The following is a 72,089-nucleotide window of genomic DNA, read 5'->3' as shown; positions in this document are numbered from 1 at the left end:
AGTTAATAAAAGTTAGTTTGCTGTTTAAAATATATTGTGAGTAAAAGTATGAATATTTAAACATTGTGAAAATGTTGTATGAGCTTTTCTTTCAGAATGTCGGGAAAACTGTAATTTCAGAGTTTGTTTTGAGTAATTTGAAAACATACTGATACATCTGACACTATTTGGCCTTAAGGAAAAGTGAAGGAATGAGCAAAGAGTCATGACTGAACACAAGGAGGAAATGAAACCATTGAAAAATATTTCAGATGTTCTTGGTGCTTTTCTTATAGAAAGTCGATGCAATGGAAGTTTTAGAGAACAGCAGAGTATTTTCCAACGAAAAGGATCTTCATGATATACTATTTGGCTTAAAAGAAAAGTAAGTGAATCAAAGATTAGTGTACATATGTTAATTTTAAGTTTATATGTTTTTTTTTAAACACAATCTTTTAGATTGTGTTTTTTTTCCCGGTGTCATAGGATGAGTAGTTTGAACTCACTGTTTTTAGTGAAATTCAATATATTCTGAGAACAGCAAAAATAAACTATCTAACATGTTGTACAAGTTATTCTATAGTTTGTATTGTGTAATTTAAATTGTATTCCCATTGTCTCACACTCATTTTCTTTTTCCACCCTCTTTCAGCTCTCTTTACTCACTCACACTGCCTTTCTCTCACTCTGTTTCACCCCCGTTCCTTTACTCCACTTCTTTCACAAACTCTCATTCCCATTTCAACTGTCTGCATCCCCTCTCTCCCTTGCACCACTTTTCAGCTTTCAGTCTCTCTGCTTTACTTCCCTTTTCCGTCTTTTCCTCCTTTGCTCTTTTAGTAATTCCTCTTTGCTCACTCACCTCTTTTGTTGCACTCTGTCACTATAACTCACCCACTCTCCCTCACTTATCTTTCTTTGCTCCTTTCTTTTGTCCTCTTCTCTCTGTTTTTCGTTCACTACCTCTATGTCTTCAGTCCCACACTCTCCTTGAGTTTTCCTCACTTGTGTTTATCTACCTTCTATCATTTCTCTTACAACAACTTCACTGCTCCTCTCTCATCGTTCATCATCCCATTTCTTTTACTCTGGTTCCATTACTACCCCTCATTTCCTATTTTTCATTGTCCTTCTCTTTACTTTCATCACCGAATCACATTCTCTCTGTTCCACTGCTTTAGTCCTCTTCCCCTCTCTTTCCTTCTTTTGCTCCCTTATTCATTTTCCTTTCCTCACTCATTGTAATCCACTTCACTCAGTCCTTCCCTTAGTCCCTCTGTCTACTAACTTCCTCACTCCTTTTCCCTCAATCTTTCTATATTATCCTCACTACCTTCATCCCTTCACTCTGTGACTCCCCCTCACTCACTCTTAGTCATCTTCCATTCCTCATTCTTGTAAATGCATCCTCAATCAGACTCCTTTCCCTCTCAGTCATTCCCTTTTTACTTACTCCTCTTTCCTGATTTAGTTTTGCTAACTCACATTCTTTTAGTATCTTTCTTACCTTCAGTTCATTTCTCTCTTCTTCTCTTCCTCTCTGTCACTGAATGTCTCTGCCTTACTCTTAGTAATTTTCTCTCCTTCTATTTCTTTTTCTCTCTTTTTGTCCTTCTACATTAGTTTATTTCCCTTTCTGTGTCCTTCACTCTTACTTTATTTCTTAGTACACTTTTATGATTTTTAACCTCTTGACCTGTCTCTTCTATTTTAAAATATATATTTTACTAATTATAACTTATTTTTTCTTCTCTCTTTCACAGATACAAAGTATAGTAAAAACATGTAATTAAATTTACATTAATTATATGGTAAGTGTGACTAAAAAAATATAGTTTGTCATCATCCTTTGCTTTAACCTCACTACTATTCTCTCACCCTACCTCACTCCTGTTTCCTTACTCTGCTTCCCTCACTTATTCTTATCCTCCATGTTTACTCCTCTTTCCCTTACTCTCCTACCACATTCAACTTCTTTCAGTCCCCCTGCTTTACTTCCCTTACCCTCTGTTCCCTTTCTTCGCTCCCTCACTCATTCCCTTTCCCTTACTCACTTACTCCACTCCTCTCACTCCTTCTCTCAGTCCATCTATCCTCACAGTTCCTCACTCCCGTTCCCTCACTGTGTCTCTCTTACCCTCACTGTCTCTGTCCCCGCACTCTGTCACTACTCTTTCGTCATGATTACTCACTATAACTCAGCCACACTCCCTCACTTACCTTTCTTTGCTGCTTCACTCAGTCCCTTTCAGTCACTCCTTCCTTTACTCTCTCTCTCCTTTCTCTCTGTCACTCCCCATGTCTTACCCTTATTCACTGTTATCCACCCTCGTTCACCCCTCTTTACTTACACTCACTTGTCTTTTCTCACCCTCTCTCACCGCTGTTCCTTTACTCCGGTTCCGTCAATACCCCTCATTCCCAATCCTTTACTGTCCTTCCCTTTACTTTCAACACCCACTCACATTCTCCCAGTACCTCTGCTTTAGTCTTCTTCCTCTCTCTTCCCTTCTTTCGCTCCCTTATTCATTTTCCTTTTCTCACTTACACCCTATTACACCTTCTCTCTGTCTTACTATCTAATACAAAGTCCCTCTGTGTTGCTCCCTCTAACTCTCTTTCTCTTAACATCACTCTCTCTGTCCCCTTCCCTCATGCTGACTCCTTCATTATTTTTTTTAATTTTTTTTTGGGTGCGCGCCCGATGCGCGTACCAGTACGCGTACCCTGGAGAAAAAGAGTTTTTTTTTAAATGTAGCTTTTTTTATAAATTGGAGGTAGTTCTAAAAAGAACTGTTTTTTTATTCTTTTTGTTGTTTTATATTTTTTGTATTGTTTTTTTGAACATTTTCTACTTTTTTTGGCTTTTATGAACAATTTTATATTTTTTTGTATTTTTCATGGGGACAAACAAAAAACAGGGAATTGTAAACGGCTCAACTGGAGCAAAAAAAATGAGGAAAAAATTAAGGTTTCTTTTTGCACTTGTGATTGTCTCCAGCACGGTTGATGAGTTTGATGTTTTGCTCACCATATGAAATTGTAGTCCCGCAAAATATACAAATTATTTTGTAATCTCCAAACTGGCGTTGGATGTATGGGACTGTCTCCCTTGTCTCTGGACCCGATGGAGTGGGCTGTTTGGAGGTGCTCGGAGAAGATTGGGGAGGGTTTCTGGTCAGTTCTCTGACCTCTGCCGCAGCATAGTTGTTGGGGTGCCAGCGTTGCATGTGGAGAAGCATTGTATGGTTCCCAAATGAATATTTTTTTGCAGGGTTCCCCCTGGAAAGTACAGCGCCACAGATGAGACAGGTCACCTTTGCAGTATTTACTTTCTTTGCACCCCTTGGGATTTAAAAAAAATCCCACACAAAGTGCTCCTTAGGTTTATAGGGGGGATTATCTTCAGGCAGGAACTGCCTCTCCTTCTCCTCCTCCTCCTCCTCCTCTTCTTCTTCACCACCAATGTGGTGTTGTGGTGGTCCTTGTGGTGGTGGTGGTGGTGGTGCAGATGCTCCTGCTGCTGCTGCTACTGTAGCCATTTCTCAATGAATAGAAGCAGGTCTTCCTCACTCAAAGAACAAAGTGAGAATGAGGAAAAAAGGTGGGGGCTTTCATCATTTGGAAAACAAAACTGTTCTGAACCAATGAAAAGTGTTATTTTCAGGTCACATGACCCGGGCTTTCATCATTTGGAAACCAAAACTGTTCTGAACCAATGAAAAGTGTTATTTTCAGGTCACATGACCCGACGCGCTTACGCTACGCGCCCGGGGGTCATAAGACGCATCATGCGGCTACGCGATACGTCACGATGATGTTTTCGTTCGCGGCAATAGCGCTAACGGGACGCTCACCGGTACGCGCACCAAGAGCGCTCCTAGGCAAAAAAAATTAAAAAATAAACATGAACAATATACATTAAAAAAATAGTATTACATAAATATACAATATAGGATTCATTATAAAAAATATTATATTTCATAGCTATAGAAATTAGCTATTAAAAAACCTATGAAATTCACTGAAAAAACCAGAGGTTTCACACCAGTTATAGTTATGAATTAGCATTTAAAAAACCTATTAAATTCACTGAAAAAAACCATAGGTTTGACACCAATTATAGTTAGCTGGAAATTTTACTAACATAAAACCATTGCAATTCCCACGTTATAATTAGTTGGACTCACTATAACTCGCGCACCCGCAATGCACTGCTGATGATGTCACATATTACATCATTCATGACATGGTTAGTGACATCAATGATGACATCACTGATGACATCTCAAATGACATCACTGATTACATCATCCATGTGATAATACAATACACCTCCTCACACTCTAATTTAACACATCATACACCTAGTGTTAAATACAAACTACCATTCCTGAAACCATTGACACAGTAAAACCACTTACCACATACGCACTCACTGATTTCTAGGTCTACACACACATATCCACTCATTCACCCATACAATCTTTCATACATGCAGTCACTCATCAATACAAGACCAACATATGCACTCATACACCTATACAGAGACTCACACACTGCCACTGATCCATGGAGTTACTCATACACCTAGTCAGTCATGTAAAGAATCAATCACACTCCCATTTCCACAACTATACAGTTAAACACACAAAACCTTGCTTATTTAAACATAGACTAACACATACTTACTGTCTTTTACAATCACTGATACAAGTACATATTGATAGATACAGTCACTTATGCAATCACAGGCTGTTAGATATAGTCATTTATATATGACAACTCTCACATGCAGCAGCTTACACAACAACAAACATAATGATGTACACATTCAGACAGTTTAGTCACTAACCAATGCATTCACTAAGACACATTTAATCACTCACTCATACAGTCAGTCACGCGCCTACTAAATCCTTCATCCAGACAGTCATACATACACTTACTCTTCAATATGTAAAACATATATTAACTTTACAGAAACACACAGACACTGGATGATATCATCAGTGCTGTCATCACTGATGTCAATTGAGATGTCATCAGTGATGTCATCAGTGATGTCATCAGTGATATCATTTGAGATGTCATCAGTGATGTCATCAGTGATGTCATTTGAGATGTCATCAGTGATGTCATCAGTGATGTCACTAACCATGTCATGAATGATGTAATATGTGACATCATCAGCAGTGCATTGCGGGCGCGCAAGTTATAGTGAGTCCAACTAACTATAACGTGGGAATTTCAATGGTAAAATTTCCAGCTAACTATAACTGGTGTGAAACCTCTGTTTTTTTCAGTGAATATATATACATATATCATATATATAAATATCCAAGTTTGCCGCAACTGGAATCAGAAATGCTTTCAAAAGACCTCGCGGACACGGACCAGTTAAGTGCAGAATTATTTATTCAGCAGAGTAATCGCATGACGTTTCGGCTCCGTGGAGCCTTGCTCACATGACACATCGCATAATATATATATATATATATTACCTCATGGCAGTCACCAGTAGGTAGTAATAGTTAGGACCTAGTTGCCATAGGCAAATCGCAACATTCTGTTCTCAATACCTTTGGCGCCAATTGATGAATCTATGCGAAATGTTCAAAACTTGTGGGGCACTCCAGTCCGCTCCTATCTTTAACCCCTTCCACGCTGATGACGAGCTGGGTTCGTCATGAGGTAGCGTCCTGCTACGCTGATGACGAGCCCAGCTCGTCACGTAACATGCGCTTTTAAAAAACTCCGCGTACGAGCGGAATTCCGTCCGCACGCATGCGGTTAAAGGTTTGTGGTGATTTGGCAAGCAGGGGCCGGGAAAAAAGGGGGATCCAAAACGTGTTTTCTCCATGTTATTTTCCGAAGGAAACTTTAGACATGGCTACAGCCCGAACTGCTGAACAGAATTACATCAAATTTGGTAAAAATGTAGCCCTTGGTTCAGAAAGAACTCTTTTTGTTAAATGGTGTAAATCCATTCAGTAGTTACTGAGAAAATCAAAATGAAAAAAATATCGATATATAGAAGCGCGCAGGATCCGCGTGCCCTGCAGATCAGAATCCGCACACCCTGCCGATCACGTGCTGCATTTTAATTGGCTGTCAACACTCCAAATCAGGAACTGTTGGCAGCTATCTTGTGTCTCGGTGGAAGCTAGGCACCAGAAAACCGAAAAATGAAGGCGCACAACAAGAAAAGGGGTCAGGGTTGAAACACCCTAACCCCCTAGGCCTGCTTAGGAGGACCCACACGGATCTCCAGAGCCAAAAAAAGCATTTTTTCTTCCAAAAACGCTGAGATGCGCGCTGGGTGCGCGGATCCAGCCACGAAAATGGAAAAAACGAAGCGCGTGCTACCGCGCTTCGTTATTAATTAGCCCCCGGGTGGGCCAAACTCCCGGGGGCATCTCAAAAATATATGTGCGGGAGACCAGGGGGACCCCCGCAGCCCTGGGGACCGCCACCCCCGGGGCTTCCTAGAAATATTTGGGAGGGCACACAGCCCCCACCACCCCGGGCTTGTTTTTTAAATGGGTGAGGGGCCTCCAAGGACCTCCAAGCCCTGGGGACCACCACCCCCGGCGCTTTTCTAAAATATTTGCGGGGGCTCGTGGCCCCCCCTGCAGCCCGGGGGACCGCCACCCCCAGGGCTTGTTTTAAAAAAAATAACTAACCTGTGTGGGGGGCTTGAGCCGGGTACCGCTGCCTCCCCGGGGCACTAAGTATGCAAATTGTGGGGTTACGGACCCCTAGCCCCGGGGACCACCACCTCTCTGGGGCTTTTCAAATTTTCTGAGGGGGGGCCACGATCCCCCCTCCTGGAGCCTTTGTTTGCCCTGGGGACCGCCACCCCCCAGGCCCAGCTCCTGCAGTGTCCCGGGGTGTCCACCCCCGGAACACTGTTGTTTGCTATGGTAGGGCCGGAGCACGTCTCCCGCCCTACCATAGCAAACTCTGCATTGGATTTTGGAAGAGAGAGCAGGGAAATCTGCTCTCTCTTTCAAAATTCAAAGATGAATTGCTTTTCCACAAGGGGAGCTGCATGTTTGCAGCTCCCCATGTGAAAAAGCAATGTCGGCTCACGGAGGATGTGGGGAGCCGGCGGGACCGTGGGGGCATTGGGGCTCCCTCCACAGTCCCCATCTAAGTGCTTAGGCCCCTGGGGATGGGGTGCCTGGGGCAAATTGAAATTAGTGGTATGAGCCTGTTTTTTTAATGAAAAAATTTGGAGTTGCGACCCTAGCGTGGCTCTCAGCGCGGCCCCCTTGTGTGAACACGCTGGGTTTGCAACTCTAAAATGCGCTGGGTGTACGACTCCAAGCAAAAAAAATATAATAATTTTTTAATATAAATCTAAGTTATGTGTTTGGATCTTGGGTGGCTCTAAAAGGAGCCCTATTGTTTATTGAGAGATTTTGGTACCTACAAGTAAGTGCCTACGCAGAGTCTAACTTTGTTGAGAAAGACACTGTTACCCTCATCTGTGAAATGTACACCATCTCTCCTGTAGATGCCAAGCTCTGAGATAAGCAGAAACAGCTTTATTGACATGTTTCCTAGATTTCTCAATCGGTGGACAAAATTGATTGGACCAGTTCCATTTCTGTCTTTGGGATATGTTAGAGTAGACAAAGGCAGTTTTGGGGGAAAAGTACCATTAATTCTGCAAAGGTGTCCTTTATTAGCATTTCCAGAACTACCCCAGTCAAAGTGCCTAGGTCATTGCCACCTCAGTGCACAATTATGAGGTCCTACAAACAAGCAGATCTCTAAGCAGCTATATACTATTGATACGCTCTTCTAAATACCCAGTACCTATGCTGTCTAGGAATTCTTCTGTCTGTCCCATGCACTTTTCCATTCACCCATCCAGCACTATCTACGTTTCCTATCACTTCACCAATACCTAAGCACTTATAAATTCAGCACGCACTTTCTTTGCAACACTGAAATTACTCGAGGTATTAGTCGTATACTTAAGGATTGGCGTAGTCACTAATACAAGTGCAGGTGCAATATTTTATACACTATGCATGCATACCTCTAACCAGCTACAAACTATTGATACGCTATTCTAAATACACAGTTAGTACCTTTGCAGTGTAGGAATCTTCCTGTCTGCCCCACGCATTTCTCCAATCACCCATCCAGCACTATCTACTTATCGTATTACTCCACTAATATCTAAGCACCTATACATTCACTATACACTCTGTTTGTAATACTGTCATTATTGCAGTTACTAGTCATGTACTTATGGAATGGCCTAGCCACTAACACAACTACAGCTACAATATTGTGTGCACTATCCATGCATACCTCTAACTAGCTACATATAATTGATACACTCTTATAAATACCCATTTAGTACTTAAATAAACAGGTAACTTTTGGAATTAAACAACATTCCAAAAACAAAAAAATAAATCAAAAATTTATATTTATGATTGTGCTGTGCAGCGCAAACAGCATTCACAAATTGTTCACCGTAACAGATGATGGCTTTGCACTTAGTGCAGTGCTGTTCCAGAAATTGAAATTCTGGACGAATGTCCATTGGAGGTGTTGATGTGGACTCTCTGGAGGTGCTAACAACGGCTGGTGGTGGATTTTGTGCTGCACGTCTCATCTCCACTCGTGCCAGATTGGCTGGTCCGTAGATGTATTTTTTTTAACTGCCCCGCCACAGGACCCTCTGAAATATCAAGCATGTGACTTTTGTAGCATTTACCTTTTTTTGACCAGCAGGAAAGGTAAAAAACTTCCAGACCACTGATTTAGGCCTCTGCTTGGGTGGATCTTCTTCCCAAAAATCTTCATCCGAAGAATGATGAGAAGATTGTGAACTTTGCCATTCTTCCAATACAATATTAGAAAAACACCCAAAAAACCTGCAAAACTAGCTCTTGTTGTAGAAGAGATGTCTCTTTTGAATTGCTCTAACAGGATGACTAAAATGGGCGGGGTTCTTCAATAGTTACAGTGGGAAATGTTATAAACCAATCAAATCTTTTTTTTGAGATTACATGGGATCCTCGCACCCTACATTCATGAAGAGCGCACCAGACGCGACTTCGCGAAAATATATTTTAAAATAATATCAGTTTATTATAGGTACAAATATATTATTTTTATGAATATCTTAGATAATCTCTTGCCCTAATATGTATATTAACGACACATACATATCATTTTAGAACATAAATTTTTTTGGGAGGAGTCGCGCACCCAGCGCGCCCCTTTACGTATATGACGTCACGCGGGACCCGCCACCGCACAAGAGTTGCATAGCGTGATGCGCATGTGTCGCGAATGCGTGGGAGGAGTCACGCACCGGTCACATACCAATCGCCTACATCACTTAATATTAAATGTATATGACATAACTGAAAAACACGGAGCCGTCGCACACCGTACGTGGATCCTTCTTGACTTTTCTAAAATGGCGACTAGAATCTGCACACCCACCGTGATAGGTATGCTTTGGGTGTCAGACTCCGAAAAAAATTTGGAAAAAAGAAAATAATATAAATATATTAAAATAAACAAATACAACAACAAAATTAAACAATATTTCAGTTTGAATTCTTTTTTGAATTTTTTTTGCAATTTAAAAAAATATATAATATATTTAATAAATTAATTATTTATAAATAAACAGTTAAAAAACTGTAGCAAATCAGTACAAAAACATAGATATTACTATTACACTTAAAAATTTGCATTAAAAAACCTTTGAAATTCACTGAAAATATCATAGGTTTCAGAGACGTCATAGTTAGAAACTAGCATTTAAAAAACCATTGCAATTCACTGAAAAAAACATAAGTTTCAGGTACGTTATAGTTAGAAATCTGCATTTAAAAAACCTTAGAAATTCACTGAAAAACCATAAGTTTCAGGGACGTTATAGTTAGCTAGACATTTCACTCTTACAAAACCATAGAAATTCCATTGTTATAGTTAGTTCAGCTAACTATAACTTGCGCACCAGCAATGCACTGCTCATGACGTCACATATTACATCTTTCATGACATGGTCAGTGACATCACTGATGACACCTCTGATGACATCTCAAATGACATCACTGATGACATCATCCACGTAAACATCTGATGCACCTCACACTCTAATATAAACTTTGATACACCACTGTGAAATACAGACTACCATTTTCTAAATCATTGACACACCAATACCATTTACCACTTACGCACTCACTGACTCCTAGGTCTACACACACATCCACTCATTCATCCATACAATTACTCATACATGCAGTCACACATCAATACAACACTATCATATGCACTCATACACCTATACAGACACTCACACACCACCACTCATCCATGCAGTTACTCACACACCTAGTCAGTCATGTTAAGAATCAATCACACTCCCATTTACGCACCTGTACAATTATACACACACCACCTCACCTATTCAGACAGATACTACGCATACTTAAACTCTTATATAATCAGTGATACAAGTACACACTCATCCATACAGCCAGTCTCACAATCACTGACTATCATGTAGAGTCATTTATATACTTCAACTCTTACATACACTGCCTTTTAGATATGTAGTGGCTTGGAGATATACCACTGAGACATCCATTCACTCACCAACACACCCATATACATACTCATGCACCCATACAGCTGTTTCCACATGCACTCTTGTATCCATACACCCAGTGAATCAACCACTCACACATCTATGCACAGTCGCACACCTCCCACCCACCCACACACACACTCAATCTTCCCCAAAAATACTCAGACAACCAATCAATAACCTATATAGACACTCATGTAGCTACTGACCAACCCATGCAGAAGCTTGCACAACAACAGACAGACTAATACAGACTGTCACACAGTTTAGTCACTAACCCATGCATTCAGTAAGACACATTTAATCACTCACTTATACAGTCAGTCACGCACCTACTAAATCCTCCATCCAGACACTTATACACTTCTTCAATACACCTTGGAATATAGATAAAACATTTCAACTTTACAGAAACACACAGTCACTGGATGATGTCATCAGAAGTGGTGGCTGGTGACATTTGAAACTGGTGGGCGTAAACTTTCTGTAGTGAGCTAACGCAGCGAGCGAGCCCGAACATCTTATGGCGGGGTCCGAAATGGTTCTTCCACCGAGAAATATTTGCAAAAAGAGTGGCAAAATGTTGCACTTTCAAGCAAATTTGACCAGCAAGAAGGTTAATAAAGCAATTGTGAAAGTACAGTTATTACATTATTAAAGGGGTGTCATATAACAACATGTAGATAGAAATGTTTCTGAACCTAGGCCCTGCCAGTACCACGCACCTCTGAGCAATATACACGCTGTCTGCCAGCAGGGCCAAGCATCAGAACATTTTTTATTGTTATGTTTTTGAAGCTAGGCGCAGAGCTGGCACTCAGTGTGTATGCTTCTCAGAGGTGCAACACGTGGCAGGGTCTGTAGCTTCAGAGTGAGAAACATTTTCTGCGCCAGTCTGCGTTCTCGCTCCATAAACACTAACACTCTCTGAAGTGCCTGAAGAGCCTGTTAGAGCTCTCCCTAGAGGGAGGACTAGGGCTGCGAGCTAGCTATCAGCAGCAGTGAGCTTCTGTTGAACCTGTGTGGTGAATATTTGATTTTAGATCGTGTTTTTAAATCTGTTCGTTTTTAGGCTGGGGGGGATATTAATCTCAGAATAACGTGGGAATTAAGATCAGGCACTCTGACACCCCTACACACGCTTTAATCTGCGCTCTCAGCCTCGCCCAGCCGTTTTACTCACCGGTTGAGGCGGCGGCGGGCGCCATCTTGGGTGTGGGCAGGGGCTGCGCTCTAGTCGCGCCGGCCTCCCGCCCTCCCAGATTATTTAACAAGGCTCCTCTTGCTGCTCGCTGCCTGTTAGAGCTCTCCCTAGAGGGAGGACTAGGGCTGCGAGCTAGCTATCAGCAGCAGTGAGCTTCTGTTGAACCTGTGTGGTGAATATTTGATTTTAGATCGTGTTTTTAAATCTGTTAGTTTTTAGGCTGGGGGGGATTTTAATCTCAGAATAACGTGGGAATTAAGATCAGGCACTCTGACACCCCTACACACGCTTTAATCTGCGCTCTCAGCCTCGCCCAGCCGTTTTACTCACCGGTTGAGGCGGCGGCGGGCGCCATCTTGGGTGTGGGCAGGGGCTGCGCTCTAGTCGCGCCGGCCTCACGCCCTCCTCTCCTCCTATAACATGTGTGTAGGGTCCAGACGGCGCAGCGGGCTGGCGCAGCGGGCGCGCCGGATGCGCGCCGAAGCCGCGCCTAAGCCAAGCCCGTCTGCGCCCGTCCGCGGCCGACCGGGGCCAGGGGCCCTGACCCCTGCATCTCGAGCGGGCTGCAGTCAGTCCTACACAAGTAAGAGGTTGTATGACCTCTGTCCCCCTGCTTGCACCGTATGTCTCCACACGATGGAGCCACTGGACCTAGGTCCGTGTCCTCATTGTTCATTTAGAGGTAGATGTTTAGTGCCCGATGTCCCTGACCCGGAAGCGATTATTGCGAAAGGGGGTCTTTTAAATTGTAGATCCATCAGCAAACATGCCCTCCAGCTGTGGGATCTCCTACAGGATGAGGACATGCATATACTATTCCTAACTGAAACCTGGTTAGGAGAACATTCGGACCCAGATATAGTGGCGACCATCCCGCCGGGTTATACACTTCACAGACTTGATAGAGGAAAAGGAAGGGGAGGTGGCATCGCCATCATTGTTAAACACCCTTTTGAGTGTGTCCTAAAGCCAGTTAAAATTGAAGACTGCGAAGCGGGCGAATTTACTATCAAACTGACTAAACATGAAGCAATCTCGGGCATCCTTATATATCGACCTCCTGGTTCTCTGGGCAACTTCCGTAGTAGTCTACTAGAAGGGGTTGCTCAGACTGCGATTAAACACAACAAAGTGTTAGTGCTGGGTGATCTGAACCTCCACCTAGAGGATCCCTTACAGAAGGAGGCAGAGGATTTTCGCCTTGTCCTACAAGAACTTCAGCTCAGTTTGTTAAGTGCTGCAGCTACACATCAAAGGGGTCATTGTCTGGACCCTATTTTTGCTAGCTGGGACACGATTAAAGTACTTACCCCCTGTCAGCTCCCTTGGACCGATCACTTCTTGGTCCCTTTCCAATGTCTTTACCAGCAGGGTAGGGCTATTGAGAAGGGGATGGGAAACATTATGAGACGCAAATGGAGGCAATACTCTCAGGAAAAATTCATAAGCGCCATCCGGAAAGCACAACCGTGGTGTGCGACGGATAGTGATCAGGCGAACAAGGAATTTAACCTACTTGTGACTGCCACCTTGGATGAGATAGCCCCCTTGAGTAAGGGTAAAGCTAGAGAAGGCCGGCAACGCACGGCCCTGTGGTTCACCCCTGAACTACAGCAAATCAAGTCTAATTGCAAAAAACTGGAAAGGAGCTGGAGGAAGAACCCGACTCTACTAGCTAAGAACATTTACAGCTCTTCTCATCGAAGCTATCAGTATGCGGTACGTAGAGCCAAAGCCAAATATTTTCAGACACGCATTGAGGCAGCTGAGAGCTCCTCGCGTGAATTGTACAAAATATATAAAGAAATATCCTCAGTCTCGGGCTCTAGTACCCCCACAAAGGTCTCTGTGGAGGGATGTAATAAAGTCGCGAACTTTTTTTCAAATAAAGTGAAGGCGATTTATGCCTCCTTTTCTCAAGTCCCAGATAAAGGCACAGATTTTGAAGTAGGCTGCTCACCGGTATCCTCTGAGTCCTCACTACAAACTTTCAGGGTTCCCACAGTGGACAATCTTATAAAGATTTGCCGAAGTGTGAAGTCCGGCTCCCCCAATGATCCGGCCCCGGCCTGGGTCATCTCAGAGGGAGTGTCAGCCCTGGAACCTCACATTAGGCAGGTCCTAAAAACCTCCTTTTGCACTCAACAAGTCCCCAGAGAGTGGAAAAAGGCCATAGTACTGCCAATAAGGAAAAAACCCAATGTCAGCGTGGAGGTGCTGGAAAACCTCAGGCCTGTTTCCTTACTGCCGTACGTGGCGAAGGTGGCAGAGAAAGTGGTTAATGCTCAGCTCACGGAACACCTGGAGAGGTGGAATTTACTTCATCCATCTCAGTCAGGGTTTAGGGTGGGCTATTCCACGGAGACAGCTCTCCTCCGAGCCACTGAGACTCTAAGAGCAGGGGCTGATGCAGGTCACACAATGGCCCTGATCATGCTCGACCTTAGTGCAGCTTTCGACACCGTAGCACACTCCATCTTGCTGCGGTGTCTGAAGGAAGCTGGGGTCACTGGTCATGCGCTGTGCTGGCTACAGTCATTCCTCTCAGAGAGATGCTTTCAGATTCAGCAAGGGGCATGTCGCTCAGCGGAAATGCCATTAGATCAGGGAGTGCCTCAGGGCTCTGCTCTGAGCCCCACTCTTTTTAATCTTTATATGGCCTCTCTGGCAAAAGTGGTACAATCATTTGGGGTGGAATTGGTGTCGTACGCTGACGACACCCAGCTGCTGATCTCCCTATCGCAGAACACCTCCAACACTCCTACCAACTTCAAATCCTGCATGCAGGCACTGGGAGAGTGGATGGACTCCCACTGCTTAAAACTCAATGGCTCTAAAACAGAGGTGCTGGTGGTGGGGGGAAAAAGCGATAATTGGTCAGCTGAGTGGTGGCCTTCATGCCTGGGTCCCACTCCTACCCCCTGCGAGGAAGCGAAGAACTTGGGAATTTGGATGAATCCCTCCCTCTCGTATGATGGCCACATTAGGCGTCTTGTGGGTAAATGTTTTGGAGTTCTAAAGACCCTAAATAAAACTTTAGACCTACTGCCCTTAGCGGCCAGAAGGACTTTAACACAGGCACTGGTGACCTCGCGGTTGGACTATGGAAATGTACTGTTCCTGGGGGCAACCGAGGGCAGCCTGGGTCGCCTCCAAGTCATCCAGAACTCCGCCGCCAGGCTGGTGTTGAGAAGACCTAGGAGAGCCAATTCGCAGAAGGCGCTGGATGCGCTGCACTGGTTGCCTGTGAAGAAACGGGTGCGGTTCAAGTGCCTCCTCTTCTGTCATCGGATTGTCTGGGATAGGTCGCCCGCATATTTAAAGGACCTAGTCAGCCGGTATGAACCTTCCAGGACCCTCCGGTCGGAGGGGACCGGACTGCTGACAGTCCCCAGGACGAGGAAGGCCAGAGTTGGTGGACGTTCTTTTGCTCTCCACGCAGCTCAACAATGGAACAAACTTCCCTTGGCCATGAGACTGGAGAGCAGTGAAGCTCGGTTTAGGGCCTTGCTGAAAACTCACTTATACACTGCATAGACCATCGGATCTCTCTTTTGCTGTTCCATTGTTAGCTTCAGCGCGGGGACATGCCGCGATGGCATTACTGAGCGCTTTACAAGCTTTTTTTTTTTTTTTTAATTATTATTATGAAGTGCAGGGTCACTCTGCACTTCAAAGAGTGTTAGGGTTTAGAGTGGGAACACAGCTCGAAGGTTATTCAGAACTGTTTCTTTGATGAATTCACACATTTGCTTTGTGCGACTGTCCTTTAATTGTTTCAATTACCTCTGACGATCAGAGGAGGCAATTAGAACAATTGAAGGACAGTCTCACAAAGCAAATGGTTGCCTTCATTAAAAGCAGTTAGTTCTGATGGTTATCAGCTGTGACTGGAAAATTATACGAAGCAGAAATAAAAGTTTGTGGGCTTATACTTTCCATGCACAAGTTAAATAAACAGGCAAGCCTTTATGTAAAGATAAACTGAAGTTAAAGAAAGATGCAACTAGTTTATCCTGCAATGTAACTTTAGAAACACCTTTTAAAAGACATCTTGCAGCAAAAACGTAAAAATATGATCAAGGGCCATATGTATGAAAAACCGAATTTGCGATTCCCAAACTGCGATTCATAGCGAATCGCATTTTGAGAATCACAAATCGGTATGTAAACAAAAATCGCAAATAAATAGTGATTACCCGTTTTGCGATTCCTTTATTGTGTATTCGCAGATTTTGCAAACTCGCAATTAAGGAATCGCAAAATGGGATATCTGACACTCAGGTGCAGCTTGATTACATCACAACCAGGAAGTGTGACTACCCATGCTGCACCTGAGTTCCAGAATCAGAGTGGGAGGCTGGAAGGAAGGCTGAGGCACCAATGCACTGCAACAGAGACTGGCGAAATGGCTACACAGGATCAGCAGCAGGGTGAAAGCCAAAGAAAGAGAAAACAGAGGTTTTCTGAAAGGGAGCAGGAGGTGCTCATCCAGGAGATGGTGGTGAGCCATGAGCTTTTATTTGGAAAAAAATCCCTCAGAGTGCCAGAGCCCCGGAAAAGGAGAATATGGGCGGAGATCCAAGAGAAGGTCAATTCCTTAGGCGTCACCCAGTGCAGCGTCGAGGAATTGCGAAAACGCTAGTACGATATGCGCCAGCATTCGAAGGAAAGGGTTGCTGCCAGGCTGCAGGAGGCAAAACTGACTGGTTAAGGGACATCCACTGCCCCTGCTTCCACGCCAATGGAGGAATTGGTCGAGGGTACTTTAATACCGGAGAGTGTGAGCGGCGTGGCTGACCTTGACAGCTCCAACCTACCAGGACCAAGACAAGGTAGGAAGTATGCCATCACACCCCTGATACCGACCTACTCCACCCCCACCCCATGAGAGACCCAGGCACACATCACAAATGCCAATCCAGTGCAGGCACACACACAACCACAGTAATGCATTATGGGAGATGTAGTCACATTAAACAAGCAGTGGAACAGTGAAACCCAGCTAGGCTCAAGCAGCATGTGTGTATGAGTGAAGGCATTATACAGACAGTCAGGACCCACGTAATAAACCAAATAGTGTAATTTATTGCCTTACCAATGCAAGGCTGGACAGCAAATTAATGTGTGTATTTACAAGAAACACAGGGCGTGAGGCCTGAAAGGGAGGAAGAGTCCCACAGCGCAGCAATGCCAGGGCAAGTGGAGGAGGAGGAGGTGGGCGTCCCAGTCATCTCACCTAAATGCCCCGGGCGCATTGTAGTGGCTCCATTGCCACCACTGGAGGAAGAACTCAGTGACACAGAGGAAGAAGACAATCAAGTCCAGGGACAGTCTGTGCCACAATCCAGACCACGAGCAGTACAAAGTCCTACACCAGCCATTCCATCCAGGCGTAGTGCCCGTCCATCCCCAGATACATTTGCGGCAGGAGAGGAGTCAGTGTTCCGCAGCCTCGAAGGAAACATGCTTGAGGCACAGCGCCTGCAGGGGAGAGGAATACGGCAAATTTAAAGACAGCTTAGGGTGGGCTTCAGGGGCATGACCGGGTGCCCTGGAGGCACTCTGTGCGGAGATATGGGCGGACCGTGCTGCTAGGAGCCGTGAAAGTCAGCGCCTCCACACACGCCTTTATTTGTTCACAAGGGCTGTTAACCGACTGGCCTCAGCCACCTCTATCCAGTCCCGGCGCAGCATTAGCATGCAGAGTGAGGTTGCACACAGCAGTCAGGACATGGCCAGGGAATTACTACAGGTCACATGTGCTGTGGATCAGCTGCGGACAGTTGCTACTGGTGGGACAGGAGTCCTCAGTTCACTAGAGGAGGACGCACAATCAAGCCGTAGTAGCCTCACTCCAGCCCCCCCAACAGGACAGGCGCGGTAGTGAGCGTCATGGCAGGGCTGCAGATGCCAGTGAAGAGGGGAATGTGCACTCAGGGCGCAGGGCAATGGGACATCAGTGCCGCCATTGAGATGCCAGGACTTACTAATGGCAATGGGTGGATAAACCCATTGCACATAGAGAACAGGGAACAATTTGTAGTTTTTGCACTGTGCATCCAACATGTGCATGACAATACTATCCACATTGTGTGCCACACAGGCTGTGTGATATTATGAATCCTGACTTAAAGGATATTAAACACTGTTTATCCTGAATACATAGCATTGTGTCATCATTTCTCACCTAGAAATAGTTCTGTGTTATGTCATCTCGCCTCTGTCGCCTGGCTGCTGCTCCAATCACATCGGCTGGTCTGCATCCTGGAGCTGGCCCCTCCTCATCTGATGTCTGTATCACTGAGCTCCACTGGGGTGCCTTTCCGGGTGGCTATGTAATGCAGCATGGCACATGCAACCACTATCTTGCATCAGGTCTCAGGGCTGTATTGCAGTGCTCCTCCACTCTTATGCAGGCATCTGAAACGGCTCTTGAGTATACCAAATATCCACTCAATGGTACTGCGGGTGGCAGTGTGGGCACTGTTGTAACTCCGCTCCCTAGCGTCTGCAGGATTTATGTATTGGGTCAATATGAAGTCCTGGACTGCATACGCACTGTCACCTGTGAGACATAAGGAAATAGGTTACACACTGTCCTGCCACTGCTGAACTTTACGGTTGTGTCACTGCTTCCTATGCAATTACCTAGAAGGTAGCCCTATCCAAACTCCCCATTAGGGAGTCGATGGTGGATCCCACTGTGGCGAAAGATGAATAATTTGTGGGTGCTGCCTTGGTATTTAGGTACAATGTCAGTGATAATGTGCTTGGTATCACACACCACTTGTATATTCAGGGAATGGTATGACTTGCGATTCATGAACACATACTCATTCTGGGAGGGGGGATATGGCGACATGTGTTCCATCTATGCATCCAATGACGTGGGGGAATTGTGCTATTTGATAGAACTACTGCTTGGTCTGGTCTAGTGCCTGCGGGGTGCAGGGGAAGTGGATGTGGTGGGGCAGCCTCTGTACCATGGCATCAAGGAACGCTTGGAAAAAAACACGACAATGCACTCTGTGACACCCATCCTACTGAGGCTATCACCCCCTGAAAGCTACCTGATGCCAAGAGGTGCAGTGAGCACAGGACCTGGATGTGGGTTGGGATGGTGTGTGTCCTGCGTGTGTGGTGTTCAAGAATAGGTTTGAGTTCCTTAATTAAATCAAGGATGCTCTCTTTATCCAGCCTGTAGTGTGCATGGATGTCCTCCTCAGTCCTCTGGAACAGGGTAATGCGCACACGGAATATCCTCTCCAGGTGTCTCCTCCTCTGTGCAGCAGCTCTGAGTCGCAGCCTCCTGGCTATCACATACAGCCCAGCCATTGTGGAAAAAGTCTGTTGCATTGTGGAACTCCATACTTGGTGTTAATTGCGATTCTCTAAATTGCGAATTTCGTGAATTCGCTAATTGCGATTTTCTTCATACAATGCATAGCGATTTCATAATTTGCGATATCCCGTTTGCGAATTTTGCAAACTGAGAAAATTGCAAGCTAAGAAATCGCTAGGGAATTAGCAGAATTCTGGTTATCGCGTCGTAAGAAATCGCTATATTTGCGATCTCTAATTTTGCAATGTGATTGTGCCTCATACATAGGAAATAGCACATTTTTTATCGCAAACACTGCTTTTTGCGCATTGCAGCGTTTGCAACTAAAAATTAGGTTGATACATATGCCCCAAAATCTCTTCCGAATTTAAAAAGTGTATTTCAGTAACATACAGAACTATTTCACCTTAGTACATCAAAATCAGTAGTGAACTAAAATTTAAGTTAGTTAAGTGCTCTCTTTGGGCTGGGTTCCCATTATACATGAAGATATGAAACAGGAGAAAGGTTTTCACACTGCACACCCTGAAGCAATGTAGTTCAACACCCTTTTATATGTGATCATAAAGATAAAGGAGGAAAAGTGAAAATAAACAAATGTGTACAATCACACAATCTGGTAAAGTGGGGAAGCTGGGATGCAATTGAGGTGTTCTGGTTTGACATTGTGCAAAGCAGCAGATGTATATGCTTCATACCAACCTTACTAGCGATGAACCCTCCCCCCAAACACCCTCCTCCCAACCCCCACCCTACTGGCATGCATCACTGCAGCCCTCGGTCACTTCAGAAAACATTTTGGCCCGAGGAAAATGTTCGAGTACCCATGATTTTTTTTAGGAAGCAGTGCTTCAAATTCAAATATGCAAGTGCTGCCCTTTTGCTTACAGTAAGTGCTATTCAGAAGCAGTGGGTACTCCTGCTAGAAGTACTGAAGATACTCTGAGTACTTCCAGGTATTCGGCAAAACAAAGGCTCTACTTGCCCGTTTAAAGCACGAAGAAGGTTAATATTGACATGGTAGTCTCAACTTCCCAATAGAAAAGAACAGCTCAAACCTGCACCAACAGACAAAGTGACAAGGATCTGGGTGCATGGACGACTAGGAACAATTTTCAGTATACATAAGAGGAAACAAATTGCATGGTTACCAACCAGCAAGCGGCCTGGTCCACACAAGGGAAGGAAGAGATCTATTAAACACGTATGTGATCTTCTGTTTCCGATATTACATTATACAAATGATAGAGGGGTCCCTTAAACGAATGGACACTGCATGGGAAATGATTCACAATCAACTTTGTAAAGATTTGAACTAAAAGGGCAGAGCCTTTCCGTGCCATGTGGTCTGCCGTTACCATGTTCTTGCATACTGTAACTCAGACCGTAGCTGATCTAAGCGGCATTACAAGCTACTGAATACAATTTGCAGTTGACCAAAAAACAGACCGGCAGGTGAACACAGGTTTAAAAAAAATATTTTTGTCTTTGCGCGAAGCTACTGCAAACTCAACAGTTAGAGGGCAGACAATTCTTTTCAAGTCCAAATGCTTCTATCCAAGCGCTCACTAGGTCAACCGGCTCCTTTAAATGGGGAATTGCTGAAATCCTTACTGCCCAGCACCATGAAATCCCACCCCTATGGGTTGATTCCAGGATGTTGTGAACCAATTTGCTCGTTGTTCCTTGTGGAGAAAAAAGGAAAAGGTTGGAGACCGGTTATAAATTTGAAGGGCCTCAACACATTTCTTGTTTACAGGCACTTCAAAATAGAAGGAATACATCTCCTGAGAGACCTTCTTCAAAAAGAAGACTGGTTAGTCAAACTAGATTTAAAGGACGGCTACTTCACGATCCGGATGGCGGAAATACATCAACCTTACCTACAATTCCTATGGAAAAAACTTCTTAATCAGTTCAAAGCACTCCCCTTCGGGATTTCGTCTGCGCCTTGGTGTTTTACCAAGGTAATGAGAGCAGTAGCCTCCTTCCTAAGGGAACGAGGCGTACGACTTATTATTTACCTCGACGACATCCTGATAATGTCCCAAGACCTGCATCAGATTCACCTCGACCTGAAAACAGTTATGAATCTGTTGGAAAGTCTAGGTTTCATTGTCAACAAAGAGAAGTCTATTCTAACCCCCTCAAAATCACTGGAGTTTCTGGGTTTCACTCTGGATACTTCCAAGTGTCTTCTCCTTTTACCTCCTTCAAAGATCTCGAAGATCAAGAAAGAGATCCGTCAAGTTTTAAGACAGGAGGACATCCCCCTAAGAGAACTGGCAAGACTTCTAGGTCTCTTATCTTCCTCCATTCAAGCGATCTTCCCAGGCCCTCTGAATTATCGGGCCTTGCAAAGGATAAAAGGAAGGGCGCTGAGGTCCGGCCTTTGGTACGAAGACCGAATCACCCTACATTTAGAGGCCAAAGCAGAACTGAACTGGTGGTTGGAAAACCTGGAGGCTTGGAATGGGAAAGCAATTTCCGGTTCGGAATCGGATTTTGTGTTGGAATCGGACGCTTCCCTTCATGGTTGGGGTGCTTGTTTCCTAGACCAGAATACGGGTGGCGTTTGGTCTCAGGAGGAGTCATCTCACCACATCAATTTCCTAGAACTTACTGCTGGCCTATAAGACCTTATGAGTTTCAAGCACTCAATTCAGGGGAGATCGGTTGTTCTGAAAATGGACAATGTTTCGGCAGTGGCCTACATCAATCGGTTGGGAGGTACGAAATCTGCTGACCTTTCCAACCTAGCATGGAGACTCTGGATGTTCTGCTTAGAACACAAGATTTCCCTCCAAGCAGAATACTACCCAGGGAAATCGAACGTTTCTGCCGATTGGAATTCCAGATTCCTTTCGGACTTCAGCGATTGGAAACTCAACGTCGCTGTCTTCGGCTCACTAAATTCTTGCTCGGGTGCATTCGAAATAGACCTCTTTGCGAGCCGTCTCACCTCTCAACTAGAGCATTACTTCAGCTGGATGCCCGATCCCGGTGCTTTAGCAGTGAGCACATTTCTCCAATCTTGGTCAGGGCTCAGTGTATATGCCTTTCCCCCATTTGCAATCATCCAGAGAGTCTTTCAGAAAGTTAGGCAAGAGCGATGCTCTCTAGTCCTAATAACTCCCTTCTGCTGTCACAAGTGTGGTTCCCCACAGTTCTGGAGCTAACTTACGATCTTCCCTTTCTGATTCCTTCTTTGGAGGATCTCCTTACAGACGTATACGGAGATCCTCACCCTCTGACCCTATCCGGGAGTTTGAACCTTCTTGCTTGTAGAGTGTCAGGAGATCTAACGAAGTCTCAGGACTTTCGACATCGGCTTCTACTCTCCTCAAAGAGTGTTGGGCTCCGGGAACCCACTACAGATACAATAATATCTGGAAATCTTGGTTTCGTTGGTGCATGGAGAGGGATTTGGATCCCATACAGGCACCTATCGTTGACGTAGTAATTTTTTTAGCTGAACTCTTTGACAGAGGATTGAGTTATAGATCAATCAATTGTTATAAATCCGCAATCTCTGTGGGTCATATTCTCGTTAACGGCAAAACGGTCGGGAAAAACGTAATTGTTTGTTGAGTTATGAAGAGTATTCGTATTAAAAGACCCCCCGAAGCCAAAATATGATACACTCTGAGATGTGAATTTGATTCTAGATCTCTTCACTTCCTGGCCCGATAATTTGTTTTTGAACAGAACATTTATATCTATTAAACTCGCAACTCTTCTTTGCCTTATCTCCTGTCGTACAGTTTCTGATGTTAAAGCTCTGGAGAGCTCTAATATGTCCTATAATTTGTTTGGAGTAAAATTTGAGGTCTATAGAAGAACCAAGACCATGTCTGACTCAATTTTCTATCCTCGTTTCGACCCTTGTCCGAAACTTTGTGTAGTTGAATGTATGAAAGCGTATGATGTGACAATGTCTAACCTCCGACCGCTTAATGAGAATCCGCTTCTCATTTCCTTTGTTAAACCTCATAAGGCTATTTCCTCCACCTCGATTGCCAGATGGGTTAAATCTGTTATGTCTCTAGCTGGTATTGATATATCCAAATTTCAAGCTCATTCTGTTAGAGGTGCCATGGCAAGTAAGTCTCTTCGGTCCGGAGGTAAGTTGGATAATATCCTTAAAGCTGCTGACTGGTCTAACGCTAGTACCTTTGCAAGACATTATTGTAAACCAATTGAACACATGTCTAATGTAGTTTTACAGGGCTACCAACATGCATAATGTAGCCTCTGTTCTTGTAATGAAATTGCGATTCTCCTATTAACATGCCTAGAGAATCTATATTTCATTAAAGACACGGAGGCTAACATTATCCCGCCCTTCCCGTTCCCTGTTTGGTTCTGGGTGTCACTTAACATAATATAATGTATTTTTTACATGATATAATATATTTTTATATCTATATTGAAATGTTATTTTAAGTTGTTCAATTCTTTTTTCTGGATTGTTTTATGACTATCTTTTTCCTTAGGATACAATTTTCATTGTCTCCTTTCTTTCAGGTAACCCTTCTACTTAAGCTACTTTGAAGGTTTTATCACTTGGAAGCTGACTGGTTGTCTTCTTCAATTTTGATTGTCCTTTGCTTCGAATCTTCTGGAATCTACTGCATCTTCTTTCGCCTGATTTAAAAGAGGCTGATGGTTGCTATGTCTTATGTCTTACTTTATCTCAGTGTTCTTATTGGAACCTTTGTATTGTGATGCGACTGGCTTGGATCTGCAATTAAAAGTCATTGCATAATGTGAGCCTCTGTGTCTTTAATGAAATCTAGATTCTCTAAATGTTAACAGGAGAATCACAATTCCCACCTCATTAGCTTTCTAAAATAACCCTTTGTAGGCGTGGCTTAACCGCATGCGCGCTAGCGGTTTTCCCGCTGTGCGCTGCCTTTTATTAAAAGCCGCGTTACATGACGAGCTCAGCTCGTCATGAGCGTACGAGCGTCATCACTCATGACGAGCTGAGCTCCTCATGAGCGCCAAAGTGATTAAGCTCTCTCGCAAGAACACAACCGGTTGTGCTACATCCAGCTCCCAAACTAGCCATGCACTCTGGTGGCTTCCAAGGTGCTAGCACATCAGAGTCCTCCGTTATAGAATTCCTCAACGTTGCAGCCCAAGAGTCACCGATTTGCGACCCGAATTGGTTATATTTATAACATAGTTTTAGTTCTGTTTATTTGGTCTTTTAGCACTTGATTGGTCTCAGCATCCTTGAGGTTCTTGGGAAAAAATTATTTACTTGCATACTTTTAACTGCAAATACGAAATGTAACTATGTATGCACTGCCCTTAAACGTGGTGTTCGTGTAGCGGGCAAAAAGACCAAGAGAAAAGCACTTGGACTGATTAATTAAAGTTGCATGAACAGAGTGAGCTACTGTACAAGCCGACCACCAGAGTACTAAAGAGACTGTGAGACACGGGTGTTTGAGCAAAAGAAAACTTACCTGACCGGGTTCACGCAGCCTCTGCTCCTGGCCAGGTCTCGCGCTGCCTCTGCTGCTCCTGAACGGGCACAGGAATGCTCCCTCCCCTCCAGTAAGCCAATCACAGCGCTGCAATGGCAGCATTGTGATTGGTGCAGAGTCATGGGCAGCGCCTGTAGGGAGGCCATTTTGTCCAAAATGTAAAGTGTTTATGACTGCTTTGGTCAGCCCCAGGGTCGACCAAACAGTCAGGGCACCCAGAGTGGTGCAAGCCACTGCTCCCAGTGCCACCAACCAGGCATACCTCCCACGTATTTAAAATACCATTTTATTTTCTGCTTCTAGTACTGCAAGAAAGCAGTGAGGCGGCGCTCCAATGCCCTAAAGGAGTGGCCACCACGGATTTTAATGTGGGTGATGTATGAGAGGCTGTTGCAGAGAGTTTGCAGAAAAATTATGTGTTTATGTTTCATGCAACATCTATAAAACAAGTTTCTATGTGATCAAAAAAGGACCTCACATATGAGAACTGTGAGGAAGTCACTGAATTTATTTCACAGTAAATATTTGCAGTAATATTAGAGAGCTGCTGCATCCCTGAATATTAGATGTAAATACATTTAAAATTTGGACGAGTGTGAATGTGCGCTGTCTGTGACCTGGCCAGGGAGGGTACTAAAGAGCTGAAATTGTTTCTAAAATTCTAACCAAATCCCAACAGGGGCCCCCAAAATACGTTTGGCCTAGGTCTCTCAAAATCCTTAAGATGTTGCTGCCTAATTAGTGATACTTTTGCCAGCCAAAAAAGTATTGTGTCTATCATGTACAAGAAATAATTCAGAGATTGAAGCTGCTTAAAAGGTAGTTTATAAACTTTAAAACAGCAAATCAATATTTGCAGGACATACATACATTCACAATATCTTTGGAGGACATAAACCAACTGCTATGTTAGTTTCATTATATTGGAAGCTCATGCCCTCCGTGTTTAGACAAGTGTTTTGTTTTTTAACCTGCCTTCTTTTAACTTATTGTCCATACAGGCCCCTCTACCTCCGTAGCTCGGAACAACTATACTTGCCGCCTGGGATGTTTGCTGTCAGCCGTACTTGGTTCCGATCACATCTGCTGCTCTGCCTTTGCATGGAGAATCTTTTAAGTGAATTTTCAGACAGTGGCTTGTTCTTTTGCCTCCGTTTCACGGGGCACGGGGCTAGTGAGGGCCTATGCCACGTAGTGGGGCCTAGCTAACTTGGTCAATGACGACACAGACACTAGCTGCTTGGTAAGGGCCAAAGACCTCGAGCGGTCTTTTTACCCGTTTATTTATACCCTGGGGCTACCCCGCCCCGAGGTGAATGCATGCGTGCGCGAGAGTGCGAACGGGCTGGGTTATTACATCCCTCCAAACTCACGGATCAATGGTCCAGGTCATGGGAGCTTCCTGAGCGAACCCAGTCTCCATACATAGTCTCTCAGTCTCTGGCTGGGAGTCGGGTTTGGTCTCAGGTGGTATCTTTGGCTCCGACGGTTCCCCGTCTCCCTGGCTTCTTCGTGTTGTTCGGGAATGCCTCGGGTTTCAGTTGGAGCACTTTCTATGATGGTGTTCCGCTCCGGCTCTGGTCTGGGAGGAGTTGTTCCTTCCTTCCGCTGGCTTGTCGGCGGCTCGTTGTCCCCTTGGCCATCTACTTCGTCCTCCGCGCCCTCCGGCGTTGGATCGACATCTTCGCGTCCTCTAGGGACTTGCTTGAACCAGGATACGTTCCGCATCACTGCTCTTGTGCCTCGGACCGCCGACACCATGGTGCCTTGGACATTAACGATCTCCCACATTCATAAGCGGTGTCGTATTTCCAGTTCGGATGTCTGTTTTTGAGGACGCATTGTCACCGACCACCAGGGACCTGGGTTGGGCTCTTCGAGCCCTGCCGGCTTTTCATTTGTGCGCCTCCTTCGATCTTGAGTAGCATTTTGGTCTAGTCCAGCTGGGCACCAGGAGGGTGCGGCCGGTACACAGTCTCTTGGCACCTTCTTAAACAGCAGGTGTGCTGGGGCACAACCTGTGGTGGTGTGAGGTGTCTGCCGGTATGCGCTTAGGAATTGGGATAGACATTCTTCTGCATCCTCTCCTTTCTCCACCCCAATTTGAAGCGCGCGGTTCAAAGTCTGCATGAACCTCTCAACTTCCCAATTCGCTTGGGGCCATTGCAGGGTGATTTTCCTGTGGTGGATGCCCCTTGCAGCTAGATAGGCCTGAAAATCCTTCCCTTGAAATGGCGGCCCATTGTCTGATCTAATCTCTTCAGGCAGGCCCATCATGGCGAACACTTTCTCCATGGCTCGTTTGACGTGTGTGAATGCAGTGGAGGGTACCACCTCCACCACTGGGAATCGTGAGTGAGAGTCAATCACCACAAGCGTGTGGCGTCCATCGGGGAAGGATCCAAAACCTACACTGATCTTTGACCATGGCTCGCGACAAGGGGCCTCTGTGATCACCGGGTGTGGAGCTGGTTCTTGGCCCATGATGGTGCACGAGTGGCAGTTCTTAATTTCATCCTCCACCGCGGCGTCCATGTCGGGAAACAACACCTTGCTACGCAGCCGTGCCTTTGTTTTCGACACTCCCTGATGGCCTTGGTGGGCCAGACGAACCACCTCTTTCTGTAAACTGACAGGAATCACAATCGCTGTCCCACGGAGGACAATCCCATGGGGCCCCACACTGAGTTCACTCTGGGCCCTCCACATCTTCTGCCGTGACTGTTGTTCCACTGTCGTGAGAGCACTGACTCCGTTGAGGAAATGCTTCCAGTTGCGGTTTGTCAGGGTGGCCTTCACTCAGTTGAGGCACTCGTCTTCTTCGGTGGCTTTTACGATAATTTCTAGCGTGAGGGCCGCAGGGCACGCCTCCTGCGATATCATTCTTACAAACTTTTCGACTTCCTCAGTATCTGCTGGCTCTACACCTGTGGCTGTCACTCCGGGATGTCTCGATAAGAAGTCCGCCGGATTGTCTGCTCCAGGACGGTAGATGACCTCAAAACGGTATGTCTGCATTTGGACGGCCCATCTTTCGATGCAGGGAGGAGCAAGTCGGGCGGTCCCCGCGAACAGAGGCACTAAGGGTTTGTGGTCCGTGACGACTTTGAACTCGTGACCATATAGGTACATGTGAAAATGTTGGCATGCCCACTTGATGGCCAATGCCTCCCATTCGATCTGGGCATACCTCATTTCGGTCGCCGTTAACGCCCGACTGGCGTAGGCAGTGGGTACCCATTCATGTGTTTCGGTCTCCTGCATGAGGATGGCCCCGAGGCCCACCGGGCTCGCGTCTACGACCACTTCTGTTCGCCGATGTGGCCTGAAGTAGAACATGACCTTGTGATCGATCAGCGCCTCTTTGATGGCCAGGAATGCTTCGTCCTCCCTTGCAGACCACGTCCAGGGCTGGCCGGTCTTGGTCAGCATGCGTAATGGTTCCGAGAGGGACGCCAGACTGGGGATGAAACGGCCACAGTAGGTGGCCATCCCCAGGAAGCTTCTGACTTCAGTCACGGATGTTGGTTTTGGCGCCGACCTTATTGCTTGTGCTTTGTTCGGATCCACTTGAAGTCCCTCTCTCGAGAATATGTACCCAAAGAACTCCACTGACTCATTGTAGAAGGAACACTTGTCCCGATGTAAGGTGAGACCGTGGTCAGCCAGGCATTGTAAGGTGGCACGGAGGTGTACATGATGCTCTTATAGGGTCTTTGAGAAAACGAGTATGTCGTCACTTAGGTTTATGACTCCTTCCAGTCCCGACAGCGTCTCTCTGATCGCGTTCTGAAAGACTTCCGCGGCCGATGACACACCAAAGCTTATCCGCTTTTACCTTCGGAGCCCGACGTGTGTGGAGAAAGTGGTTATGTTGCGGCTGTCCGGATGTAGCTCGAGCTGGTGGTATCCCCCGTTTAAATCCAGTTTCGAAAACCACCGAGCTACGTTTAGGTCTGCTACGATGTCGTCCATCGTGGGCGTCAGGTGTCTCTCTCATTTCACAGCTTTGTTGGGCAGGCGTATATCCACGTACAGGCTTATAGCGCCCAGCTGTTTCGGTTTCGGGGCTATCACAAGAGGTGATACCCACGGTGTTGGGCCTGTCACCTTTTCTATAACGCCCAGGTCCTCGAGTTTTCGCAATTCTTCTACCACCTGCGGCCGCAAATGAAAAGGCACCCCTCTGTGCCTCAGAGCTGTTGGTCTGACAGTGGGGTCCACATGGAGCTTGAACTTCTTCCCTTTCAGGCGACCAAGGCCTCGAAACAGGGCACGGAAGTCTTTTAGCATTGCGTCCGCATGTAACTCATGCACCTGCCGTGCAAAGAATACAAGCTGGAGGTCTTCAGCTGTGTGGCAGCTGAGCAACGTGCCACGTCTTCCCCCCGTCACATGGAATCTTGTCTTTACCTGTTGATCATTACATTCAGCCACCACTTCTATCACTCCTCGCAGTGGGAGCGGGCCGTCGCTAAGGTACGTGTAGATCTTGGCCTTCGATGGTGATAGAGGTGGGCGTGGAGATAATTGTTCATATTGAGTGCTATCCATTATGTTCACCGATGCCCCTGTATCAATCAGCGCTTGTATGGGGGATCCCGCTACAGATATCTCACAAATGGGGGGTGGCCTTCTCCTCAAAACTTCTCTCCCTACGAAAGATACAAAGAAGACGTCATCATCGTCATTTTCTAGACGGAATGCTGACCGCACCGAGTCAGCGCAGGGTCCGGGATCCTCCAGCGACAGTCGCCGCATGGCTTGTGTGGGACTCCTCCCGCCCGGTCCAGGGCGGCGACTGCCGCTGCTGCGGCACACCTTCACGAAATGGTTAATTTTGCCACAGTTCATGCATACCTTGCCATTAGTAAAACACCTCCCCCTGGCTGATGGTTCATGCCACAGTTCCCACAGGCTGCACGCGGTGACGTCAGAGTGTTCGCTCTCTGCGCAGGCGGGCGTTGGCGAATCACTTCCACGTGTTCTTCCGTGATGGCGGGGACCTTCACCGCCGTTCCGGGGTGGTTTAGAGCGGCCTGCATTTCATCGGCCCTGGCATTGAAGAGCTTGTGCGATCTGGCAAGAACGAGGATTTCATCCAGGGAGATCCGGGGTTGCCTGAGGATGAGGCATCTGAGTTGCACTGACTTGCAGCCTTGTATGAGTTGTGCATGTATTTCTAGACATTGGTCGGGTAGTTCGCAAGCTAACGCCAGCTTCCGCAATCTCGCGTAGAATGTGTCGATGGACTCCATTTCGCCTTGTCGCAGTTTGAACCATTCGTAGTCAGGATTTACTCTGGGATCAAAATATCGCTTGAGCACAGCTACTGCTGCGTCAAAGTTATTGGCGTCTCCTCTGTCCGGCACTGTTTCAAAGAGTTCGTAGAGCTCATCTCCGCCGTAGCACATTAGCAGGGAGCGTTTCACTTTCCCATCAGTTTCTCTGACTCCAGTGAAGTAGTGTTCGAGTCTCCCTATCCAAAAGCGCCACCTGGCTGCGGCTGTGGAGGGGTCCGAGAGCTCGCTGAATGGCGGGAGGGGTGCTGCGATACCGCGCCGACTTGAAGTTGTACTGCACCCTGAGGCCCGGCCTGTGGTGGGGCCTGTTGTTGTACTGGCGCTGCAGCTGCGCCGCCATCTTCCGCTTGCTGGATGTTCCCGCTGCGCTGAGCTGTGCCTTGCTCCGAGGAGGGTGGGCGGGTGGTGCAGTGTGGCGCAGGCGCGCTTTTCGGGCCTTCCCTTGAGGCTCTTGGGGCCTTCGTTAGTTTGTACTTCCAGATGTGGAGATCGCGGGGCAGGTGGCTGCTCTTGGGGCACTGTCGACTGTTTTGTCCTTCTACGGGTCTGATAGGACCACGTGCTGGGCCTGTGGAGTATGCTCCTCTCGACGGTAGGCCTGCCAAGGGTGCCACAGCTGTGGGTGCTGCCCGTGCATTGCTGCTACTGCCTCTCGATTTGTCAGGGCCCAGACTAGGAGGAATGCATCCTCGGGGCAACAGCGGGTGACCTAGGTGCGGGGGCCGAACCCTCTTCCCCCCCGATGTGCACTAGCACAGCTCTCTTCTGCCTGATGCGTGCAAACGCAGGGTAGGCATTTCCTCCAATGCGCCTGGGCGAGATCCGGGGCCCGCCAGCGTCCGCCTGAAGCGTGTGAAGCGCGGGGGCCGAGGCAGTCCCCCCGAAGCGCTCTGGTGCGAAAATGGCCTGTGACGCCGCAGTGCAGACGCGGTCCAGCCGGTAGTGAGGCGGCTGCCGGTGTCACGCTGCAAGAGCTGCTGGGGTGAGCAGGGATGCACACGCAGGCCGCGAGCCTCGCGGACAGCAAGGCGCGGTCTCACCTGTTGCGCCGCGGCCTGGCGCAGGTAGCTGTTCCGGAGACTGGGCAATTGGTGCCGGTAGGGCACCGGGACACTTGGGCCGGCAGGACTGCGTCCGGCGAAGAGTCGCGGGGCACGCGCCCCACGAGGCAACCTCACGCCGAGGGTTCAAGCGCAGCAAGGGCGAACCCTCCGGGCTGGAGGCAAAAGGGCGAAACTGAAACGGGGGCGAGGCGTGGGATGAGACCCGCCTCGTCGCCAGTGTAGTGCCGAGGGCACGGGGCTAGTGAGGGCCTATGCCACCTAGTGGGGCCTAGCTAACTTGGTCAATGATGACACAGACACTAGCTGCTTGGTAAGGGCCAAAGACCTCGAGCGGTCTTTTTACCCGTTTATTTATACCCTGGGGCTACCCCGCCCCCGAGGTGAATGCGTGCGTGCGTGTGAGTGCGAACGGGCCGGGTGGCTCCGTTATTACAGTGTACACCAAAAACCTTTTTTCAGCTCCTCCCAGAGTAGGGTGGGGTCTTGGAGGCGTGTTCCCACCCTAACCTGTGACGAGTAAGGAAATAGGTGGGCTGTACTCAAAGATTGACAAACAGCCTCGGAAACCCAGGGCTTCTGCTTAAAGCCCCAGGCTGTTTTCAATCAGTGAGGCTGCACTGCGTCATCGGAGGTAGTGCCTTACAGTGATGTATGCTGCCAGATGCCAGTTCTGAGATCAGGTAAGCCCTGTAAATCCTGCGACGTCCGGCACATGCACATGCACATGCGCTCTGCCAAATGTTCTTATTAAAAGTGCCTGCCTGTGCCTGACCTTCGTGCAGAGCGAGGGTCACACCCTTTTAAGTTATAGTAAATTAAACATTTGCAATGCGACAAATATGGATGCAGAAATAGAAGAGGGGCGGAGTCCTGCCGCCTTTATTAAGAAATTGCCCCTGGTCATCAGTGATGTCATCAGTGATGTCATCAGTAATGTCACCGACCATATCATGATGTAATATGTGAAATCATGAGCAGTGCATTTGGGTGCGCGAGTTATAGTTAGCTGAACCGTGTATAACAGTGGAATTTCTATGGTTTTGTAAGAGTGAAATGTCCAGCTAACTATAAACATCCTGAAACCTTTATATATATATATATATATATATATATATATATGTATATATATACATTGTGAACTATATATTAAATATTGTGAAATATATAAATTGTGAACCTTAGTTTCTCAAAAAACTACTAAGTTGGTTACACCAAGTTACAAACAGCATGCATTACGGACCAAGATCATGCTTTCTACCGAATTTGGTGCAATTCTGTCCGCCGAATCATAAATGGTTGAATTAATGAAATAGGTATTTGTTAAGCAATCTGTTCCAGCAACAGGACATTCTGGTGCTAGTCCAAAGAGTGTAACTACCATCCCATATACAATGCTTAATAATGAGAAAAGAGAAAAATAACCCTATAGAACAGAAGAGGACATCTACATTATAGTAGAAAAAAAACAAATCTTGAGAATGGGTGGTCAAAGCTCACTTAGTTTCACTCTGCAGAATACCGCAGAGTTACATAAATCCCTGCAAGATTCCACTGAGTTCCACAATGTGCAAGAGCACGTGGCCATTCAAGTTGATTTTTCTGCATCTCAAGTAGGAAATCTATATGAGCTGAAACAAACTTACTTAAGAGGCAACCCTCTGACTGAACTGCTCATGACCGCTCTTGTTAGAATATCACACAAGGAGATGCCAAATCTCACTCAAGCTCCCCAGCTTACATTTCTGGAGCCTTGCATGAAAAAAAGTTACACCACACGCCGATGGGCATAATTTTCCCGTAGTTCTGTGTTAAAAAAGTAATGTATTGTTTCCAAGTTTGGCCAATTCTGCAGATGTAATGAAACATTCCACCCACCCCTAGTCTTAAGTTGCTTTCTAAAAGTTGACTCATTTCCCTCTTGTCTCAGGGAAAGAATAAGCTGGTTCCAAGCTTCAGCTCCCAAAACAGAGAAAGATCTTCCACCTCTGGTGATCAGTCTTGATTTGAGGATCCTTCAAAGTTTTTTTTTAGTAGATCTTAGGGTCTTATGAGAGGGCAGAAATATATGTATTTCCAGTTTGATGGATACTACCGAAGTAATTTGTCAATGATTTAAACACGATCGATTTCTGCACTAGGTTCCGCTCATTTATTGTTCACAGCTCCAAGCAGGGAGCACTCCATAATGCCCTTCAAAGGCTTTGAATTATTTCTTCGAGCCTCGAAATGGCAGGTGCACCACCAAGCATTTTTGTTTTATTTATTGGGTGGCGGCAGTAAAGTTTCTAGTAATTAAATCCATGATGAAAGGAAAGCTTATCATATTTTTTTAAAGTACTTGCTGCTGGAACTAAATGGTCATGAGCTGGAGTGCAGGGGCCTCTTTTGGTTGAGTTTAGGACTGTATTTTGTGCAATGAAAAATTGAAAAAAAGACTCAAAGATATGTTTTAAGGCCATCAATTTGAATAAACATTGCATTGTGTGATTTTTTTTTAAAATTATAGTTGCTGGTCATATTTTGAAAAAGATGATAGGTATGCTTTATATATGTTAATATGCTAACAACAATATTTTTGTGCTGTGGCCCTTTGACTAAGTCAGTAAGTCTGCCTTACTTATAATAACGCTGTCATATAATAACAACAGATAGGCATGCAGCCCCTCTCCCTGAACCTGAAAAGGCCCATGTACTCTATCTCTTGCCCAGGCCAGATTATGCACAGTGTCCCAAAGAGCCACCCCTGCAACACAGTAATTTCCCTGCCCACAAGTGTATGAGCGCTGGTACCCCTTGGCCACTGGCTCAGGGAGGGGGGGTTGCATGTACCCTAGGGCCCTAAAGGTTAGGAGAGGGTGGCTGCTCTCCCTTCTGCTTAAATAAAGCAAAGGGCCCCAGGGTGGGGTCCCTAGGTCCCAAAGGCTAGGTGAGCAGGGCCTCACTCCGCCTTTAAAAAAAGGCCTGAGGAATGGGGTTGCTGGGGACCTAAACCACGGGTGAGTGGGACTGCATACCCCCCTTCCCATGGAATATAAAATGGACCTAGGAGATAGGGTCTTTGGGGCCTGTAAAGGCTTGGGAGGGGGGGCCACATGCCCCACCCCCTTAAAAAGCCCTGTAGGACGGGATCCCCATGGCCTGTAAAGGCCCTCTCCTAAGATTAAAAATTAATAAATAATTTCTGGCGTCCACTGGCACCCAGGATGGGTGCTTGCAGGAGAGCCTGAAGGTGGTGTTTCCTTGGCCCTCCCCCGTGGACCCTTGTGGGTGGTTGTGACAGGCCCTGCATCCATCCCCACACTGGAAATGGAAAAAGGGCTGCCCAAGAACCCTATCCTCCAGGGCTGTAATCAATAAAGGGGAAGGGTGGGTATGCTCCCTCCCCCGCAAGCCTATGCTAGGCCCCAGAGACCCCATCCCTTGTGGACAACTTTTGAAATAATGGATCTGAGGGCACGTGGCCCCCCTGCTTGATCCTCTCTAAGTCTCTCCAAAGTCCCCGGGACCCCATCCCATGGGACCAGCCTTAAAATAGTGGTAAGGGGGCACTTGGTCCCCTCCCCTAACCTCTGCACAGCCCCGGGTACACCATCCTCTGGGGTTATCTTTAAAATAATGAACAGCGGCACTCAGACCCCCTCCCCAAGCCTCTGTGAGGCTCCAGGGACGCCATCTCCAGGGACCAGCCTTAAAATAGTACAAAGGGGGCACATGGATCATTTCCCTAACCTCTGCACAGTCCCGGGGACACCATCCCCTTGGGTCATCTTTAAAATAATGAATAGTGGGCACTCAGCCCTGCTCCCTGATCCTCTGCAAGACCTCAGGCTCCCATCTCCAGGGCCATCTTTAAATTGAAGGGCAGGGGGTTCTTGGCCCCCCTCCCTAAGCCTTCGAGGCCCATCCCCCGGGGATCATAAACATAAATGGCGGTGGGGGCATGCGGCTATGGTTGTTGTGTAGGCTAGTAAATTGGGATGGATAGCCCATACCACATCTCCTGAGTAATCCTTAGACTGCTCTGCTTCACTATGCTGAGAAAGTCAAGTGCTACAGTCAAGTTTTTTGTTCCCAGTATAAAAACAATTGTGCAAGATTCACATCCTTCACAACTAATAACCACATTTCTTAGAATTACCTTTTCATTAACATTTTGAATGATACAACCATAGATACAATATATTATCTTTGTTTCTATATGTGTTGTAATTTAAAGATGTGGGGATCAAATTCAAGACTTCTTTTCTGGAGTACGTAAAGTATGCAAACCACACACCTATCAGTGGAGGTCTCTGTTGCCCCCTTTCCTGTAATTTCTGTACAAAGCTCTTTACGATGGAGGTAGATATCTCTGCACATGCCGGTATACATTTTTGTTGTAAACAAGGAAAGGACATGGTGAAGATGGGAAAATGGGGTATAACCACTACAAAATTGGCAGGGTTAAGTAAAACTTATAGAAGGGTTTGTGAAAGGACATTCTAACACAAATCACTGGCAAAATAATGGAAACAAAAATATATGGTGGGGAGAATATTGTCTCTAACATTTCAATGACCAAAGTATTGAGAATGAAAATGCAAATAGGTAAGTATAATTATACTATTCTTTACTCCAGATCTGCGCACCTTGAAGATATATATAAATTGTCAAGGTACATATATATTGAGTTATAGATAGTAAAACTTTGCTTTTCTATAAAAACGTACCTCCACAATATTTATTCCTTGATATTCCTGAAACAATATTTTGTTCCACAACATTTTTGTGTTTGATATTCTGTCTAAACACCACAAAATGCACCCTCAAAAGAGCAAGAGAATTGCAATTCACAAAAAAACAGGCCTAAATGTACTCCAGCAGAGCACTGGACAAAGACACACATGGCCACCGTTGATATTACAATACAGTCCCATAGAAAACAGTGAAGTAGGAAATTAAACAAACACTCCATCTTAAATTGTTTAATGAGTTAATTCGTATTTTAAATCTAATAAATCTACTATATATATATATATATATATATATATTACCTACTGGCGGTCGCCAGTAGGTAGTTATAGTTAGGATCATTTCCATAGAAAATTCGCAACATTCTATTGGGAATAACTTTGGCGCCGAATGAGGGATCTGCCTGTAATTTTCCTTAACTTTGCCTCGCTGCGCTCTGCTCCTTCCCTTAAAGTTTCGGGGGGATCCGTCAAGCGGGGGCCAAGATAAAAGGGGGGTCCCAAAACGTGTTTTCTCCATGTTAATTTCCATAGGGCGGTTGGACTCACTTTTAGCCCGAACGGCTGAATGGATTTCCACCAAACTTGGCAAAATTGTAGGGACTGGTACCCCGATGTGTCTTTGCTATGTCTCAAGAAATATGCTCCAGTGTTTTTTACGAAAATTAACTTTGAAAAAATATATATTGGGCTACATTGGGCTATATATATGTTAGAGCCCAAATATAGCCCAATGTAGCCCAATGTAGCCCAAAGATGGCCACCAGAGACAAAAAAAACAAATGTAGCCCAAATATCAGCCAGATGTAGCCCAACTATAGCCCAATGACAGAATGACAGAATGTCCCAGAGTGTTCTAAAGAACAACTAGAGCGCTAACAGTCTTACTTATGACAAAAGTATGGCACACCTGAAGTCATCTTGATTGGAATAAAGTGTTAACACTTAAAACATTTAATTTGCAAAGGAACAAAAGGAGGGGGTTCATTATGCCATAGAAATTATGATTAGTGCTGAAGAAAGAAAAATTAGGGCACATTTTGAGTGACTTCTCAAATCCTCTTATATTTCATTAAAGAAATTATGATATGCAGTCTCCCAAGATGGCCACCAGAGACAAAAGAGCCCAAATGTAGCCCAAATATCAGCCAGATGTAGCCCAACTATAGCCCAATGACAGAATGTCCCAGAGTGTTCTAAAGAACAACTAGAACGCTAACAGTCTTACTTATGACAAAAGTATGGCACACCTGAAGCCAACTTGATTGGAATAAAGTGGTAACACTTAATACATTTAATTTGAAAAGGAACAAAATGAGGGGTTTCATTTTGCCATAGAACTTTTATTTATATATATATATATATATATATATATATATATATATATATATATATATATATATATATATATATATATATATATATACATATATATATATATATATATATATATATTCACTGAAAAAACCATAGGTTATAGACCATATATAGTTAGGAATTAGCATTTAAAAAACCTTATTTTACTCACACAAAACCATTGAAATTCCATATATAGTTAGTTGCACTAACTATATATCGTGCACCCGCAATCCACTGCTGATCATGTCACATATTACATCATTCATGACATGGTCAGTGACATCACTGATGACATCACTGATGACATCTCAAATGACATCACTGATGACAACATCCAGTGACTGTATTTTTCTGTAAAGTTAAAATATGTCTTGAGTGGATGTATAAGTGTCTGGATGAAGGATTTAGTAGGTGCATGACTGACTGTATGAGTGAGTGATTAAATGTGTCTCACTGAATGCATGGGTTAGTGACTAAACTGTCTTAATTTGTGCATCATTATGTCTGTTGTTCTGTAAACTGCTGCATGTGTTGATCATTAGCTATACGAGAGGCTATATGTGTTATTAATTGGTTGCCCAAGTATTTCTATGGGAGATTGAGTTTGTGTGGGGGTGGCTGGAAGGTGTGAGACTCTATGCATAGATGTGTGAGCAGTTTATTCACTAGGTGTATGAGTTCAAGAGTGCATGTGGAAACAGCTACATGGGCAGTTGACTGTGTGCATGAGTGTATTGATGAGTGAATGGATATCTCAATGCTACATGTCATAGTAAGTACATATGTAAAACACAGTACATGTGAGAGTTGGCATATATAAATAACTGTGCATGAGAGCCACTGAATGAGTGAGTGGTTGTATCGATCATTGTGAACTTGTATCAGGGATTGTATAAGAGAGTAAATATGTGTTAGTATATGTTTCAATAAGTAAGGTGTGTTTAACTGTATAGTTGAAGAAATGGAGGTGAGATTGTTTCTTTGCATGACTGACTGGGTGTGTGAGTAACTCCATGGATGAGTGGCAGTGTGTGAGTGTCTGTATACACTGAGTGTATCTAAGGTTATATTAGAGTCTGAAGAGGTTTATCGTATTAGCACAAGAATGATGTCAAATGAGATGTCATCAGTGATGTCATCAGTGATGTCATTTGAGATGTCATCAGTGATGTCATCAGTGATGTCACTGACCATGTCATGAATGATGTAATATGTGACATGATCAGCAGTGGATTGCGGGTGCACGATATATAGTTAGTGCAACTAACTATATATGGAATTTCAATGGTTTTGTGTGAGTAAAATAAGGTTTTTTAAATGCTAATTCCTAACTATATATGGTCTATAACCTATGGTTTTTTCAGTGAATTTTCAAGGTTTTGTAAATGCTAATTCCTAACTATATATGGTCTATAACCTATGGTTTTTTCAGTGAATTTTCAAGGTTTTGTAAATGCTAATTCCTAACTATATATGGTCCATAACCTATGGTTTTTTCTGTGAATTTCATTGGTTTTTTAACAGATAATATCTGTAGCTGTAAAATGTATTCTTCTTTAAATCCAAAAATATATTTTATATGTTTATGAATAATTTTTTTTTAAAATATTTTTTTTTCTTCGTTCCCGCTTCGCAAATCGGGAAGCTTCCCGTTAGCTGACCTTGATGCCGCGAAATAGACCGCGAGCCGGTAAACGTTTCTTTACCGCAAGTGCCGCGTTACAAAACAACATCGTGACGCCTCCCGTCCGCATGACGTTTCACGTTGTCGCGTGATACGTCATATGACGTACTACGTTAGCGAACTGGTACGCGAAGCGAGTCGCAAAGCGCAGGTTTCTGGAAGCAAACCGGGAGGCCCTGCAAAGCGCTTAACGTAAACACAGCAAGTCATGTGACTTGGTAATAACACTTTTCATTGGTTCATTTCACTTTTGGTTTCCTAATGATGTAAGACTAGGTCATATAATCTAAAATGAACACTTTTGATTGGTTGAGAACTCTTGTTTTTCCCAAATGATGAAAATCCTTCCTTCTTTCCTCACTCTGACTGTCATCATTGTGAGAGAAAGACCCTTTGTGATCACTGAGCAATGGCTTCTTTAGTAGCTTCAGCTGGTGCTTCCCCACCACCTCCACCACATCCAAGGAAGAGTGGACCACCTGCTCAAGTTATAATTCAACAAGAAGAAGAAGAAGAGGAACAGGAGGACGAGCACGAAGAGAGGCAGTTTTTGCCTGAGCAGCCCAGGACGTCTCACCGGAAAGAAAACTTCATTTGGCAATTTTTTTAAATTCCCAAAGGTCAGAAAAAAGTAAATGCAAGATACGTAACTTGCCTTATATGTCAAGATAGACTGTCCAGAGGGACCGACAAAAAATACAGTTTCGGAAACTACACAATGCATCGCCATATGACTAGGTGGCATCCTAACAACTACAGTGCTGCACAGTTTCGGAACGACCTAGATAATCTCCCTATTATGGCCAGAAGATCTGTTGTACCGGAAGTAACGGGACCAGAGGGCAGGGAGATGGTGCCAAATATACAAATGAGATTTGGTGAAGTAAAACACACCTGCGTATTTTGCGATGGATTCATTTCCTACGGAGAAAGAAGCATCACTCTGATCAACAGAGCTATTGACTATCATATGCAAGTTTGTCCGAAACGCCCAAAATAATAAATACTTCTTTTTTTTGTTTTGTTGCTCCTGTTGAGCCCTTTACAATGAATCGTTTTCATTGCCCCCTCCAAGAAAAACCCAAAAAAATATAAAACTGTTCCGAAAAATTCAAAAACAGTAAAAAAAATTTCAGAAAAATAAAAAAAAAAGTTCTTTTCAGAACTACCTCCCCGTTATTAAAAAATTGGTACAATATTTGGAACTGTGCCAACCTCTATTTCTCTTAGTTCGCTTCCTAGTTCGCTCGCCGGTACGCGAACTGGAAGCGAACCAAAAACAGTAAGTATAAGGGAGGGAAACACACACTTATGTTAAAATAAAGACAGCTATAGGGGAGTAAACTAGAGATACTATTACCCGTAATCCACTGCTGATGATGTCACATATTACATCATTCATGACATGCTCAGTGACATCATCAGCAGAGGATTGCGGGTTTTTTGACAACATGCCTTATCCACGGTTTAATAACGCTGCCTTTTGCTTTATATAAGTTTTCAAATTGTATGAAATATATACCAATAGGTCGTTATGAACCTTTAGGTAGTGCTTTTCTTCATGAGGTCTGGTCGCTTCCATACACATACAGATGTTTCAAAGATGATCAAGAAGTTTATCTGAATGGAGAGGAATGCACTGAGACGCCAGATCATTCACTAATGTGTAGGCACATACAGTTACACGGTTCATGCAACAAACACCGACCAAATATGGCTTGCGTGTTGCAAGGCACGCCAGTTCCTGCTATCATCCCCACGTTCAAGTTGTTGGAAAATGGTAGTTATTTGATGCTCAATAATGAAGATTGTTCTGAGTTAATTAAAAGTATACCTTTTATCGTAACAGTAAGTGAACGGGTTATTTGCTGCAGAAATGTTCTATTTCCTCCCACACATGAACATAGGGAGTTTTCAATCTGGCCACAAATACCAACCTTGGGACACGTTTCAACGGCATGGCAAGAATAAGAGCTCTTTTGTCTCAGAGAGAGGTGGCCTTGAGTTCGGCCCGTGAAACTTTCGTACTTCACATAGCGAACACCCATACAGAGGTGCACACCCTTTTCAATTAAGATTTGCCTTTCAATTTCAGCAACATATTTCCGACTATCTTTAACGCATCCTCCACAAAGTCCCTGGCACACTTTTTTAAAGTTGTTACCAGTGGTCTCGTGACTTCATTTGAGAAAATCTTTGGAGTCATCCCTGCTTCCTTTCATTGTATTTTCTGCACTCTGGTTCGTAGATTGGCATTTTTACTTGCATTACCAGCGGACGCTCTTGTGCTTTTTTACATTTTTAAATATGGATGTCCCTCCTATGCAACCTCCGACCCTGCAGCTGCTGACACTGTTCCTCAATCGCATGCTAGAATATTATGGCACAATGCCGTTGGCGATATTAAGCACGGCATATGGATTATCTTTTCGGTTCTCCTACTTCACCTGTGTCCAGCCTGTATTTCACTGCCTGACCTGTGATTTCGATTGGGCCATTGATTTGTGTCTCTGCGGACCGGTTTCTCCTGACGTCGACTTTAATCAGCTGATGACTCCTATCATTACTCACGAGTTGGTTTGTCCTGGCGAAAGGATTATGGCTGTGGCATTGATGCATGGACTACTTGGTCCCTGGAATTTACTGGCGGCAGCACAGTCTTTCTTGGAACAGAGCTTTCTTGAAAACCCACCGAGCTGTCCTCTGATGGTGATAGAGGATCCGGTGCTGGGAGAGCACGTATGTTCTTTTCCGCTTTTAAATTGGATGGCTGAACTGTTTTCGGATGAAGACGGTGACTTCCTATTGGAGGCTGTTGCAGCTTATTTTGCATACACAGTTATGTCATAGACCTTTTTCATGTTTGATATGCTGAGTACTAGCATTTCATTGACAATTCATTGACTTATTTGTCAAGTTTTTATTATTTACCTTGCCTATTGGCTTAAGACTCGATAAAGTACTTGGCTGTTTTATTTTTCTTTAGCATTAAATTTTCCTAGTTTTTAATGCTTTACCTTGCGGACCGTCCACATATAAACTTGCAATCTGCTCTCATGAGATGGCACTTCTATTATCTTATTCAGTTCGTTTCCGGATCATGAGGAGGTGTCATCTAGGTCCTGGATATCTTTACACCGTGTTAAGTTAGCATGGGCTCATTACCGGTTTAAACGCCATTTTTCCTTTTTTGCAACTTCTGCACACGACACTTAGTTGTTGCTTTAGCTTTCCACCTAGTAGTTCATCGTGGTTTACATGAGAATAATATGTTATTGGTCTACTATCTGCTTTACTTGTTAAACTATATCTGTACAGCGAGTGCTAAAGTTTCAAGAACAACACGATACAGAATTGTTATGAGGTCTGATCTCCACGACTTCATACTCATAACATAAGTGCAACTTCTGCCAATTCTGGGCATGAGGCGGGTTTTATATTGCTTTGCCGAACACACATACACAACAGTTGATGCGGTTCACATGAAGAGAGAGCTGGTGTATGCTGATGTGATTCCTTCAAATCTAAGACACTAAAGTATGGGCACGCCCTAAACCAACACAAAGAGACCTTCTTAGCAAATAATATAATATGTGTATTAGGGAGGGTGAGATATAAGCAGCCGCGGGCCGTGGAGGGAGTTACGATGGGGCAGGGAGGCGGGGAGGGGGAGAAGCAGGGTGGAGCCCTCTCTACCTTGCCCCTCCCCCTCCCCGCCTCCCTGCCCCACCGTAACTCCCTCCACGGCCCGCGGCTGCTTATAAGTGTTGCTAACTCTTATTCATTTACAGCATGTTAACATACTGTCACCATTCGCTTTTTATGTACTAGTAACTATGCTGGTAATTTTACTACTGATAATATGTGTACTTGTATTCTCCACCCTGCTTCTCCCCCTCCCCGCCTCCCTGCCTCACCATAACTCCCTCCACGGCCCGCGGCTGCTTATAAGTGTTGCTAACTCTTATTCATTTACAGCATGTTAACATACTATCACCATTCACTTTTTATGTACTAGTAACTATGCTGGTAATTTTGCTACTGATAATATGTGTACTTTTATTATCTAAGGTACTACGCCTGAGAAGACGGCATTAGTAAATAAACATTTCAAATACACATCTGTTCTTCTTAACTCCATGTTCTGGTTTCTAAGAAATCTATAACGACCGACTGTTCATGAGTTCCACGTATCCTGAGGTACTATAAGTTCATATTCTGGATTGTCTAAACATTGAGAGTTTGTTATATCCAATGTGACACTGTACCTAGCTTGCTAAGGAGTTTTTGATTACTAACGTGAGTTTTGGGACACCCTAATTCGCCGAGGTTCCAATCCTCTGTCCACAGTTCTGTGTGAGAACAGAAACCCTGCGACAGGGGCACCCCCGACCCTTGCTGGAGCTTCATCACACTTGCGATACAACTCCAGCAATGCATTCGCCGAGGTTCCAATCCTCTGTCCACAGTTCTGTGTGAGAACAGAAACCCTGCGACAGGGGCACCCCCGACCCTTGCTGGAGCTTCATCACACTTGCGATACAACTCCAGCAATGCGCCACCTTTACGGCACAGATACATCACGCATCTGTGCTGTTTTTGCCCCATGATGCGCCGCATTGTAAATGCAGCACACCATAGGTGACGGAACAGCGGCACAGAATGACTAACACATCCCTGGTGATGCGCCAGTCATCATAAATGTATCCCTATGCTTCTTATCTTGTTAGAGATGAACCGCCATATGTATCATCAAAGTTATTTGCATTTCCTAAATAGCGAACTTTAAGGAATAAATAGCGATTCTTTACCATTCCTAGTTTGCGATGAGCTATTTGCTAATTAGCCGAATGTAGCCCAATGAAGCCCAATGTAGCCCAATGTAGCCCAAAGATGGCCGCCAGACACACAAAAAAACAAATGTAGCCCAAATATCAGCCAGATGTAGCCCAACTATAGCCCAGTGACAGAATGACCAATCAGCTTCGCAAACCTCCGTTACGCGAAGCGGAGCGCTGTTACAGATATATATCTTTTTTTGAACGTTAATTTCTCAAAATCCACTGGAGCACATATATTGAGACCTAGCAAAGGCACATCGGGCTACCAGTCCCTAATATTTTGCCAAGTTTCGTGCAAATCCATTCAGCCGTTCAATTATTATTATTATTTATTTTTTTTGCCCCGCGGGGCCCTTTTAAAACCTCCACATCAAACCTAGGGGGTCAGCGAGGATCTACTATGCCCCCTTATAGTTATTTCCCCCTTTGTTTTGACCTCCTCTTGTCTCTCGATCCTACCGAGAGACAAGATGGCGGCCGCTACGGACTGTTTGGAATGTTGACAGACGCCGGAGAACCAATCAGCTTCGCTTCACAAAGCTCCGTTGCGCGAAAAGTCCGCGAACCAGTGCGCTGCCCGGTCCGCTGTTACAGATATATATCTTTTTTTAAACGTTAATTTCTCAAAATCCACTGGAGCACATATATTGAGACCTACAAAAGGCACATCGGGCTACCAGTCCCTACAATTTTGCCAAGTTTCGTGCAAATCCATTCAGCCGTTCGGGCTAAAAGTGAGGCCAACCGCCCTATGGAAAACTCAATGTTAAAAACACGTTTTGGGACCCCCCTTTTTTCTCGGCCCACACTGGACGAACCCCCCCCCAAATTTTCAAGGGCTGCTCAGAAACAAAATGTGCCATTTTCCTGAAAATTTCAGCCAATTCCGTCCACAAACGCCAAAGTTATTAGACATAGAATTTTCAAAAAACCCATAGAGAAAAAATCCTAACTATATATACCTACTGGCGACCGCCAGTAGGTAATATATATATATATATATATATATATATATATATATATATATATATATATATATATATATTCTCCTTCACAAAATGAACACCATCCAGTATGTAGAATTGCCGGGCCAAGTGCAACCTCCAAATTAAATATTCCAGGAAGGTGCTCAGCGGGTTGCCGGAGGCCCCGAGGGAGGTGGTGTGTGCTCCGGTCGAGCAAGCCGGAAGTCAAATCCAAGTCAGAATCACAACGAAAACACACTCTCAGAGGCAGCCAAAAATACGTCAGGCAAGGAAAGTCCAAGGGTGTTTAATCACTCGCTACATGTTTCGGCTTCTCACAAGCCTTGATCACGCAAGTGAACAACGTGTGCACAAAGTATAAATAACGTGAATAAACAGTGATAGAAAGAGGACTACGGGGAGGGCAGACATGGTGAATAGATCACATAATACAAGTGAGAGCTAAACAGGACCTTCACACATATACGTACAAATTAAGAAAATAAATGTACATAGCAAAAAGCACAGTATATTAATATCATATCAAATGCAGGTACACAAAATAAAAGTGTTCACTCCAGCGCGCCTAGGTTCAGTCCGAAAATAAGACCGGACCTAAGGATTATCAAATGAAACAACCTCAAATATGCAAGTGCAAAGAAAAGGCAGGCGCCGAGATGATGAATCATAAATCAAAGTCAGTTGCCGCACGTGACCACCCGGGAGGCAGAGAAAGTGCTAGTGCTGTCTCTGTTCCTTAAAGGTGAACCGCCGAATAACGTGTAAACCAAACTCATGCTCCATAAATAGAAAACCGGGGCACACGAGTGCAGCAGCAATGGATTTCATGCAAGTAAAGTTACATAAGGCATAATAAAGTTAATAACCCAAATAGGGTGCCACCATGAGCGTAAAAAATGCTTGCAAGGCAGAACAAACCAGTAGAACTGCCGCAGTGAAGGTCAGGTCAGCATGACATGCCCAAAACCCGTGAGGTAGTCCAAGATGTGTTCAGTGATGCCCAAGTGGGCGTGCTCTTTAGGTGAAGACAGGAACAAGAATAACCATACGCCCTGTGCAAAGTGCTGTGGAGGGCTAGGTTCCCACAATTCTCTACAAAAAAGAGAAAACAAAATTAAAAACAATCATGACACATCATGTGCACGTTTAACCAAACAAGTTCAACAACATAGAGAATGCAGAGTACAAATTAAAGACTATGCAAAAACAGTACAAATACTAATACTAAACGGTAGAGAGCAGCAGAGCTAGGTATAGTCATCTTTCAAATGTACAGCAAGTTCTTCGTCATAATTTAACCCTGCGGGGGATTGGTATGGAAGAATATAATGTACTTGGACTCCTTCTGTCTCAGTTTGAGAAGTCTATTACCACCCCTGGGGTTTGTGTTCACCTGTTCTAAGATGAAAAATTTCATGAATGAAGGATTCGAAAAATGGTGTTCGCTGAAATGCCTAGACACAGGGTACTTGGCATCCTTGTGAATGATGGCACGATAATGTTCAAGAATACGTTTTTTAGCAAATGCAGTGGTACTGCCAATGTACCACAGTCCACAGGGACATGTGATGACATAGACAACGAACATGGTATGACACGTGAGGAATTGGTTGATTTCTTTACTCACCCCATTGTAAGTAGCTTTCTTGAAAGTAGTACTAAATCTACAGGCCTTGCAGTGGCTACATGGAAAAAACCCTTTCAAGCCCAAACCATGGCTATTGGGGTACATCGAGATGTCACTGTGGACACAAATGTCCCTGATGTTTCTTCCTTTCCTGTAGGTGATACTCGGCCTGTCAGCAATCAGATGGCCAATGGTAGCATCACTTTTCAGGATGTTCCAGTTCTTGGCTACAATTTTGTGGATATTCCTCGACTCCCTATTGTATGTCAGAATGAGTCGGTGTTGTTATCGTCACAGGACATATCTTCAACAGGTTCGTCACGTAAGGTGTCAATACGTGGAACAGAGTCAGCTTTCATTCTGGCTTTCTTCAAAACCCAGGCCGGATAATGTCTGAGTTTGAAGCGTTCCATCATTTCGGAAGCAGCTAGTTGGTAGCTACTTTCCGTGTTACAGTTTCTTTTCGCCCTCAGCAGTTCACCATAAGGAATACTCCATTTAAGAGGTTCTGGGTGACTGCTGAGGGCATGAAGAATACTATTGCCAGCAGTAGCTTTTCTGAAAAGAGATGACGTGATATTGTTGTCTTTGATGTCAATCCTGACATCCAAGTACTCTGCCATTACCTTACTGATGTTACTAGTAAGTCTGATATTGTATCTATTGTTGTTCAAGATATCAATGAAGCATAAAGCCTCGTCTTCAGTGCCATTCCAAACCAAGAAGAGGTCATCGATATACCTCCACCAGGTGATGACATGGCTGATGTGTTCAGTCAAAGATTGGTCCATGAAGATGGTCTGCTCCCAGAATCCCATAAAGAGATTGGCAAAGCTTGGGGCAAAGCATGAACCCATCGCGGTGCCAATCTCTTGTTTGTAGATTGCACCATCAAAAAGAAAGAAATTATGTTTTAAGCAGAATTTCATCATTTCCAGGAGCATTTTGTTGTGTTCCCGGAAACGTAAAGGGCGTTCGTCAAGGAAATGTTGGCAAGCGTCTAAACCTTGTTTTTTGATCAATGATGGTATATAATGCTTGGACATCAATGGTGATGAGTAAGTAATTCTCATCCCAGGTGAGCTTGGACAATTTAGACAGAAAGTCCTTGGTATCCCTGACATAGCTGGTAAGACCCTGCACCCAGTCTCTGAGATAATGGTCCACATATTTCGAAACGTGTTCAGCCACACTACCACGGGAAGACACAATGGGTCTGCCCGGCGGGTGGTCCATGCTTTTGTGGACTTTGGGTAGTAAGTACAACACTGGAAGGGTGGGGTTATCATTTCTCAGAAACCTGTATTCCTCCCACTCCAAAATGCCCTTATCTTTCCACCCACTCAATTTTTCCCACAGTTCAATAATACTGTTATTATAGAGTTCAAAGGTGCTGGTGATATAAAAGTTGCCTTCCGTGAGTTGCCTTTGCGCCTCTGCCACATATTGATCTCTGTCCATGATAACAATATTGCCCCCTTTGTCGGCGGGGCAGATAATGATGGTCTTATCTTCCGTGAGGGACTTCAGGGCTTTTCTCTGATTAAATGTCAAGTTGTCGTGGCCGGATCTGAAGTTTCTTTTCTTGTTGTTTCTAAAGGCATTGAGGTCTTTATTGACACATTCATGGAATGTGTCAATCGCATCATGTGCCATCAAAGGGATAAAGGTGGATTTGGGCTTGAAACCAGATGCGGCACTGGAGTCAGTGTGGAAATTAGCTTCAACAAGAAGCTGGGTGTCACTCGTGATTTCTTCATTACCTTCTAATGCATTAACGCTTTCATTCTCAAGCTCAATGATATTAATGAGTGCATCAACATCACCTATCCTGAAGTGATCTTCTTCATGAGTCTTAGGCCTGCTGGTGTGCTGCTGCCCCCTCCAACCCTTGAGTTTGTGCCATTTTTTAAGTTTAAGTTTGCGGACATATTTAAAAACATCAATCTTGGATTCACTGTAATTAAAGCACTAGACGGACAAAACGAGAGACCCAAACTGAGCGTAGTCAGTTCATTCTCAGAAATAGTTCTTTTGGAAAGGTTGATAACAGTTTTATTTACCGTGTTCTTATCCATTATTGGTATTTTTTGGAGCGGGTATTTACTCTTCCCATGTTGCCCCTTGTATTGCCTCCTCTCCCAGCGTTGGCGGAGCCTCTTCCCGCGGTTCCTGCGTTTCCGCGTCCCCTGGGTCGGCCTCGGCCTCTCGATGTGCTGGATGGTTGTGGTGCCGGAGTAGCTTGATTCGTCCGTCTGCTCCGGCGCAGATGACGATATTCGTCTAAAAAATTTGGCTTTCGTGCCGGGGTGTTGGCTTGCATTGTTTCCTCAGTGGATATGTTCGAGACATCGGATTCTGTTTCACTCATAACAGTAGAATCTTCTTCACCTCCTGTAATGCCTGCCACCTGCATGTTGTTGGCTGTATTAGTATAGAGATGGTCATACTTCCTGCTGAATGTCAGAATCCTCCCCGTATCATAGTCTTTATAGTCTCTCTCAAGTTTCCTCTCCATACGGGCCTTGATGTCTTCTTCATAGCGTCTAAGACGTTCTTTCATCTCTGTCACCATTTTCTTGACGTTTTCATCATCTGCGTGTTTACTGATATCATCCATAAGATCCGCAATATCTTTTAATAAGACATCTCTGTCAAGCCACGCATACTTGACAAGGATTTCCAGCATCTTTCTGGAACTGTTAGCTGAGTTATCTGACCATTCTGCTAACATAACAGGATTGGGCGCCTCGTAAGTGGGAGTGATGAAAATTCGCAGCCCCCTCGGTACCATTTCTTGATCTATGTAATTCTGTAGCGAGGTAGCCTCCCACCACTTGGAGATTTCTCCCTTCTTGAGTTTTTCAAGCTTGTTGATTTTATCCTTCATGGTTTGTGGAGGGTCTTGTCTGACCACACTGTTGGTTGGAGCTCCCTTCTTTGTCCTAGCAAACAGCTGATGAGCTGCCGCCCTTCTTTCGTCTTCTTCCTCCATGTTGGAACGCCCTCGGACAGAGTGTTTTTTCCTAAGACGTATAGTGGCTGTCTCCCTTTGTGAAATACAAAGTTCTTCCTGCTCTTTTAACACTGGACGTCAAATCGTGGGAGAATCAATATCGGCGAAAAAAGGAAATGTTTCTGCCGGCGTGTAAAAGCCAAATGGTCTTTTTGAAACACAAATGCAATTAACAAAGGGAGCGGGAGCGCACGCAGGACAAAGCGCACTGTACCGTTACCGTATCATTTGCAGGAGCATTTTGTTGTGTTCGAGGAAACGTAAAGGGCGTTCGACACATCTTGGACTACCTCACGGGTTTTGGGCATGTCATGCTGACCTGACCTTCACTGCAGCAGTTCTACTGGTTTGTTCTGCCTTGCAAGCATTTTTTACGCTCATGGTGGCACCCTATTTGGGTTATTAACTTTATTATGCCTTATGTAACTTTACTTGCATGAAATCCATTGCTGCTGCACTCGTGTGCCCCGGTTTTCTATTTATGGAGCATGAGTTTGGTTTACACGTTATTCGGCGGTTCACCTTTAAGGAACAGAGACAGCACTAGCACTTTCTCTGCCTCCCGGGTGGTCACGTGCGGCAACTGACTTTGATTTATGATTTATCATCTCGGCGCCTGCCTTTTCTTTGCACTTGCATATTTGAGGTTGTTTCATTTGATAATCCTTAGGTCCGGTCTTATTTTCGGACTGAACCTAGGCGCACTGGAGTGAACACTTTTATTTTGTGTACCTGCATTTGATATGATATTAATATACTGTGCTTTTTGCTATGTACATTTATTTTCTTAATTTGTACGTATATGTGTGAAGGTCCTGTTTAGCTCTCACTTGTATTATGTGATCTATTCACCATGTCTGCCCTCCCCGTAGTCCTCTTTCTATCACTGTTTATTCACGTTATTTATACTTTGTGCACACGTTGTTCACTTGCGTGATCAAGGCTTGTGAGAAGCCGAAACATGTAGCGAGTGATTAAACACCCTTGGACTTTCCTTGCCTGACGTATTTTTGGCTGCCTCTGAGAGTGTGTTTTCGTTGTGATTCTGACTTGGATTTGACTTCCGGCTTGCTCGACCGGAGCACACACCACCTCCCTCGGGGCCTCCGGCAACCCGCTGAGCACCTTCCTGGAATATTTAATTTGGAGGTTGCACTTGGCCCGGCAATTCTACATACTGGATGGTGTTCATTTTGTGAAGGAGAAGGCGTCTGCATCGGTGAGTGTGGGGCCGCGGGTTGTGTGTTCTGTGTCCGTCCTAGGGGTGCGGGTGTCGGGTGGCTTCACACGCTATCTAGCATCGTGTTTCCCCCGGGTAACGGTACAGTGCGCTTTGTCCTGCGTGCGCTCCCGCTCCCTTTGTTAACTGCATTTGCGTTTCAAAAAGACCATTTGGCTTTTACACGCCGGCAGAAACATTTCCTTTTTTCGCCGATATTGATTCTCCCACGATTTGACGTCCAGTGTTAAAAAAGCAGGAGGAACTTTGTATTTCACAAAGGAAGACAGCCACTATACGTCTTAGGAAAAAACACTCTGTCCGAGGGCGTTCCAACATGGAGGAAGAAGACGAAAGAAGGGCGGCAGCTCATCAGCTGTTTGCTAGGACAAAGAAGGGAGCTCCAACCAACAGTGTGGTCAGACAAGACCCTCCACAAACCATGAAGGATAAAATCAACAAGCTTGAAAAACTCAAGAAGGGAGAAATCTCCAAGTGCTGGGAGGCTACCTCGCTACAGAATTACATAGATCAAGAAATGGTACCGAGGGGGCTGCGAATTTTCATCACTCCCACTTACGAGGCGCCCAATCCTGTTATGTTGGCAGAATGGTCAGTTAACTCAGCTAACAGTTCCAGAAAGATGCTGGAAATCCTTGTCAAGTATGCGTGGCTTGACAGAGATGTCTTATTAAAAGATATTGCGGATCTTATGGATGACATCAGTAAACACACAGATGATGAAAACGTCAAGAAAATGGTGACAGAGATGAAAGAACGTCTTAGACGCTATGAAGAAGACATCAAGGCCCGTAAGGAGAGGAAACTTGAGAGAGACTATAAAGACTATGATACGGGGAGGATTCTGACATTCAGCAGGAAGTATGACCATCTCTATACTAATACAGCCAACAACATGCAGGTGGCAGGCATTACAGGAGCTGAAGAAGATTCTACTGTTATGAGTGAAACAGAATCCGATGTCTCGAACATATCCACTGAGGAAACAATGCAAGCCAACACCACGGCACGAAAGCCACATTTTTTAAACGAATATCGTCATCTGCGCTGGAGCAGACGGACGAACCAAGCTACTCCGGCACCACAACCATCCAGCACATCGAGAGGCCGAGGACGACCCAGGGGACGTGGAAACGCAGGAACCGCGGGAAGAGGCTCCGCCAACGCTGGGAGAGGAGGCAATACAAGGGGCAACATGGGAAGAGTAAATACCCGCTCCAAAAAATACCAATAATGGATAAGAACACGGTAAATAAAACTGTTATCAACCTTTCCAAAAGAACTATTTCTGAGAATGAACTGACTACGCTCAGTTTGGGTCTCTCGTTTTGTCCGTCTATGTGCTTTAATTACAGTGAATCCAGGATTGATGTTTTTAAATATGTCCGCAAACTTAAACTTAAAAAATGGCACAAACTCAAGGGTTGGAGGGGGCAGCAGCACACCAGCAGGCCTAAGACTCATGAAGAAGATCACTTCAGGATAGGTGATGTTGATGCACTCATTAATATCATTGAGCTTGAGAATGAAAGCGTTAATGCATTAGAAGGTAATGCAGAAATCACGAGTGACACCCAGCTTCTTGTTGAAGCTAATTTCCACACTGACTCCAGTGCCGCATCTGGTTTCAAGCCCAAATCCACCTTTATCCCTTTGATGGCACATGATGCGATTGACACATTCCATGAATGTGTCAATAAAGACCTCAATGCCTTTAGAAACAACAAGAAAAGAAACTTCAGATCCGGCCACGACAACTTGACATTTAATCAGAGAAAAGCCCTGAAGTCCCTCACGGAAGATAAGACCATCATTATCTGCCCCGCCGACAAAGGGGGCAATATTGTTATCATGGACAGAGATCAATATGTGGCAGAGGCGTAAAGGCAACTCACGGAAGGCAACTTTTATATCACCAGCACCTTTGAACTCTATAATAACAGTATTATTGAACTGTGGGAAAAATTGAGTGGATGGAAAGATAAGGGCATTTTGGAGTGGGAGGAATACAGGTTTCTGAGAAATGATAACCCCACCCTTCCAGTGTTGTACTTACTACCCAAAGTCCACAAAAGCATGGACCACCCGCCGGGCAGACCCATTGTGTCTTCCCGTGGTAGTGTGGCTGAACACGTTTCGAAATATGTGGACCATTATCTCAGAGACTGGGTGCAGGGTCTTACCAGCTATGTCAGGGATACCAAGGACTTTCTGTCTAAATTTTCCAAGCTCACCTGGGATGAGAATTACTTACTCATCACCATGGATGTCCAAGCATTATATACCATCATTGATCACAAACAAGGTTTAGATGCTTGCCAACATTTCCTTGACGAACGCCCTTTACGTTTCCGGGAACACAACAAAATGCTCCTGGAAATGATGGAATTCTGCTTAAAAAATAATTTCTTTCTTTTTGATGGTGCAATCTACAAACAAGAGATTGGCACCGCGATGGGTTCATGCTTTGCCCCAAGCTTTGCCAATCTCTTTATGGGATTCTGGGAACAGACCATCTTCATGGACCAATCTTTGACTGAACACATCAGCCATGTCATCACCTGGTGGAGGTATATCGATGACCTCTTCTTGGTTTGGAATGGCACTGAAGACGAGGCTTTATGCTTCATTGATATCTTGAACAACAATAGATACAATATCAGACTTACTAGTAACATCAGTAAGGTAATGGCAGAGTACTTGGATGTCAGGATTGACATCAAAGACAACAATATCACAACATCTCTTTTCAGAAAAGCTACTGCTGGCAATAGTATTCTTCATGCCCTCAGCAGTCACCCAGAACCTCTTAAATGGAGTATTCCTTATGGTGAACTGCTGAGGGCGAAAAGAAACTGTAACACGGAAAGTAGCTACCAACTAGCTGCTTCCGAAATGATGGAACGCTTCAAACTCAGACATTATCCGGCCTGGGTTTTGAAGAAAGACAGAATGAAAGCTGACTCTGTTCCACGTATTGACACCTTACGTGACGAACCTGTTGAAGATATGTCCTGTGACGATAACAACACCGACTCATTCTGACATACAATAGGGAGTCGAGGAATATCCACAAAATTGTAGCCAAGAACTGGAACATCCTGAAAAGTGATGCTACCATTGGCCATCTGATTGCTGACAGGCCGAGTATCACCTACAGGAAAGGTAGAAACATCAGGGACATTTGTGTCCACAGTGACATCTCGATGTACCCCAATAGCCATGATTTGGGCTTGAAAGGGTTTTTTCCAGGTAGCCACTGCAAGGCCTGTAGATTTAGTACTACTGTCAAGAAAGCTACTTACAATGGGGTGAGTAAAGAAATCAACCAATTCCTCACGTGTCATACCATGTTCGCTGTCTATGTCATCACATGTCCCTGTGGACTGTGGTACATTGGCAGTACCACCGCATTTGCTAAAAAACGCATTCTTGAACATTATCGTGCCATCATTCACAAGGATGCCAAGTACCCTGTGGCTAGGCATTTCAGCGAACACCATTTTTCGAATCCTTCATTGATGAAATTTTTCATCTTAGAACAGGTGAACACAAACCCCAGGGGTGGTAATAGACTTCTCAAACTGAGACAGAAGGAGTCCAAGTACATTATATTCTTCCATATCAAGTCCCCTGCAGGGTTAACTTATGACGAAGAACTTGCTGTACATTTGAAAGATGACTATACCTAGCTCTGCTGCTCTCTACCATTTAGTATTAGTATTTGTACTGTTTTTGCATAGTCTTTAATTTGTACTCTGCATTCTCCATGTTGTTGAACTTGTTTGGTTAAACGTGCACATGATGTGTCATGATTGTTTTTAATTTTTTTTTTTTTTTTTTGTAGAGAATTGTGGGAACCTAGCCCTCCACAGCACTTTGCACAGGGCGTATGATTATTCTTGTTCCTGTCTTCACCTAAAGAGCACGCCCACTTGGGCATCACTGAACACATCTTGGACTACCTCACAGGTTTTGGGCATGTCATGCTGACCTGACCTTCACTGCGGCAGTTCTACTGGTTTGTTCTGCCTTGCAAGCATTTTTTACGCTCATGGTGGCACCCTATTTGGGTTATTAACTTTATTATGCCTTATGTAACTTTACTTGCATGAAATCCATTGCGCTGCACTCGTGTGCCCCGGTTTTCTATTTATGGAGCATGAGTTTGGTTTACACGTTATTCGGCGGTTCACCTTTAAGGGACAGAGACAGCACTAGCACTTTCTCTGCCTCCCGGGTGGTCACGTGCGGCAACTGACTTTGATTTATGATTTATCATCTCGGCGCCTGCCTTTTCTTTGCACTTGCATATTTGAGGTTGTTTCATTTGATAATCCTTAGGTCCGGTCTTATTTTCGGACTGAACCTAGGCGCGCTGAAGTGAACACTTTTATTTTGTGTACCTGCATTTGATATGATATTAATATACTGTGCTTTTTTCTATGTACATTTATTTTCTTAATTTGTACGTATATGTGTGAAGGTCCTGTTTAGCTCTCACTTGTATTATGTGATCTATTCACCATCAGTGATGTCATTTGAGATGTCATCAGTGATGTCATCAGTGATGTCATTTGAGATGTCATCAGTGATGTCATCAGTGATGTCACTGACCATGTCATGAATGATGTAATATGTGACATGATCAGCAGTGGATTGCGGGTGCGCGATATATAGTTAGTACAACTAACTATATATGGAATTTCAATGGTTTTGTGTGAGTAAAATAAGGTTTTTTAAATGCTAATTCATAACTATATATGGTCTATAACCTATGGTTTTTTCAGTGAATTTTCAAGGTTTTGTAAATGCTAATTCCTAACTATATATGGTCTATAACCTATGGTTTTTTCAGTGAATTTCATTGGTTTTTTAAAAGCTAATATCTGTAGCTGTAAAATGTATTCTTCTTTAAATCCAAAAATATATTTTATATGTTTATTAATATATATTTTTTTTTATATTTTTTTTTCTTCGCTCCCGGTTCGCGAACCGGGAAGCCTCCCGTTAGCTCATCTTGATGCCGCGACCCAGTCCGCGAACCGGTAAACGTTCCGTTTGCGCAACTGCCGCGTTAGAAATCAACATCGTGACGCGTCGCGGAAGCGCGACGTATCACGTTGTCGCGTAATGCGTCTTATGACGCGCCGCGTTAGCGCACCCGGAAGTGCTCCGGTACGCGAACTGAGACGCGAAGCGCAGCTCCCCGGAAGCGATCCGCGTCGCGTCGCAAAAGCGCGACGTATCGCGTTGCTGCGTAATGCGTCTTATGACGCGCCGCGTTAGCGCACCCGGAAGTGCTCCAGAGCGCGAACCGAGGCGCGAAGCGCAGCGACCCGGAAGCGATCCGGGGCACGTTCCGCAGCGCGTAACTTAAGCGTAAGAGGTCATGTGACTTGTTAATAAAACTTTTCATTGGTTCATTTCACTTTTGGTTTCATAATGATGTAAGGCTAGGTCAGGTGACCTAAAAATAACACTTTTCATTGGTTTAGAACTATTGTTTTTCCCAAATGATGAAAACCCCTCCTTCTTTCCTCACTCTGACTTTCATCTTTGTGAGAGGAAGACCTTTTTTTGATAGTTGAGCAATGGCTTCATTAGTTGCTTCAGCTGGTGCACCCCCACCACCACCTCCACCTCCTCATGGGAAGAGAGGACCACCTCCCCAGTTCATCAGCAACACAGAGGAGGAAGAGGATGAACTAGAGGAAGAGGAGACAGAAGGACCACAGTTCTTACAAGAGGTGCCCCGGGTTTCCCATCGGAAAGCCAGTTTTATTTGGCAGTTTTTTTCACTCCCTCGAGGGCAGAAGAAAGTAAATGCTAGGTATGTCACCTGCCTCATTTGTAAAGACCAGTTATCTAGAGGCACTGATAAAAAGTATAGCTTCGGTAACTATACCATGCATCGTCACATGAGCAGGTGGCATCCATTGAACTACAGCCAGGCAGAGATGCGTGACCTGCAGGATAACCCAACAACAACTCCTGTGGCCAGGTCAACATCACAGATATCGTTGACAGGAGCAGAGGCACGGGAAACCGTGCCAAACATTCAGGAGAACTTTGCTCATATCAAATTTACCTGTTTGTATTGCGGTGCATTGCTGTCATGTGGTAACATGAGCATTACCTTAATCAACCTAGCTTATGAAAATCACAATTGCCCTAACCGCCCCAGACAGTAATTTTTTTTTTGCTCCTGTTGAGCCCTTTTCAATGCCTGTTTTTTGTTGTTTCCCCTCCATCAAAAACAAAAAAAAAACATAAAACTGTTCAAAAAATACAAAAAAACCAAAAAAAATTAAGAAAAATAAAAAAAATATATAAAACAACAAAAACATTAAAAAAAGTTCTTTTCAGAACTACCTCCCCTTTCAAAAAAAAATTGCTAGAATGTTTAGCACTCTGGCAAGCTCTATTTCTTTTAGTTCGCTTCCCCGTTCGCTTCCCGGTTCGCGAACCGGGAGCGAACCAAAAAAATGTTTTAAAAAAAAAAAAGAAGAGTAAGTATAAGGGAAGTAAACAGAGAGTAATGTTAAAAGAAAGACAGCTATAGGGAGTAAACCAGAGATACTGTTTAATAGATCTATTTACCGAAGAAAAAATGGAAGAGGGTATAATTGTGAAAAACAAAATAGATAAGGAAGTGAAAGAAAAAAAAGAGAGTAGAACAATAACAAAGAAGAGTTTCTTGGAGAATGTGAGTGAATGTTCAAAATAAGATTAAAACATGTGGAATAACAGAGAGAAAAAACAGAAAACAGAAAAGAAAAAATAACAGAAAAAGATTAATTGAAACAGCAAAGAAATGTAAATAACATAGAGCCATATCATCAACATAGGCAATAAAAGTTTTGCAGCTTTTATCGGCAGAAATGTGTCGCTAAAACCGCTTTTGCGGAGGAAAACTGCCGCTAAAACCACTTTTGCAACAGTTTTCTGCCAATAAAAACAGCAATAATTTTATTGGCTGTGTTCATAATATGCCCCTTAGTGTGCTTCAACTACACAGAAAAAGCATAATGAACAAGTAGTGAAAGAGTGATCAGTCAAAGACACTAAGAGTAATAGAGACGGAGTGAGTGAACAAGAGTGAGGAACTATGAGAAGAGAGGGACTGAGAAAAGGAGTGGAAGGAGTAGAGTAAGTAGGTAATAGAGAAAGGAATGAGGGAAGTAGCAAAGGCAGGAAACTGAGGGTTAAAGAAATGAAGCTGTCGAACTACTAGTAGGTGAATGTGATAGAAATGTAACGAAAAGAGTACAAAACATTTACCTTATAATTGTCGTTAACTTACTCACTTTTTGTTTTTATACTTTCAATCTGTGAAAGAGAGAACAAACATTTGAAAAATATTAAAACATGTATTTAAAAATTAGAAAAGACAAGGGAAAAGATTGAAGGACAAACAGTTTTTCAACAACTTTGACACTTACAGAAGCTTCTGCTTCTCCAGGCCCCCTACACAGTCCTAAAGATATACATTTTAAACTAACAGTATCTTGATGCAGATGAAGTGAGGCCTACCTTAAAACATGGTGCATCTTTTGCACTGCTGTTGTCTCACAAAAGTGTCGCAAGACACTAACATTTTAAATGATTGTTTCAGGATGCCAATAAGATGTGTCCTTTCCAGAGGTTTGTTTGAGGTGAAGCCTACTCAGGGTTCCAAATGAAATTTCGAGTTGTTGAAGAGAACAGAGGACATAATACATGTGAAGGCCTACCAATGAAGTAAGTCATGTCCACTTCACTCTTGAACAAAGGCCAGACCTCTTCTGTGTCCGTGGACAGACCTAAACTTCATCTGCACAATGTCATTCGTAAACTTAGGAAACACAGGTGATGTAATTGAAAAAAGTGGAGTTTCTTTTCCTCATTTCACAATCACATCACCTGTGTTGCCTTTGGTTAGGTATCTCATAGTGCAGATGGAGTCTAGCATATCAAAGAGTACATAGAAGTTGAGCAGTATATACAACAATTTTGACATTTACAGAAGACTTAGCTTCTTATCTTGTTGGAGTTGAAGTCAGGCCTGTCTTGCAACATGGTGCATCTTTTGCATCAATGCTGCATCGGTTTCATGTGGCACGGGTTTTTTACAGCATGACACATCTGCCTAGATGCATCAATTTGTAATTTTGTAGCCGCATAGCAAATCTTTTGCACTGCCGCTGCATCACAAAAGTGACGCACAGTGGCGCAAAAGAGGCATACACCTATCATAAATCTGTCCCTAACATTTGAAATGATTGATTCAGGATGACGATAAGGTGTGGCCTCTCCAGAGGTTTGTTTAAGGTGAGGCCTACTCAGGATTGCATATCAAATTTATGCTTGTTGAAGAATACAGAGGAGATAATACATGTGAAGGCCTACCAATGAAGTAAGTCATGTCCACTTCACTCTTGAACAAAGGCCAGACCTCTTCTGTGTCCGTGGACAGACCTAAACTTCATCTGCACAAGGTCATTCGTAAACTTAGGAAACACAGGTGATGTAATTGAAAAATGTGGAGTTTCTTTTCCTCATTTCACAATCACATCACCTGTGTTGCCTTTGCTTAGGTATCTCATAGTGCAGATGTAGTGCAGCATATTAAACAGTACCCAGAAGTGCAGCACTGCATGCAACAACTTTGACACTTACAAAAGCTTCAGCTTCTGCATGCCCCCTACACAGTGCTAATTATATACATTTTAAACTGATGGTATCTTGCTGGAGATGAACTGAAACCTATCTTGCAACATGGTGCATCTTTTACACAAAAGTGACCCACAATGGAGCAAAAGAGGCGCACGGCCACCATAAATCTGACCCTAACATTTTAAATGATTGTTTCAAGATGCCAATAAGGTGTAACCTATCCACAGATTTGTTTCAGGTAAGTCCTACTCAGGGTTGCAGATGGAATTTAGGTTTGTTGAAGAATACAGAGGAGATAATACATGTGGAGGCCTACCAACGAAGTGAGTCATGTCCACTGCACTCTTGAACAAATGTCAGACCTCCTCTGTCTCCAGGAACAGGCCTAAACCTCATCTACACAATGTGATGTGTAATGTTAGGAAACACAGGTAATATAATTGAAAAACGTGCAATTTTTTTTGCTCATTCCACAATCATATCACCTGTGTTTCCTTTGCTTAGGTATCTCATTGTGGAAAATGTAGTCTATCATATGAAAGACTACGTAGAATATGAGCACTGTATGCAACAACTTTGACACTTACAGAAGCCTCTCCTTCTCCATGCCTCCTACACAGTTCTAAATGTACATCATAAATGCAAACAGTACAGAATTAATTATACATGTTAAATGGTTTATTTTTGCTGTTCTCAGAATGTATCAAATTTCACTAAAAACAGTGACTTGAAGGTATTCATCATATAACAGCGGGGAAAAAAAAACACAATCAAAATGATTGTGTTTAAAAAACCCATACAACATAACAAATCAGAATTCAGAACTCCTTAAAGTTAACTTACTTTCCATGACGTCGAAGGATGTCCTATGAACAGCTTACACTCTGTTGTGCTGTTATTACTTTCAGACCGCCACTTTCTGAAAGAAAACCTCCATCGTTTTGAAAAACATGTTACATACAATAAATGACTTCTTGCTCTCTACCACACGTTTCCACAAGGCCAAATCATGTCAGAGCCATTTATAACTCTTAGAATTCTTGTAAGCCAATCCCGTCATGTTGTATTTCCGCAACTTTCACAATTAAAATGTTGAAGATCATTTTCACAATCCTGGACTAGTAATATCTTCCCCTTCTTGCTCAGTCATGTTCTACATTTCCTATGACACTGATACTGCTTACTATGAAGCAGACTTACACTATCTCTATGACTACTACAATTATTTAATTCTCTACATCACTTTTAATCACAAAGCAATATAAAACAGTAGACAGCATTGCAGACTTACATTCCCTCTACTCCATGTTTTGATTGGCTGCTTCAATTTGCTTATAAAAAGAAACAGTTTTTCTGAATTCATTCAAAGTGCAGTTATTTCTCCATGACGTCCAGTGTTATGGTAAGAAGTTATGTCTCTGTACTACACTTATCCTCAAGGCCAAATCGTGTAGGAGCCATTAGAACTTCTTGAAATTCCTCAGAGCACATCCCGAGATTCTTTCCCTAAAATGTTGGTTTTAAAAACACCAGGTAAGAGTTTTTAAGGTCATACGGCAATTTTTTTTTGAAAAATAAAACAGAATCATTGCAGAATGACCAGCCATTTCTAGACTTTAAATAAGCTGTGTAATGTCCTGATGTTATTGAAGGACCGTCATGATATATAATTGCTGCAGTTACAAAAGTCCTTCCTGATATTGACAACTGTGAAGCCACAACATTTTTAATTAAAGTTGTCAATTTTGTTCCATCAGGCCTACATCGTTGGAACATTAAAATAACATACTGGCCATATGTTCGTATAAATAATGTGGACATCATTTCAGATTTACATTGGCTACACTCCATGTTGTGATCAGATGCTTTTACTAGTTTATTAAAAGAGACTGATTTACTGTCTGGCAAAGTTAAATATATAAATCTTTCTGAGTCTACACTAGTAGTACTTGATACCCTACAGTTCTCGCAGTCATGCTGCCATTGATAAGAAAGCCCAAACAGGTGATCTACATCTACACCTTCAGCATGCAATACATCAAGCATATACATTAAAAACTCCTGACAATCTTGCTGAATATTTTGAGAGAATTGTGTTTGGCCTGAACATCTGTCTAACAGATTTCGAATTTCAGACACACTTTCTATTTTTGTTCTATCAGTGCTACATTTCTCTAACACAGAATTTAACAAACTGCAAAATCTTTGATCAGAATTGACCACAATCTCTTCTTTTACATTTTCTAGAGAAAACAAAACATTAACCACTACATTAGCATAGCAGTTGACACCAGAACTGTTTTCAAATTGAAAACCAACAACATCTTCAACAGAATCCTTTTTGTTTCTGCTTATAATTTCAGGTTCATCAACTTTTCGTCTTTTTGCTACAACCTCCCCAGTATTGGTCACATTTCTTCGTTTCCGGCCTACCGCACGTTTCTCAAACAAAGGATATTGAGGCAAATGTGGCGCATACTCTCTTCTTAACCTATTGTATTCCTTAACACAATCTAGATCCGCACAAATGTTTGTGACATCACACTCAATCAAGTACAATCCCGATAAAGTTCTAACTCATGACAATGCCACATATGCCATACCCTCCTTGAACACAGAACTGCCAATATTCACCAATGCACTGTCTACACTTAAACCTTGCGATTTATGGATTGTCACGGCATATGCCAAGCAAACAGGAAACTGCTTACGGCGAACATATAAGTCTTTTACAAGCAAAAATCTAGCAGAACAACGACCAATTAGCTGTACTTCCTCAATGCCATCAAATTTAATTTTTAAAAATTCAAATCCATCTCTATTTCTGTATTTTACAAAATCAACAACATTACCCATTGATCCATTTACCAGACCTCTTTCAACATGTAAATTCCTTCTTAAAATTATACGGCAGTTCAAGCACACATTCAGAGTCTTTTCAAAACCTGCAGTTTTAGATATAGTCTTCTCTAATGAATCCAATTTTGTTTTCAAATTCTCAGACAAAATAATTGTTGATCCCATATGCTCTACTCTGTCAATAGCTTCCAGTTTCACAATCTCTTGCTTTTCTAAATGCAACATTTTGTTGTTGAATTTGGCACATTCTGCAAGAGTTGGCATCAAACATATTCCAGATTTCTTCTCAGTAATTTTCTGAAAAATATTCTCAGGCACAACATCTTGTTCTGGATATAAATTTGACAGTAATCGTGCATGTAAAGCTTCTTTCCCATGCTCGGTCACTTTTCCAATTCTAACATCTTGTAGAATAGTCTTGTAAACTTCATCCTTCGCCTGACGCATGTTTTCATGCAGTTCAGCATAATTGAAGTTTAACCATATATTGACGTTGCCAATGCTCCCTAGGCACTTCCTGGTATCTTCATGCGTGAGCATTTTGAACACAGGTTGCCCTTTCACTGGTGTCAGCTGCAGAAGATCTCCGAAAACAATGATGTGTTTGCCACCAAATAACACATCATACTCTGTTTTGAGAACTTCTTGCATTCTCAAATGCACAAAGGCAAGCATGACATTGGAAACCATGCTTACTTCGTCAATGATAAGAAGTTTCATTTTCCTCAAGATTCTTGAAACTTCACAACAAGCATCTCCAGATAGCTTGTGATATTGTAATTTGTTGTCATGCTCCACTGGCAGCATCAGTAAACGATGTAAAGTAATCCCTTTAATGTTATGTGCTGCCAGTCCAGTTGGAGCGGTGACAACACAAGACAGCGATGACTCAGTCCTTTCCTGCAAATAACATGAAATTGCTTTAATAAGGAAACTTTTTCCAGTTCCCGCTTCTCCACTCACGTACAGTCGGACAGGCTTCAACGACGTACATGAGCACTCTTTCTTCTCATGACTTAATCCATGATCAATTTGCATGGTAACTTTGTCATATATTTTCCTCTGCTCAACGTTGAGTTGTCTTTCCAACTCTTCTAAGTTAACCGCATCCTCCTGAGCATGTGCCATGGCTCTTTCCACTTCATTCATAGCAGTGGCAGCTTCATTTTCGATAACAGGTCCTCCTAGTGGATCCTGACTCAATGAAGCAGAACTCTGACTGTCCTGAGAACTGTCTCTGGCAATCTCGGCTGCAATCGTTGCTTCCTGCTCAATTTCCGCATTCAACATTTCTACATATTTGGGAAAAGCAGGACATTCTATGGTCTCCTTGGCAGCATTGAAAGAGTCTTCGTAACAGAGGAAATCTCCAAGCAGTTCCTCTTCTGCACGCCAAGGCTTGAAAAGTTGCAAAAGTGCTAAATAGAAAAACTGCTTTTTTTCAGGAGATTCGCCACTCAATTTTCGATGGTTTACCAAGTGGCATTTTCTTTGCTTGACCAGACATCCCTCACTTCCTATTACAGCATACACTCCTTTCTCAGTATCTTCTTTGATGTTCCTCTTGAATATGTAATTTTGAAGAACCTCATACAGACAAACATTCTCGAGGTGACTGCTTCGATTTGGATAATATGTATCCAACATGTTGGTCTTCAAAATGTCGGTACTGTTTGGCTCCTTTTCCGCCAAATACTCAATTTCCTGCACAGGTTTCAGAACTCGATTACGCGTTGCAGCAAGACCAAGACTCGCCCAAACGATACTCCTGGATTTGGCATAGAGACTTGCTGAAGACAACCGGTCAGAACATTCTTAAGCTCCGATTTCTCGATGCGACAACATCTTCAGACTGAAACTGTACAACTTCTTACTGAGGCTCTTTTCATGGGAAATGTCCTCCCACAAATCCTTCAATTCTGTCTTCTCTTTTTTGGTGATGTAAGATGTCACATACCGAGCCACAGCCATACAGTTATCAACCACAAACTGTATATCCATGTTAGCATTCCACATGGACAAAATCACCGGGTTGTAGTCGTTGATGTACTTGGACTCTTCGTTCCTCTTCAAATTGTATGTGTTTTTAGGTGATTTCTTCATCACATTATGTCGCAGCGAAGACATCAAACTGTTTACTCTTCCTTTAGAAATCACCGGTCGTGGAAAGCCGAAACGACATTTGGTGTAGAACTTGTCCTTGTTTCGGAATTTACGACAACAGTACTTTCCACATCGATGGCTTTGGAAACGTAGAACTTTTTCTCGTAGGCTTTTCTTCTCCTTTGCGTTTGGAACAGCACACGTAGAATACTGTTGTATGAAACTCATCACTGAGTCTTCTGGATCCGTTCCAAATTTAGGTGCATCCTTGATCCACAGCAGCATATGTATATGAGGAGCACCTCTTGCTTGGTACTCCTTTCTCCAGAAGAAATCCAACACCTCTCCAAGAGGTGAATTCTTCTTATTCATGATGAAAGACATCATAGCTTCAAATCTATGATTGAAGTACCTGCATACATTGACTGGATCCAAAGAGCACAGTTCTCCGGGTGTCTTGAATTCGATGTTTTCGATGTTTCCATTTGCCTCTCGTAGAAATTCAAGTAAGTCTTCCCAGCCATACTCGGCACAGCTCAGAGTGAGGAACCATGTGGGAGTTCCTAAGTTCCTCAGCATACATTTTAAATCACCATGACGACGGTACCAGTACTCATTAGTACCACGCTGACACGCCATGAGATTAATCAGGTGAGAATCCAAAATACTGTCTTGGACATTGACTTTATCCATAAAGTCACTTGCCGAGATGTTTTGCATGTGTATACCACTTTTCAAGATGTGGTTGACTGCATATGACAGTCCAGACAGATCGCTTTCAAACAGGAGATGAAACAAATAGGGAATGCATTGTCGAAACCTAGCATCTCCTGCATACAATCGCAAAGTCCGGTATTCAGAAGCAGGAATTTGATGAGGTCGCTCATCATATCTTCCTCCCTGACCTGTTGGAAAAAGCTGTGGGAAACACCGAGCTTCCAAACTTTCCTCCCAAACACTAATGGGACTCCCTTTGGCTTGTTTCATTTGAAACAACTCAATAGCATTCCCCATGACTTCCTTGGAATGCAAAGGATGAACACTATAATGTTCATATATTTCTTCACTAGTACAGGGTTCTACTTTCTCAATTTGACCAGCACACAATTCGCTATCCTCTTCCTCACTTACTTCCTCTTCTGCAACATATACATTCTTATAGTATTTATTATTTTTTTTCAAATACAATGTTGCCTTTTTAACTTTCCTAACATCCACTAAATCTTGCCATATTTTCTTATTCTTTGTCGGAACCCCATTAACTAAGATAACCAGAGGTTCCTCTTCCACTTTTTCTACTCCAATTGTGTTAATGTTTTTCTTCAAATCTAGAGGCAAATAAACAACTCTTCCCTTTAATCCTCTCTGTAAATCTGATGGAGGCAATTTCCCTGTCTTTGGCTCCATTCTTACAATAGCCTGAAACGGATGGATACTTTGAATCAAAATAGATTCATAAGTATTTAAATCCTTCAATTCAGAAGGAATCTCAACCAATTCCAGATTATTATGAACTGCTCTAGCAGGCATCTGGTTTTGATTTAATTTGTTACAACAATAAGTACACACACGTTGATCCAATCCCAAATCAAAACAATTTTCTACCATCAAGTATGTTGTGAAATCCTTCCATTCACTATTATTTTCCCTTTCACTTTTTACATATAAATCCACTAACTTAGTCTGATTCTTATAATAAGTGCGTCGACAACACACACAAGTGAAATTTGGCCTCTCACTTGATTTCACCTCAAACGTCGCAATTTCCCTCTGGAAATTATCTGTACTGGAAACCTGTACACTATCTTCCACATTACCCTCTTCTTCTTGGTCAATTTCAACATTCTCCTCTTTACTTCCAAACTAACAAAACTCAATTTCTTCACATATATTCTTCACATCTATTTCAGAACCATGCAAAAGAGCAGCGCATAATTGTTTAAGCATAATTGCTGGACTCTTAGCATAATACAACATTCTAACTAATTTCCTCACTTTATTATGATGCACTGCTAGCATCCTGAAATGATGAAAAACACTCTGGCATACTCTCCTGGAAAGACAAGCCAGTGAATGACCATGCAAACCTGTCACTTCTCTCACTCTGCAAGGATCTAATATTTGCAACAACTTCATTTTCTGCTTCAAACTTTTCTTATTAAATGACCGTACAAAATCACAAAGCAAATTGATGGAATCCTGTCGCACACTGCAAATACTACTACACTTCCAGGTGTGCACGGGACCCTTAGGACGTCTTCCTAAAACCTCATTACCTAACACCTCTTCTGTCTCTGTTGTCACAAGTTTTTCTTTTTCAACTGGACAACCATCTTTCACTTCATAAGCTCGACCACTGGTGTCAACTGCATGCACCAAATCATTATCCTGGAAATAACTCTCCTCATTAAAAAATGCCTCACAGCTTGAACTATGCATCCATTCTCCAGAAAAAACTTCACAAAAATTACTACGATTAACTATTCTCTTCCATCTACTATTTCTTTTGAAATCATAAATTGCCTTGTTTAGCTTCCTAATTCTATTGATTATCAAAATAAATAACTTACGTTTAATTTCAAATGCCTGATCAATAACTTTCTCAATTATTTTTTTTCTCTTATAAAAAACCACTTTCTGTTGACCTTTCTTAATATTTTTTAACAAATTGCCAATTATCCTGTTGCGGAACATTCGTTTACGAATGTCCCTAAACTGTTGTTTCCTTCTACTATCATGCACAGAGTTATCTCTTGCTCTAGCAGTAACATTTTTCATTGGCCTTTCCTTTCCGTTTAAATTGCTTCTCTTTTTCTGGACTGAAACATTTTCTGTAGTAATATTTTTTTTACTACAGATATTTCTTATGAATGTTTTTGTACTCTTACCCGGTGCTTTCTTGGTGACTTGACAAATCTTTTTGTTAGAGGACTGCTGCTTTTTTTCATTGACCTGCTGTCTTTGACGTTTTGCAGCCTTTCTCAGTCTTTCTTTGGTTGGCATGCTGAAATCTTGAAATGATCTGCAGTTGAATCTGTGGTAAAATATAATAAAAAATGTTATTAACCACTATTACCAAACAGTAAATCAATAACAGTCATCAAAAACTTAACACACTACTTGACATTTTTACATAGAAGAATTTTTTAGTGCTTGGCAAATTTAGAATACAGAAATAGCAGAAAAGAAATGGAATTTATATTCATTTTACCTGTGCTGTTTTATATGTGAATCTGATCTAATTTTATGAGCATATTTTAATATTTTATTGAAGACACTACACATAACCTGTTTTTGAAGGTGTCTTTATTTTTAAATGAAACGGTTTACATTTTTACTTTTCATTTATTATACATTTTTAAAATAAATGTTTATAGTTCCATAGGCTCAAGCACGTCAGCTTCCCATCCTATGTCATACAATTCTGACAAATCTGCATCCTCATCACGTTCTTCTTCATCCTCAGGATTTAAATCATCCAAGGGATCAACATCCACTGATGTTTCAATTATGAGTTCAATGATGAGGTCGAAATCAACTGATTGCTGATTGTCGCTCATGTTGATGTTGTCTTTATCTTTAAAGAAAGATAACAACAATGAGATGTTGCAGAGTAAGAGACAAATCTCAGAGATTATAATAGTAAAAGTGTTTAACAAGAGTAACATTTTGCAGCTATTATTTAGCCATGTCCAGCGATGCTGAGGAGGTGAAGCCTATGTCCAATTTTTCAGTGAACAGGACTCATCTCTTCTTAACCTTGGATAAGCCTCACCGACTCTGTGTCCCCTGCACATACTTAAATGTAAAGGGGCAGATTTATGTTAACTGGCACATCCCCAGGGATGCACCAGTTAACGTGCACCGCTGCTCTGCCACCCATGGTGTGCCGCATTTACAATCAGATAGGACAAAGCTGCGTCAAAACCCTGCGCCTGCTTGAAGCAGGCATAGGTCTTGACGCAGCATTGTGGAGATGGGGCACCCCTGAGCCTTGCTGGAGCTGCATCGCACTTGCGATACAACTCCAGCAATGCGCCACCTTTACGGCACAGATGCGTCACGCATCTGTGCCGTTTTTGCCCCGTGGTGCGCCGCATTGTAAATGCAGCACACCATGGGTGGCGGAACAGCGACGCAGGATGACTGGCACATCCCTGGTGATGCGCCAGTCATCATAAATCTATCCCTAAGCTTCTTATCTTGTTGGAGATGAACCGCCATATGTATCATCAAACTATTTTGCATTTCCTAAATAGCGAATTTTGAGGAATCGCTATTTAGGAAATGCAAAACGGTATGTATGTACAAAATCGGTATTAAATAGCGATTCTTTACCATTCCTAATTTGCGATGAGCAAATTGCTAATTGCAAATTACCCATTCATTTCCATGGGCCAGGAGGCCCATAGGAATGAAGGTGCAATTTGCGATTAGCAATTAGCTAATCGCAAATTTGGAATTTTTCCAAGGGTGCAGGGGTGTCTCAAGAACACCCTGCTGCACCCCTGAAAAAGAAATTTGGGGGCATATGGCGCACATACATGCCCTAAGGGCATGTATGGGCGTCATATGGCACCTTTTGTTTTTTGGAAAAAAAGCTTTTTGAAAAGAATTTGCAAATTACCACCAACTAGAAGTTGGTGGTAATTTGCAAATCCTTAATGGCATTTTTTGCATATTTTTTGTTTGATACATTGCATTTAAGGAATCGCAAAATTTGCAAATCCTTAAGTGCAATCGCAAAATAAGGAATAGCAAATTTTGCTATTCCTTATTTTGCATCAAACTTGTTTGATACATACCATTTGTCTAATTAGCATTCGCAAAGGCCGAAATTCGCAGAATTTCGGCCTTTGCGAATGCTAATTAGCTTGATACATATGGCCCCAAGTGAGGCCTGTCTTGCAACATGGTGCATCTTTTGCATCACTGCTGCATCGGTTTCATGTGGCACGTTTTTTTTACAGCATGACACATCTGCCTAAATGCATCAATTTGTAATTTTGTCGCCTCATAGCAAATCTTTTGCACCGCCACTGCATCACAAAAGTGACGCACAGTGGCGCAAAAGAGGGATACACCTATCATAAATCTGTCCCTAGCATTTTAAATGATTAATTCAGGATGACGATAAGGTGTGGCCTATCCAGAGGTTTGTTTAAGGTGAGGCCTACTCAGGGTTGCAGATCAAAGTTACGCTTGTTGAAGAATACAGAGGAGATAATACATGTAAAGGCCTACCAATGAAGTAAGTGATGCCCACTTCATTGCGCCAGTCATCATAAATCTATCCCTAAGCTTCTTATCTTGTTAGAGATGAACCGCCATATGTATCATCAAACTATTTTGCATTTCCTAAATAGCGAATTTTAAGGAATAAATAGTGATTCTTTACCATTCCTAATTTGCGATGAGCAAATTGCTAATTGCAAATTACCCATTCATTTCCATGGGCCAGGAGGCCCATAGGAATGAAGGTGCAATTTGCGATTAGCAATTAGCTAATCGCAAATTAGGAATTTTTCCAAGGGTGCAGGGGTGTCTCAAGAACACCCTGCTGCACCCCTGAAAAAGAAATTAGGGGGCATATGGCGCACATAAATTTTAAAAACATTCCTTTACCTCAAAAACGATTTTCAAGTCATAATTTGACAACACTGCCCACGGGGAAATGACTTAAAATGTCCTTAAGACACATGAAAGTGTTTTTTTAAAGCCTTTGCAACTTTTTTGGGTCACTTTTAACATGGCTATGTAACTCAAACAATCAAAATCTAAATTTGCCAAGCACAGGTAGGAGCATATTTACAAGGAATTTGGATCACGGGGAAAGGTCTTTTAATTTGATATGGGAAAAATAACATCAGAGACACTAAAATGCCTTATAAAGAAGCATACACCATTATGTCCTTGTCATAAATTTTAAAAGCATTCCTTTACCTCAAAAACGATTTTCAAGTCATAATTTCAAAACACTGCACATGGGGAAATGACTTAAAATGTCCTTAAGACACATGAAAGCGTTTTTTTAAAGCCTTTGCAGCATTTTTGGGTCACTTTTAACATGGCTATGTAACTCAAACAATCAAAATCTAAATTTACCATGCACAGGTGGGAGCATATTTACAAGGAATTTGCTCCACGGGGAAAGGTCTTTTCATTTAATATGGGAAAAATAACATCAGAGACACTGAAATGCCTTATAAAGAAGCATACACCATTATGTCCTTGTCATAAATTTTAAAACCATTCCTTTTCCTCAAAAACGATTTTCAAGTCATAATTTGAAAACACTCCACATGGGGAAATGACTTAAAATGTCCTTAAGACACATGAAAGCGTTTTTTGATTGCCTTTGCAGCATGTTTGGGTCACTTTTAACATGGCTATGTAACGCAAACAATCAAAATCTAAATTTGCCATGCACAGGTGGGAGCATATTTACAAGGAATTTGCTCCACAGGGAAAGGTCTTACATTAAAATGGGAAAAATAACATCAGAGACACTCAAATGCCTTATAAAGAAGCATACACCATTATGTCCTTGTCATAAATTTTAAAACCATTCCTTTTCCTCAAAAACGATTTTCAAGTCATAATTTGAAAACACTCCACAGCTCCTATGCACAAAAACACCCTGTCAGTACTAATACTTCACATTTTCTCCAATTACAATTTCTCAAAGAAACAAAATCTATTTGTAAAACACTTGAGACAAAGCAACATTTTAAAAACACAACTTTCTTCATAATTTTCTCCTTAAAGCACACTATTCTCTATCTAAATTAAAGAAATCTTTTCTCACCTTAGCAAATACTTTATGAGTTTCAAAACAGTCTCAGAAACACACCAATTTGTCTTCAGCAGAGCAAAAGGTATGCACTCCAGAGTCTGCAGCTATCAAAAGCACAGAAATGCTGTAATTCTTCACACATATCTCTCATGTCACCCAATCAAAACTCTTCCCTCACTTTTTTCAAATCAAAACCCTTCCCCCCTCTGCCCTCTCTGCCTTTTCTGCATAGCAACCACCTCTTGGAAGACCTCTGGTGTTTGCAAGTTCACACAACAATGTTTCAATTGAACTCTGAACTCTCAGTGCACCTGCATATCCAGTGCAATCTTTCATTTAATGATTTTTTCTTGACCATTCAAAATACATCTTTCAAAGAACTCATCCATGCACCCTAACTTTCTGTTTTCAGCAATCAAAATCAACCAATCACTGTTACTGCTTCATTAACACAGAAACTCCACAGTTTTTTTCATTTTAAACTCTTATTTTTTCAACTGCCATTTCATTGCCACACTTCATCTGACTGCAGCAGAACCTTCTCTCACCATGTTTTCTGTCTGGATTGTTGGACATAGTTACATCTATTGGGCTCAGAGGTAGGCTGAGAACAGAAATTTACCTAACCTCAATTTACAAGATGTGGAAATTAAGTGGTTTGACCACAGAGGATTAAAATGTCACCAATTGATACCATTGGTGAAAACCTTTATGCATTTGCCAAAACCTGACCTGTTAATTGTGCACTGTGGAGGTAATGATTTGGGCACTTTGACTGGGGTAGGTCTGGAAATGCTTTTAAAGGACACCTTTGAGCAATTGATGGCACTTTTTCCTCAAACTGCCTTGGTATATTCAAATATATGCCAAAGACAGAAATGGAGGTGGTCAAACCAATTTTGTCCACAAATTGAGAAGTCGAGGAAGCATGTAAACAAATCTGTTTCAGCTTACATGAGAGACCATGGAATGGGCTCCATGTACAACAATAACTTGCGTTACTACATGCAAGATATCTACAGAGGAGATGGAGTTCACTTCTCAGATGAGGGCAACAGAATTTTCATTCTGAATTTAAGACTGTGCATTGGTACCTACTTATAAGTACCTAAATGTACCATAAACCCAAAAGCTCTTCTCAGAGCTACCCTACATCTG

This window comes from Lissotriton helveticus, chromosome 4_1 (genome assembly GCF_964261635.1).
Source record: "Lissotriton helveticus chromosome 4_1, aLisHel1.1, whole genome shotgun sequence".
Classification (NCBI taxonomy): domain Eukaryota; kingdom Metazoa; phylum Chordata; class Amphibia; order Caudata; family Salamandridae; genus Lissotriton; species Lissotriton helveticus.
Note: the sequence above shows the minus strand (reverse complement) of the source record.